General features: G+C 44.1%; 1 protein-coding gene across 1 annotated transcript; it reads left to right on the top strand.

The window, feature by feature from the left end:
• Window positions 1–25501: 25501 nt before the first annotated feature.
• On the top strand, window positions 25502–68617 carry SERINC5 (serine incorporator 5). The gene is made up of 12 exons (XM_054178707.1): window positions 25502–25593; window positions 42663–42830; window positions 50907–51085; window positions 51386–51468; window positions 54232–54325; window positions 55315–55526; window positions 56291–56386; window positions 59287–59413; window positions 62791–62857; window positions 65903–65942; window positions 66544–66691; window positions 67008–68617. The coding sequence occupies exons 1-12, from the start codon at window positions 25567–25569 to the stop codon at window positions 67153–67155; spliced, it is 1389 nt and encodes a 462-aa protein (XP_054034682.1). The 5' UTR covers window positions 25502–25566; the 3' UTR covers window positions 67156–68617.
• The last annotated feature ends 3001 nt before the right edge of the window (window positions 68618–71618 follow it).

The raw sequence follows: 71618 nt of genomic DNA, 5'->3' as shown, positions 1-71618 counted from the left end.
TAAATTACTAATCATGCTTTGTTTACCGAGTCCCACATACTCGTTCTAGACTTCTGACGTAAGTCACAGAAGTTCAATTCAACTAGCTAAAAGCCTGAAATGAAGAAAAAATAATACTGTGCTGATCCTTTTTTTAATCTTACCTTACTCTGTGATCTGTGAACACTTGATTATGAGCACCACCACCATTAAGAGTAAGGCAATTTTAGCCTGACAGGTGGCTTCATTGATGAACTCAGCTGAAAATAAGACTTACTACATGTCCTCAGAGTACAGAATAGGCCCCAGCCATATACAGTGCAGAATATGCCAAATGAACTGCACTGTGGGAGCTGGAGGGAAACAGCTCCTAAACTTAGAGAGAACCATTGCTATTTCTGAGATCTGTTGTGGCAAACACATGACTTGAAGCATACAAGATAATAGCTCCAGTCACAAATACCGTCTCTCTTTCACTCCAGTAACCATGCTCTGCACACTCAGAATACTCACTGCCTGTGACCTTGTGGAGTGGAATCCATGCTGGAGCAGAAGAATGTGAGAAGGAAGGAGTGTCAGAGAGAAGCAGAAGAGAGGATGTAGGCAAATTAGGAATGAAGATGAGCCCAGGAAATTTTTTTTTGGGGGGGAGGGGTTGGAATGTGTGTGTGTGTATGTTAGACTTCTTTTTATTTCTTGTTATCTTAAGCTGATTTTTACTGACAATACATTAAGTTAATTTGTCCAGGTCAAGTCTGTTTTGCCAGTGACAGTAACTGCTGAGTAATCTCTGTCCTTGTATGTGGCAATGGTGGCAGTAAGCAGAGTGAGCAATCTGGCAGTATAGGCTGAGAGCCTGACATGGTGGTAGGCCATGCTCAGCATAAGTGGAGAAGTAACTAGCAGCTTAGCAAAACAGTGCTGTGCCTGCAGCATGTAACTAAAGCAGGGCACCGGTAGCTACAAACACAGCAAGTTACCTGGGAATAACAGGACACACACCTGCATCAGCAACCTCACGTGTCATTAGTAGTTGGACCAATAATCTATCCCAGTGCGATGTGTGGTCACTCGTGGGGAGCCAGTGAAGCTATGCCAGCAATGCTCTCTGAGTCTATACAAGTTGTAGAAGTTCCTTTAATACGCACTATACTCTCTGCTCACTATACTCGCACTATACTCGCACAATACTTGTACAACAAAGGAATATACTGGAACGATACCAGATCATATTGGTCGTCTGCATTGACTCCATTCTCCGTCACTGACACTTACATCAATCCACAAGATTTTTGTTGTGTTTTTGCCCCTTGCCTCTTTGAGGAGCATGAGTGATAGAGCATCTTGGTGGGTGCCCAGCCTCTGGACAAGGTCAGCTCACAGTTTCCTTCCATCAGGTTTCTTCTTCCTACGTTACTGCTTATGTTTGCTGTATCCCATTCCTTTTGAATGTTATTTCTAACTCCCCATTCCTATTTTTCAAATTACTGCATATGTTTCTTGTACCCCATTGCTTTTCAGATGTCCTTCCTATGTCTTCCTCTAGCAAGCTCTGTGTATCTGTTTTTTAAATCTTGGCTCATATCCCCATATTCTGATGATTCAAAAATAATTCTAAGTCACCCTTCATCCATGCCCTTGTCACTCATTATTAATTCTTTCACCTCATTACTGTATCCTGCCCTTTTTCACATTTTCTTTCTGCATCTCTCTGTTTCCCAGTCTCTATTTAATATATTTTGCCTGTATGTCTTTTAACCAACCAAGTAAGGGTTTTTTCCACATCTGTTGCCTTGTTTAAATTTCCTATCCTCCTGGTGCCCACCAAGTCACAGAATCATAGAATCAATAAGGTTGGAAGAGACCTCAGGGCCCATCAAGTCCAACCTGTCACCCAAGACCTCATGACTACTAAAACATGGCACCAAGTGCCATGTCCAATCCCCTCTTGAACACCTCCAGGGATGGTGACTCCACCACCTCCCTGGGCAGCTCATTCCAACGGCTAACAACTCTCTCTGTGAAGAACTTTCTCCTCACCTCAAGCCTAAACTTCCCCTGGCATAGCTTGAGACTCTGACCTCTTATTGAAGATCTCTTCCAACCTGGTCTGGTCTATTCTATTCTATTCTATTCTATTCTATTCTATTCTATTCTATTCTATTGTTCTGGTGCTGGTTGCCTGGGAGAAGAGCCCAACCCTCCTTTCATGCAGTTGTAGACAGCAATAAGGTCTCCCCTGAGCCTCCTCTTCTCCAGGTTAAACAACCCCAGCTCCCTCAGCCTCTCCTCGTAGGCCTTGTGCTCAAGACCTCTCCCCAGCATTGTTGCCCTTCTCTGGACATGATCAAGAGTCTCAATGTCCTTCTTAATTTGAGGGGCCCAGAACTGGACACAGTACTCAAGGTGTGGCCTAACCAGTGCTGAGTACAGGGGCACAATGACTTCCCTGCTCCTGCTGCCCACACTATTTCTGATACAGACCAGGATGCCATTGGCCTTCTTGGCCACCTGGCCACACAGCTGGCTCATGTTCAGTCTCGTGTCAACCAGTAGCCCCAGGTCCCTCTCTGCCTGGCCACTCTCCAGCCACTCTCACCCCAGCCTGTAGCTCTGCATGGGCTTGTTGTGACCAAAGTGCAGCACCTGGCACTTGGACTTGTTGAATGCCATTATGTTGCACTCCACCCATCTGTCCAGCCTGTCAAGGTCCCTCTGCAGAGCTCTCTTACCCTCTTAACAGATCAACACCTGCCCCCGACTTGGTGTCATATGCAAATTTACTGATGACTGACTCAATGCCCTCATCCAGATCATCAATAGAGATATTAAGGAGGATGGGGCCCAGCACTGATCCCTGGGGCACACCACTAGTGACTGGCTGCCAGCTGGATGTGGCACCATTCACCACCGCTCTCTGGGCTCAGCCCTCCAGCCAGTTCCTAGCCCAGCACACAGTGCTGCTGTCCAAGCCACAGGCTGACAGCTTGGCCAGGAGTTTGCTGTGGAGGACGGTGTCAGAGGCCTTGCTGAGGTCCAGGTAGACTACATCCACAGCCTTCCCCACATCCACCAGGCAGGTCATCTGATCATAGAAGGAGATCAGGTTGGTGAGGCAGGACCTGCCCTTCCTAAATCCATGTTGGCTGGACCTGATCCCTTGGCCATCCTGCAGGTGTGCAGTGATTGCCCCCAAGATGATCTACTCCCTAATTTTCCCTGTCACTGAGGTCAGGCTGACAGGTCTGTAATTCCCTGGTTCCTCCTTCCTTCCCTTCTTGTGGATGGGCATCACACTATCCAGCTTCAGAAAGTACCCTGGGTAGCAAGCTGGGACAAGATTCAATCTCCGGGCATAATGTGCCTTCACCACAGCCCCATCCTGTTCAATATCTTTACTGATGATCTGGATGAGGGGATTGTGTCCATCAGTAAATTTGCAGATGACACCGAGCTGGGGGCAGGAGTTGATCTGATAGAGAGTAGGAGAGCTCTGCAGAGGGACCTTGACAGGCTGGGCAGATGGGCAGAGTCCAACGGCATGAGACTGAACACATCCAAGTGCCGGGTTCTGCACATTGGCCACAACAACCCCATGCAGTGCTACAGGCTGGGGAAAGGGTAGCTGGAGAGCAGCCACGTAGAGAGGGACCTGGGGGTACTGGTTGATAGGAGGCTGAACATGAGCCTGCAGTGTGGCCAAGAAGGCCAATGGCATACTGGCCTGCATCAGGAACAGTGTGGCCAGCAGGAGCAGGGAAGTCATTGTGTCCCTGTACACTGCACTGGTTAGGCCACACCTTGAGTCCTGTGTCCAGTTCTGGGCCCTTCAGTTTAGGAAGGATGTTGACTTGCTGGAACATGTCCAGCAACAAAGCTGGTGTGGGGTTTGGAGCACAAGTCCTGTGAGGAGAGGCTGAAGGACCTGGGATTGCTTAGCCTGCAGGAGGCTCAGGGGAGACCTCATTGCTTTCTACAACTACCTGAAGGGAGGTTGTAGCCAGGTGGGGGTTGGTCTCTTCTCCCAGGCAATCAGCACCAGAACAAGAGGACACAGTCTCAAGCTGCACCAGGGGAGGTTTAGGCTGGATGTTAGGAAGAAGTTCTTCACAGAAAGAGTGATTGGCCATTGGAATGGGCTGCCCAGGGAGATGGTGGAGTCACCATTACTCACTGGAGGTGTTTAAGGGGAGACTGGATGAGCCACTTGGTGCCATGGTTTAGCTGATAATATGGTATTGGGTGATAGGTTGGACTTGATGATCTTGAAGGCCTTTTCCAACCTGGTTAATTCTATTCTATTCTATTCTACCCTATTCTACCCTATTCTACCCTATTCTATTCTATTCTGTTCTGTTCTGTTCTGTTCTATTCAGTTTGCTTGCAAATGTGACACCCATCTTTAAGAAGGGCCAGAAGGATGATCCTGGGAATTATAGACCCATCAGTCTGATCTCAGTTCCAGGAAAAGGTATGGAGCAGGTCATTCTGAGTGCCATCACACAGCACTTACAAGACACCAGGTGATCAGGCCCAGTCATGGGTTTATGAAAGCCAGATCCTGCCTGACTAATCTGATCTTCTACAATAAGGTGACCTGCTTAGTGGGTGAGAAAGGGCCATGGACATTGTCTACTTGGATTTCAGTAAAGCCTTCAACACTGCCTCCAACAGCATTCTCCTCCACAAACTCATGGCACAAAGCTTGGATAAATGCACTCTGGACTGGATGTCCAGGCCCAAAGATTGGTGGTGAATGGAGTTCTGGCTGGCTGGTGCCCAGTCACTAGCAGGGTCCCCCAGGGTTCAGTACTGGGGCCTGTCCTCTTTAATATCTTTATCAATGATCTGGATGGGGGGATTGAGTGCACCCTCAGTAAGTTTGCAGATGATACCAAGCTGGGTGGCTGTGTTGGTTTGATAGAGGCTAGGGAAGGTTTACAGGGGGATCTGGACAGGTCAGGCCAATGGGCCAAGGCTACTTGTATGAAGTTCAACAAGGCCAAGAGCCAGATCTTTGCTGGGTCACAACAACCCCATTATGAGCTACAAACTTAGAGCTGTGTGGTTGGAAAGGTGCAACTTGGAGAGGGACCTGGCAGTATTGGTTTCTGGTTGGTTGAACATGAGTCATCAGTGTGCCCAGGTATCCAAGAAAGCCAATGGCATCCTGGCTTGTACTAGAAACACTGTGGCCAGCAGGAACAGGGAGGCAATCGTCCCCCTGTACTAGGCACTTGTGATGTCACAGCAGTTCAGTTTTGGGATTCTCACTATAAGAAGGACAGAGAAGTGCTGGAGCATATGCAGAGAAAGGCAGTGAGGCTCTCGAAGGGCCTAAAGCACATTTTCTACAAGGAGTGGCTGAAAGAGCTGGGGTTGTTCAGTCTGGAGAGAAGGAGGCTGAAAGAGATCTTCCTGCTCTGTAGAACTACCTCATGGGAGATTGGAGTTGGGGGGGGCAGCCACCTCTCCCTTTTGGCAAGTGACAAGACTAGAGGAAACAGTTTCAAAGCACCAGGGGAGGTTCAGGCTGAATGTTAGGAAATATTTCTTCACAGAGAGGGTTATCAAACACTGGAATAGTTTGCCCAGGGCAGTGGTGGGGTCTCCATCCCTGGAAGGTCTTTAAATGGTATGTGGTTTGGGTATTTAGGGACATGGTTTAGTGTTGACCTTGCAGTGCTGAGTCGAAGGCTGGACTCGATCTTGAAGGTCTCTTCCAACCAAATATATTCTGTGATTCTGTGATACAAAGTTGTTGCAGTGCATTTGTGGCATGCTCTTAAGCATACCACATGCTGTCAGCATTCCAGACAGCACTGCCAGTTCTCTGCTTTTACCTGTGTTTGGTTTTGGCTTTTGTGACTATTCCTGTTCTCTTGATTTGCTGCATGTACAGTGTTTGCTAAACTCCCACTCAGCCACTTATTCAAGGGCACAAATATATGTGCTTCAGTCTAAAGATTCCTTTGCAGAGCACGTTTCACATGTGACCTTTTGGCATACCCCTTCCTGATATCCAGTAGTGTGAGATGCTAGGGAAAAGATACGCATGGCTGCAGGCTCTTTTTTGGTTCACCAAGTTGAACTGGAACAAAACTGCAGTTCTGGTGCTATTGAACTAGCTTCATATCATCTCAGTGGGTTTTTTCCTTCTGTTTTGTGAGCAACTTATTCAGAAATTTCAGTTTATTTCTTCTTAGAAACTCTTTCAAATAAAAGAACAGGTGGTTGATCACGGAGAGTTCTATCTCTTCCTTTCAAAGAATCAAATCCACGGGGAGGTCCTGCATGAGGATTTGCTGAGAAGCTTGCTCTGTGGTTGGTGCAGAGCAGCCATCAGTGTTGTGGCGATTTCCTCTAGTCAGCTTAAATTGTGTGCAGAAACTTTCACAGCAACAGCATTCATTACTGAGATCAGAAGAGTGGTATGCAGAGAAAGTGTGTGTGTGTGTGTGTGCCTTTCATTCAAGCAGAAAGCATTGGTGGAATGTCATTTCTTGTCTACTACAAGAGATTTGGTCACTTCCATAGGTACACTGGACAGTTACGCTGGTCTTTTGATAAAAGGTTGTGAGCTATGTGCTTTGGTTTTGGGAAGCTTCCAGTTTGGGTCAGGCTGGTAGGCAGGTACCCTCAAAGAATATTTATGCTATTGATTTATTAATTAAACAGGCAAAAAAAAAGAGAAAGACAAAGAAGATTATCAGATGGTGCATGGGCACCCCTGCTGCTGTCTGGTTACCTGAGAGTCAGAAATGTGTAAATGTCCTGGGAAACACTACTGTCTCCTTTTCTTCTGGCACAATGCTTCCTTAGTTTCACCTGTGTTAAATGCCTATGCCTCTGTCAGTTATTTGTAAGGTAAAGGTATTGCAATCAAGAAACCTGAGACATAATACAATAAAATTCTGATTTAGAAGTGAAAAACTGTGCTACATACAATTGCTGAGAGGTCAGAAAGAATTACATTTGTAATTGGCATTGCATGGTATTGTGCTAAAAAGGGTCATCAAAGAGGATGCAAATGCAGCACCCAGAGAGTTCAATGCAAAGTTTTGTAATCTTACTCTTCTGTACTTCGGTTACAAAAAATAACTTGGTCAGAAAGGTTTAGTCAATGCATCTCTATAGTAGACAATGCAAATTTTAATCCACTTGGAGTTAATCTGGAGTGAAAAACAAACAAACAAAAACCACAACAAAGCAACCAGTTTATGAAGCTATTGTTCTTAGAATTAAAACAAAACAAAACAAAAAAAAAAGGGGTGGGGGGTGGGGGGAATGACAGGGGGAGGGAGCAGGGCAAAGACTGGTGGTGTTTCAGTAAATTTGCCTGAAGGTACCAGCCTTGTAGGGTTTTTAATACTAAAACCTTCACATGCTGTGAAATACCTTCTTCAGAGTCCAGCAAACTATTTGAAACATTTGACAACCTAAGTGCATGGATTTGTTTTAATTTTTAAAAAATAACTACTGTCCTGAAGGGTCAAACCCCAAAACATAGCCCAGATGATAGCACCTCTGAGCGTGCTAACCTGGACAGTTTCTGGGGTCCAGATGGTCAAGGCAGATGTATAGCATGTGTTGAATCATAGCATTGTTAGGGTTGTAAGAAACCTCAAGGATCATCTAGTGCCAACTCCCCTGCCATGGGCAGGGACACCTCACCCTAGATGATATTGCTCCAAGACACATCCAGGCTGGCCTTAAAATCCTCCAGGGATGGAGCTTCCACTACCTCCCTGGGCAACCTGTTCCAGTGTCTCACCATCCTCGTGGTGAAGAATTTCTTCCTAACACCCACACTCTGAATCTATCCATTTCTAGTTTTGTTCCATTCCTCCTCGTCCTATCATTACCTGACATCCTAAGAAGTCCCTGACCAGTAGGCCCCCTTAAGATACTGGATGGCCAAAGTAAGGTCTCCAGACCGAACAGCCCCAACTCTTTCAGTCTGTCCTCACAGGAGAGGTGCTCCAGCCCTCCAATCATTCTTGTGGCCGTTCTCTGGACACACTCCAGCACATCCAGATCCTTCCTGTAATAAGGGCTCCAGAACTGGGTGCAGTACTCCAGGTGGGGTCTCACCAGAGCAGAGGAAGAGAATCACCTCCCTTGACCTGCTGGCTACACTTCTCTTGATGCAGCTCAGGATGTGATTGGCTTTCTGGGCTGCAAGTGCACACCGGTGTAATCAACCTTGTAAGCACCTGTGAATGTACAAACCCAGACACTTCCTGGGATCCAGATAAACACATAGCATGTGCAGTTAGCTTTGTGACACAGATGTGAACTGTGTGTGCCCCTAGCCATGTTTGGATATGCCCCATCCCATCTGTCCAGTTATCCAGTTTCTGTGTTACCAAAGGGCATTAATTGTCTTGGAACAGTACTTAAACCAGAGGAGAAAGTAGGCTACTTGGCTTGTTCTCACCTAGCCAGCAACAAGAGCCAAATGCTGCCTGAGTAGCAGCTGAAGGACCTGTTCTAACAGGCAACAACTACACCCAGGCCTTGCACCTAGACCAAGGCAGAAAGGGGAAAAGCCCCAAGAGAACTGAATCCCAGAAGAGCCGTGGGAAGACTACAGCCTGGCAACGGAGCACACGAGAGAGAAGCCCCCTAGCCCTCTCTGAGCCAAGGGCCACTCGAATTATAGTCACAGCATCTGGGAAGATACCAGACAGAGAGGCGAATTGTGAGTCCCCGGCTGATCTGCCGTGGAATCCCATCTGTGGGAAGCCACAGATCACAGAACCTTTATTTCCAATTTGAATTGCTGCACTGGAAACTCTTAGATCTGTGCTTAAGTCATGCAACTGTCTTTATATGTGGAATGTGATACCCACAACTGAATAATAGAATCTGTAAATATACTTTGTAAATAAGTTATGGTGGTATTTAAAGATACCACTGCCCAAGATATTAAACAGTGAAATATATAAAAATATACATTTTATTACAATTGCTATCAACTGGAAAATACTATTTTGAATTACAGAACACTACTAAAGATGTCATGGAAAATACCACCATTTAGCTTTGTGACTAACCTGATATTCTGGAAGGGATGCCTATACCTGTGTTTCTGGCCCCACATGAATCTCTGTCATCAGCCCCATCCGTGAGATATAGTTGCAGGTTGCTCGGGCCTTGCACTGGCAGATCACTGGCAGTGCTTTCATTGTTATTATTGTTTCTCTGTGTGTTTCCCTGCACTTTACACACCATCTTGAAGGTGAACATCCAATTAGAGTAACAAGTACTTTAGTATATCTGGTACTAAATCTCAAGACACCTGCTCTTCTGAAAGCTGCTGTACTCCCATGCTCCCACAGAGGCTGACAACAGCTTAAAATCTTAGATCCTAAAAACTCAAACATCAAAAGATGGCATAAAAGTTAACACTTTTTTCCCCCTGTTATTGGAATATTTGCAGCCCTTAATGCAATGCATATATTTATTTTTAAGCAGAGCAGCAACTGGAGAGTCAAATAAGTAATGTGTAGCAGCCAAGAATTCTGAGCTAAAAAGTGTACCTGGGGACCAGGTGCTCTTGGCAGGTACAAGTGTGTGCTATACCCTGCCTGTGGGCTTCCTGCACTGAGCCAAGCATTAAAACATCTCTGCAATGCTTCAACTGCTCGTGGTGCACTTTTATGTCTAAGTGGACTACTCTCACTTACTTTTTGTCAGTTGCTGTGCTGTGGCAGCTGGTCCTGGCATGATTCCTAAATAAACTGGGTTTGGGAAGATATCCAAAGATTCTGGAAGCCCCTGGCTCTCTAAGAGGATCTGAGAGGAAGTGGTCCATAATCCAGATGCTGAAACATGAGGAGGAAGTCGTGAGTTTAGTGCAGCCTGCAGCACCCTACCTGTGATTTGGGAATGGTCTTACAGCCACACACAAGTAAAACTGCTAGGTGGTACTTCTTTCCTGTCTCATCACTCCTTTGTATGGTGCTCCCCTTTACTGAAATACCTTTTCCAGAGAAAACTATTCTAGCAGACATCACAGCAATGGGGTCATTAGCTTAATAAGAGGTTTGGTTTAGATCTGAGTGGTGGTTTCCTAGCTAACTGTGAAGGTTCCAGCTGAATAGAGATTGGCAAATGTGGCATACATCTACAGGAAGGGTTGGGAACAATCTGACCTCAGTGCCAGGCAGGGTTGTGGAGCAGATCATCTTGAGTGTCATTTATGCAGCACATGCAGGACAACTTGGTGATTAGGCCCAGACATCATAGGTTTGTGAAAGGCATATCCTGATTGATAAATCTGATCTCCTTCTAAGGCCAGGTGGCCTGCTTAGTGAATGAGGGAAAGGCTCTGGACATTGTTTACCTGGACTAAAGCTTTTGACACCATCTCCCACAGCATCCTCTTAGAGAAACTGGCTACTCATGTCTTGGATGGGTAGATGCTTTGCTGGGTTAAAACCTGGCTAAACAGCCAGGCCCAAGGAATGATGGCAAATCCCCAGCTGTGGTGTTCCCCAGGGCTCAGGTTTGGGGCCAGTTTTGTTGAATATCTTTATCAAGATATCAAGCAAGCAATTTTATTAAATGGCAAGCCTGATGACACAACTGGGAGGAGTGAATGACACACCTGAAGGCTGTGCTGCCATTCAGAGAGACCTGGACAGACTGGAGAGTTGGGCAAGAGGAAATGGCAGGAAATACAACAAGGACAAGTGTAGAGTCTTGCATCTGGGAAAGAAGAACCCCATGTATCATACTGATACATGCTGGGGACTGACCTGTTGGAGAGCAGTGAAGGGGAAAGGGACCTAGGAGTCCTGGTGGACAATAGCATGACCATGAGCCAGCAACATGCCCTTGTGTCCAAGAAGGCCAATGGCATCCAGGGGCGTATTAGAAGGGCTGTGGGTAGGAGGTCTAAAGAAGTTCTTTCCCTTCTAATCTGCCCTGGTGAGGCCACATCTAGAATATTGTGTCCAGTTCTGGCCCTCTTAGTTCAAAAAGGGCCTCAGAGAACTGCTTGAAAGAGTCCAGTGCAGAGCCAGAAAGATGATGGAGTGGAACATCTCTCTTACTTAGCTTGGAGGAGACTGAGGAGTGACCTCATTCATGTTTGTAAATATGTGAAGGGTGAGTGTCAGAAGGACAGAGCCAGGCTCTTCTCTGTCCAGTGACAGGACAAGGGGCAATGGGTGCAAGCTGGAGCATTGGAGGTTCCATGTGAACATAAGGAAAAGCTTTTGCACTTGAAGGTGACAGAGCACTGAAACAGGCTGCCCAGAAAGGTTGTGGAGTCTTCTCTGGAGACATTCAAAATCTGCCTGAATGCATTCCTGTGTGACCTACTGTAGGTGTTCCTGCTCTGGCAGGGGGATTGGACTCAATCTTTCAAGGCCCTTTCCAACCCCTAACATTCTGTGATTCTGTCATCACTGATGAGGAAGTTGAACGCACCCTCAGTAAGTCTGCAGATGACACTAAAATCAGAGGGAGTGTTGGTCTGCTTGAGGGTAGGAAGGCTCTACAGAGGGACAGACTGGACCAGTGTTCCAGTGTCAGCTGTATGAGATCCAACAAGCCAACACTCTGGCTTGTGCACTTGGGTCACAACTACCCCGTACAATGCTACAGGCTTGGGCAGAGCAGCTGGAAATCTCCCAGCAGAAAAACATCTGGGCGGTGTTGACTGACAGCCATCTGAACATGAACCAGTGGTGTGCCCAGGTAGCAAAGAAAGCCAAGAGCATCCTTGCTTGTATTGGGAGTAGTGTGATCAGCAGGAGCAGGGAAGTGATTGTCCCATTGTACTCAGCACTGGGAGGCCACACCTTGAGTACTGTGTTCAGTTTTGGGGCTCTCACTTCAAGAAAGTGAGTTGCTGGATTGCGTCCAGAGAAGGGCAACAAAGCAGGTGAAGGGTCTGGAGAACAGGTCTTATGAGGAGCAGCTGAAGGAACTGGGGTTGTTTAGTCTGGAGAAAGACCTTCTCACTCTCTGCAACCACCTGAAAGGACGTTTGTGAAGGGCAGGTTGTAGTGAGGTGCTTGTGGTCTCTTCTTCTTAGTAACAAGTGATAGGATGAAAGGAAATGTCTGTGAGTTGCACCAAGGGAGGTTTAGATTGGGTGTTAGAAGAAACTTCTTCATTGAAAGGGTTATCAAAGACTGGAATAGGCTCCCTGGGAGGTAGTTGAATCCACATCCACATCCCTGGAAATGTTTAAAGGACTCATAGATGTGGTGCTAGGGGACATGGTTTAGCACCAGACTTTCACAAGTTAGATAATGGCTGGACTTGATCTTAAAGATCTTTTTCAACCAAAATGGTTCTTTTATTTTGTGATCCCAAAACATGAGCATGGACATGCATGGGCATTTCCACTTCTTCCTATAACCACATTTTTAACTGATGTCAGATTGCTGGGCTCAAGCAAAACATACAATTACCTAAAAAGCATTTTCACATCTTTTGTATTTTAACACTTGTATAAAATCAAAATTTACACTATGAACATGGATAATTTTATGCAAGCAGCCACCATGATGTGTAACAGTCTGATTTTATTTTCTTTCTGATTCCAATTTAATTTTGAAAGAAATTTTTTATATATATTTTGCTTTACCTGAGAAACACTCCTTCTCACTGCACGCAGACTTTTTGTGCTCTTCTCTTTGCCAGCTGGCACAAACCAAAGTCCTTTAATCTTGACATCAGAAAATACTGAAAGCATTATTCCAAATTGCAGGTTCCTTTCAGAAGGTGTGAATTAAAACACCACAATTACTAATATTCTTACTCTAAAATACACTAAGATGATTTATACTATGCAAGTACTGAGGAAGCACAGAGTCACTGAGCATTCCTGCTAAGTTATTATTTCCCTGTACTGTGCTAATTCATTATTGTAGTAGTAATACTGTATTTGCAGTGAAGTGGGACAGTGAAGTGGGAAGTGGGACCTCTGCTTCAATTGCAATAATCCATGCAGAAATTATCTGGGAATGAGTAATGCAGATGCATGTAAGGGTGTGACATCTGCAAGTGAAACTGTGGTCAGGATCCAAGTGAAACACCTTGCTTGGTGACCTGAGCAAAGCTGATGTGCTGCAGAAAGTCAGTGGCACATGTCTGGATATCTTGCAGGCAGAGTGTTGTAGGCTGCCTGAAGGTAAGTGGACCACAGTGACATGCTCCTGGGGCTTCAGGTATGCAAACAAAAGTGAGTAGCAGAACATGCTGAGCAAGGAAAAGTGGCTTGCTGTCAGGGCACATGGTTCCAGCTTTGAGAGCTTTGTTTTGTTCCTCACTCTCCAGCACCTGAACTGAGACTAAGAGACTCCTTGGCTGTGTTTCTTCCTCTGGGTACACTTCTTGTCTCCATTCTCATTATTTGGTAAGTTCATAAAATGTGTTATATGAAGCAAGGCCAAAGCAGCTTGCCTTTCTTTACTATGCTATGGCTTTCCTGTCATTTGAAAGCATCCCTTCAAAGAGGCACTCAACCCTGCCAAAGAGCACAGTTTGAGGCAGGAATTACCAGCTGAAGAGTTCTAGCCAGTAAATCAGATTAAAGGAACACAACAGCCTTTGCTCATTTCAGAATATGTATTTGATGGGTAAGCCTTATTCTATATGAATGGATAAATTCAGAGTGACAGTGGGAGAACTGGTTGAGGGGTTGGGGTACAGATAATTTTTTCAATACCCTTAGTTGCAGGAAGGAATACTGAAAGGAACAGGTCAACAGCTGTAATTAACAAGAGGCTCAGAGGCTGGTGCTACCAAAAGAGTTTTGGGGTTTGCAATCTTGGGGAACTTTCTTTGGCACCAGGTCAGCTAGCAACAGATGGAGTACATCTGTCCCAGAGGGGGAGAAAGATCCTAGCATATGAGAATGGCCTATCCCCCAAATGGAAAAGGGTTCTAGGAAGGGAGTTGGCAGGTCTCATTGACAGGGCATTAAACTAGATTCAAAGGGGGAAGAGGCTGAAACCAGTCCCCCCAGACAGGAGTCAGGGGTGGTAAGCTGGAATCAGGGGTGAAACCAGCTGCCCAACTAATGCACACAGTATGGGTAACAAACAAGAGGAGCTGGAAGCCCTGTTACAGCAGGAAAGTTATGATGTAGTTGCCAGCACAGAAATGTGGTGGGATGACTCACATGACTGGAGCACTGTAATTGATGGCTACAGGCTCTTCAGGAGAGACAGGCAAGGGGGAAGGGATTGAGGGGTAGCCCTGTACATCAGGGAGGCTCCAGATGCCATGGAACTAGAGATTAAGGATGGTCAGGTTGAGTGCCTGTGGGTGAAAATTAGAGGGAAGGCCAAGAGGGCTGACATCCTGGTTGGAGTCTGTTACAGACCACCCAACCAGGAGGAAGATGTTGATGAATTATTCTATAGGCAGCTACAGGCTGTCTCAAGATCAGCTGACCTTGTTCTTATGGAGGATTTTAACCTGCCTGATATCTGCTGGGAACTCAACACAGCAGAGTGGAGGCAGTCTAGAGGATTCTTAGAGTGTATGGAGGATAGCTTCTTATCCCAGCTGCTGTGTGAGCCTACCAGGGGCAAGGCTTTGCTTGACCTTCTTTATACAAACAGAGAAGGGCTGGTGGGAGATGTGGTGGTTGGAGGCTGTCTGGGGTCCAGCAGTCATGAAATAATTGAGTTTTCAATATGCAGCCAAGCTAAGAGGGGCAGCAACAAAACCTCCACTCTGGACTTCTGGAGGATGGACTTCAGGTTACATGTGCCAGAAGATGAGCTGCCGGGGCAGACAGCCAGCCTGGATGGACAATGAACTTCTAAAAGAACTAAGGGATAAAAAAGAGGGTGTATCATCTTTGGAAGAAAGGTGAGGCAACCCATGGAATGTGTAAGGATGTTGCTAGGTCTTGTAGGAAGAAAATTAGGGAGGCAAAAGCATATTTGGAGCTTAGACTGGCCTCTGCTGTGAAGGACAACAAAAAATCCTTCTATAAATACATTAATAGCAAGAGGAAGGGCAAGGACAACCTCCACTCCTTGGTGGACATGGAGGGGAACGTTGTAACAAAAGATGAGGAAAAGGCAGAGGTACTTAACACCTTCTTTGCCTCAATTTTTACTAGCAGGACAGGATGTCTTCCAGACAGCTGGCCTGCAGAGCTTGTAGATGTAGTCAGGGAGTAGTATAGTTCCCCTGTGATCCAGAAGGAAGAAGTTAGAGACCTCCTTAGCCGCTTGGATCCCCACAAGTCCATGGGACCAGATGGGATCCACCCTAGGATGCTGAGAGAGCTGGCAGATGAGCTAGCCAAGCCACTTTCCATCATTTTTCAACATTCCTGGCTCAGTGGAGAGGTCCCAGATGACTGGAAGCTGGCCAAGGTGATGCCCATCCACAAGAAGGGCCGGTTGGATGAGCCAGGGAATTCCAGGCCTGTCAGCCTGACCTCAGTGTCAGGCAAGATTTTGGAACAGGTCATCTTGAGTGCAATCACACAGCACTTAGAGGATGGCCAAGGCACCAGGCCCAGCCAGCATGGATTTAGGAAGGGCAGGTCCTGCCTGACCAACCTGATCTCCTTCTATGATCAGATGACCTGCCTGGTGGATGTGGGGAAGGCTGTGGATGTAGTCTACCTGGACCTCAGCAAGGCCTTTGACACCGTCCCCCACAGCCAACTCCTGGCCAAGCTGTCATCATGGCTTGGACAGCAGCACTCTGTGCTGTGTTACGAACTGTCTGGAGGGCTGAGCCCAGAGAGTGATGGTGAATGGTGTCACATCCAGCTGGCAGCCAGTCACTAGTGGTGTGCCCCAGGGATCAGTGCTGGGCCTCATGCTCTTTAATATCTTTACTGATGATCTGGACGAGGGCATTGAGTCACCAGTAAATCTGCAGATTACACCAAGGTGTGGGAAGGAGTTGATCTGTTGGAGGGTAGAAGAGCTCTGCAGAGGGACTTGGACAGGCTGGACAGATGGGCAGAGTCCAAGGGCATGAAATTTAACACATCTAAGTGCCAGGTTCTGCACATTGTCCACAACAACCCCATGCAGAGCTACAGGCTGGGGTCAGAGTGGCTGGAGAGCGGCCAGGCAGAAAGGGAGCTGGGTGTACTGGTTGATAGTAGGCTGAACATGAGCCTGCAGTGTGCCCAGGTGGCCAAGAAGGCCAAGGGCATCCTGACATGCATCAGGAACAGTGTGGCCAGCAGGAGCAGGGAGGTCATTCTGCCCCTGTACTCAGCACTGGTTAGGCCACACCTTGAGTCCTGTGTCCAGTTCTGGGCCCCTCAGTTTAGGAAAGATGTTGAGTTGCTTGAGTGTGTCCAGAGAAGGGCAACAAAGTTGGTGAGGGATTTGGAACACAAGCCCTATGAGGAGAGGCTGAGGGAGCTGGGGTTGCTTAGCCTGGAGAAGAGGAGGCCCAGAGGAGACCTCATTGCTTTCTACAACTACCTGAAGGGAGGTTGTAGCCAGGTGGGGGTTGGTCTCTTCTCCAAGGCAACCAACACCAGAACAAGAGGACACAGTCTCAAGCTGCATCAGGGGAAGTTTAGGCGGGATGTTAGGAAGAAGTTCTTCACAGACTGATTGGCCATTGGAATGGGCTGCCCAAGGAGGTGATGGAGTCAATATCACCGGAGGTGTTTAGGAAGAGTCTGGATGGGGCACTTGGTGCCATGATTTAGTTGATTAGGTAGTGTTGGATAATAGGTTGGACTCGATGATCTCAAAGGTCTCTTCCAACCTGGTTTTATTCTATTCTAGTCTAGTCTAGTCTAGTCTAGTTTAGTCTAGTCTATTCTGTTCTGTTCTTTTAATGTAGTAACATCTGCTCATTTCTTTGCTATTAGTCTGCTTAATGCTTGCCAATAGCACAGCAGGGAAGTTCATGCCTTTCTGGTAACAACCTTTTCACTCAAAGCTGAGGTGCACTGTCCAGAGCTCAGGGCTCCTGTGGCTGATGGGAAGGTCAATTACAGAGCTCTGCTGGGTATTTTTCTTTCAGAGGAAAGGCTGGGTTTATTTGTGTCACTGATAACAGTGCTGGCTGGCACTAACAGACTGTTGGGTTGAAGTTTCACCCCCAGTATTAACTTTGCCAGACCAACTCCATTAGAAGTAAATGAAGCTGTATTTACAAGCAAAATCTAAACTCTGCAATGGAAGGCAATGAATATGTACAAACTACACAGTATTTACAATATTATACAGATAGTTACATTTAGCAAACAACATGAAAACCCCCCTGGTCAAGAGACCAGGGAAGCCATTCTACTGCCCACTCCACACCTTCCTGTCCCAAGAGAGAAAGGAGTGGAGAGAGAAGCAGTGGGTTACACATAGCCAAGGCCTGTCAAAGCACATTATCTCTCCCAAGTGAAGCAAAACAGCCAGAGATCAAAGAGGGAAAAGAATTGCTATGGTACATCTCATCTTATTCTAGCTATTCACCCAATTAATTTGTTTACAATATTTTGTTTTCTTTTTTACCCCTAATAGTGACTTATTTATATTTTTCTACTTTTCTGCTCAAAATCTGTAACTGAATTTTAAAGTATTCAGTATTACTAAGGTTGGAAGAGACCTCAAAGATCATCGAGTCCAACCTGTCACCAAGGCATAGCCAAAACCCACCACACAGACCTGCATGGCGCAGTGAATTAATGGTGCTGCCTATCCAGCGAATGCTTGTTGCTATCGCAGACATACTAATATGTGGTACAGTCACTTGTAGGCTTCCATCACACCTGTATAGCACCTTCACCAGTCTCTCTCTGCAAGACAGTCTATTTTTTTAAATGAAACCTCAGGCTCTCCTTCATATTTCGAGTTCATTTAGCAGATATGGAAATTAAGCAAAGCCTGACTAGTCAGCTTCTTGTGACTGCACAGGAAGTCTGGAACAGAAATAGAAAACGAATGAAGTTTTACCGAGTTCTTACTATGCTGTAACACTTGTGTTCCTGTGTCCCAACCACAAGCTTCAGGAAGCTGATTATGTTTTAATGTTAAAAACACCAGTGGTTTTCCATTGCCTGTTCACTGGCCACACTGCTTTCCTGTCTGTTGTTCCATTTTGCAGTCTTTCTCTTAAGCCCTGCCTCTAGTTTGAGGAACTGGAAATAAGAGAAAGTGTGCTGAGACTCCTGCCTGCAGTCCTCACCTGAGGTTGGGGCTTTCACTGCTCCTACTGAGCAGGCAGGACTGTCAGTGACAGAACGGAGATTAAGTGCCCTGGGATGTTCGCAAGCGATGTCCTTTGCAGCTAAATAACCATGTGGCTGAGTGAATCTTACAGGAGTGGTAAATACCCAGTCTCTAACTGAGTGTATGCAGATGTTAGAGCAGCTCTGCTTTTTATAAACTGTAACCAGATGTAAGTCTGGTCTCTTCAGTCCCCAGTATAACACCAAATTATGTAATGCTTTCTCATCATATGATCTGCTTCCTAAGGTATTGACTTTGCTCATGCACACAAGTGATGAACAGAATATTCTCATTAACAGAATAACCAAGTAGATAAGAATTTTCCTCGTTAGCTGAATGCTGGAATGAAGGGAGGGGGAGAGGAGTTGGCAGACAGCCTCTGCATAGATAAGGAATAGAAGGATTTTTCAGTGATTTACTTCTGTTAGTCCTAGACAAGATGGTTTTTGTATTAGATAAAGGACACCTGGATGATATGTATACTTCTGCTGTTTTTAGATAGATAACCTTTGTATAGATAGGAAGCATCTGGACTTTTCTGCAAAATATTGACATACCTGTCATGACAAATAGACAACTTTTTGTATAAAGGTTTGCCCAAAACTGTCTGAAGACACACAGGCCTTTTGAAATGATTCTACCTGTGTCCGGCGCTGAAACAGAAGCATAATACAAGAAACTTACTGAGTCTCTTGTGTGCCTTTCTCTAAGTCAATTTGGCGACTGTGGCAGGACGACTCTGTTTGGCTGCAGGACCTGCTGAGGAGCCGGACTGCTCAGGGCCCGCTGAGAAATTCTCGAGGAGAGCTCCGCTGCTCATCAGATCGCTGCAGGAACAGACAAGACTCCCAGGAAAGAGAAGGTTTGCTTCTATAAAAGGGGTAACTCCATAAGGCGCGAGGGGATGCCCTGCACGGGAGAGAGGGATTTACTGCACCCCTAGGTAAAAGAGTTCTTGGGTTGGGGCCAGGGGGGTCCCAAAGGTAACTATAAGAATCGTTTAAGTGTGCGAGGGGCCAAGAGGGTCCCTAAAGAACATAAAGTATTAGAAGTATTGTTTAGGTTTTGAATGTGTGGCTGAGTGTGTGTGGCCAATACCTGTGTGTTAAGGACCGGTCATTATTGTTGTAATTGTATTTGTATTTGTTTTGTGTTCTGTGTGCTGCAAAAAGACAGTACTGTGTTGTATTGTGTAAAATGGGAGGGAGGCAAAGTAGTGAGATCCCAAGACATAGCCCTCTTGGTTGTATAATTGCCCACTGGGGGGAAATTGGAGGCCCCTCAGGAGGGTCAACAAATCAAAAGACTCTAATTAAATATTGTACCCGGTGGTGGCCATTATATAAATTAGACGGTGGAGAGAAATGGCCTGGAAATGGGAGTCTGGAGTATGATACTTTACTGCAATTGATGTTGTTTTTAAGAAGAGAAAAGAAATGGGATGAGACAATATATGCTGATATGTTTTTCTATCTCCCAGAGCATCTGGAGTTTCAAAGGGACTGTGGTATTAGAGCTCCCGCTGATCCAATGGTTTTGGCCCTTGAAAAAGAAAACAAGGCCAAGAATAAGAGGCAGACATGGTTGAAAAGGTGTTGCTCTGCGTGTAGCATAGGACAGAGGTGTCTTAAACTTGAGGAATTAAAGGACCTGCCTGAATTTTACCAATCTCCAGGAAAACTGCAAGAGGTAGTGACAGAGAGTTCGGAAAATAATGCAGGAAGTTCTGGGAGTGGCAGCAATGCAGAGAGTGACACCGGAGTCAGTTCCCAGAGCTATGCTCAGGGAAGCCCAGTGGCAAGAAGGACCTGAGGACAGCAAGCAAATGCCCCGGCTTCCCAGGCACTCATTCAAGCCCCCCTGCCACAAGCAGTAGGTCCTGAGGGGGACCCAGTCTGGATTAAGGTGCCTTTTACAAGTCATGATTTGGATAGTTGGAGAGAAAAGGCTAAAAATTATCGTCGTGATCCCACAGGCATGGCTACACACTTTCGATTCATGATCAGGCAGCACAATCCAGACTGGGATGATATCCAGTTACTATTAGAACAAATGACTGAAACAGAGAAACCATTAGTTGAAAAACATGGATTGGAGCTAGCAACAGAAAGAATTCAAACCCGGGGCGGGGGGGGGGGGGGGGGGGGGGGGGGGGGGGGAGCAAACATTGGAGATGTATTTCCACTAAAGCTGAGGGAAGTTATGAGGAAAAACACCTCTCTTGACCCCGGATCAGAAGTAGGTATACAACAACTGGCATCACTATTTATTGGGCAATCTGCTAGTGATATCAGAAAGAAGTTGCAAAGGTTGTCACCCCCGCAGGGAAGGGATTTAGAGGCACTTTTGGATGTAGCATGGAGAGTATTCTCTAACAGGGAAGAAGAAAACAGGAGAAAAGAAAAGAGAATGTTGGTAGCAGCATTACAGGAAAGTAGGGAGACTAAAGAGACTAACAGAGTACGGTTGGAAAAAGATCAGTGTGCGATCTGCAAAAAGAAGGGTCACTGGAAAAGAGAATGTCCAGAGAGGAAAAGGAAAAATAGAATTCAGGCACAACTAGAAGAGGATGACTAGGGAGGACCGGAGGGGACTATAAATACCCTAGCAGATCCTCTGGTTATAATGAAGCTAGGGGAACAAGAAAATAAACTGGAATTCTTAGTGGACACAGGAGCAACCTTTTCAGTCTTAAATCAAGCACTGCTGCCTTTGGATGAGAGCTGTGTTTCTGTGGTAGGGGCTACATGTCAAACTGAGAAGGCATTTTTTTTAAACCTCTTAAATATAAATATGGTAAAACTTGGGGCTTACATAAATTTTTATATATGCCAAATACCCCAAAGTCATTGCTGGGGAGGGATTTGTTAGAAACATTGGGAGCTGAAATTAAATTTACTAAGGGGAAGGTAGAATTCAGAGTAAGGGAGGAACAGTTGATTGTGGTTTTAAGTCTTGCATTAATGAGCCCTCGACAAGAGAAAAACAGAATAAGAGAAAGCATAAAAGTATCAAGATATAAATTACAATTTGTGGAAAAGGAGGTAAAATATTTGGGGCATTAACATAGTCAGGGAAAGAAGAAATTAGTAAGAAAGCACTGCTGCAGCAGAAAACAGTTTCCCCCCTCCCTCCTGCTTTGTTGTTGCAGATACCTTGCCAGCCCACACTTTCTCCCTGCTATCTTTCTCTTGCTAGCAGCTGTTTGCTTTTTTTTTGTAGCTTTGCAGACAGAGTTGTTGGCTAAACTTTGTAGAAATTTTATTATAACCTGTGTCAACAATTAACAATAATAGTTAACAGGAACTGTGGGAACAACTTATTTACAACAATTGTTGCGATAACAAAGGATGGCAGTAACAAAAACAAGGATAACAGCACAGATTGAAACACCCAACAGTGAATAAACTAATACTCTCAGCTGCCTTCGATTAACCACCTGAACATCTGGGCGCAGCGTGGTGCGATGGGTGGTGTGAGCTCTCCTCCTAAGGAAAGAAGAAATAACAAAAAGGGAATATCTTAGATTTCTTTTCAATCAACCATGTAGGGTGAGAGAAATTTAGAGCCTTAACAGAACGAACCTCTGTGGTTGTTGCGGAGGGCGAAGAGCTGCTCGTCTAGGCCTCTCCTCCCTGGTGGGTGACAGTGGCCTACCAGCCTAATGGTGAGAAAACACTGCAGCGTCACAGCCAAGGTAGGAAATACTGTCTGGTTTTTACTAAAATACTGTAGAAAAACATTACCATTGGTGAACTGGCTGGCATCTCAGATGGATCCAGGGTGATATCTTCCTCTCTGGCGGTGGCCATCTCTCCCAGTGCGAGTGGTAACACCTCCTGATTCGTGTGTGAGGCTGCGCAACTCCAACCCTGCACATGCGCTATAACCCTCTATGGCTCACCCATAATGCTGTGACGCATGTTGAAATCAAGGCCATAACCAGCAAAAGAGTTTATGTTCTATATGATTGTTTTAATTGTGTTGTATGAATCTGTTAGATCATTCAGTCTCAATGCATAAGCATATTCAAGAACTGGAATAGAGTGGAACACATTTGCAGATTGATAATGAAGGTTGATTTAAAGGATTGTGTAAAGGATGGGAACTCTCTGGTTGGTTTCTTTTGGTTGTTAAAACTGGGTTATTAATATTGTTAATTGTGATTGTAATGTTACTGATGTTACCTTGCCTGATTAGTCTGTTGCTGGGAAATTGTGATGAAGTTGTGGACCCTCTGATGGGCCAAGAAGAGATTGACCTTGAAAGTATTGCTGTGTATCGGTGAGAAAATATTGCCATGTACCCCAGAATATCTGGCAAATCCCTGAAATGAATGTGTAGTTTGTTTAAGGTTGAGAAACTGCAATGAGAAGAAATATACGGGTGGTTAAAAGAATCTGGAATTTAGCAGTTGGAATCTCTTACACTGGCGGGTTTAGTATAATAAATCATTTAGCAGGGGTAAAGTGCAGATATTGGTATTGTAGGGGTGTTGTTATAGTGTAGAAAATGTCAGTTAGTATACACTAATTTGTAAGATACAAGAGGTAAGGAAAACTGGGCAAAAAGAGTCAGTTTGGACCAGCTCCTAAGAAGCGGAAGAGGGCAAGGCCGAGGAAGGAACCAGCACCGCGGCTCAAGAAGGTCTGCTGAGGGCTGCAACCCCTTAGCGCTGAGGCCGCCGGGTACCACGGACCTGACCGGACCTCTTCTGATGTTATATGGAGCCTTGTTGGTCCTGGGACATGCACAAAAGTGCAGGTGTATCATACCATCTATGACTGCAAGGGAAAAAAAATACATTAAATCCTTGCTCTAAAAATCAGCCGGAGTATGCCCAGTGTAATGGAAGTGGAAAAAGAACCTGTCATGATCCTAAAGAAGTACCCTGTCAGTGGTGGGTAGAAGCAAGAACTAATAATGAGAAAGGAAGGTTGATAGGGCAAAGTGGTATTAGCACAGATCTCAGTAAACCACTCTCTGTTAAATTTGACCTGTCACAAAAAGATTATTGTTCAGTTTTTTTATCATGGAATCGAAACAAGGACTAAGTATGAGATTCCAACTGTTACTAAGAATTTATTTGTAAACCTTGCTGAAAATATTGCCAAAGCCTTAAGAGTAACTAACTGTTTTGTTTGTAGAGGTACTAATCAAGGTGTTCCTGGGGTTACCACACTCCTATCTATATGCTTAACAGAATTATAAGACCCTGAGCATTGTTAACAAGCAGGTGATTGGAACCAATGTGAGAGGGTTACACAGACAGACAATGATGTGGAACCTGGAGATTATGTCTGTGTCAGATCTCTTTCAGAGAACCCTCTGGAGCCCAAGTGGACCGGACCATATCAGGTGTTACTGACATCCTTCACAGCCATCAAAATCAAGGAACAAGCTGCTTGGATTTACCACACCAGAGTCAAGAAGACCTCAGAGAGAGAATGGAAATTTGAATCCCAGGGACCCCTGAAGCTCAAGTTCTATCAATAATTGTGATTTGTTTGTTGGTTGATACTACTGAGGGATGGAAAGGAACTATGTTCTTAAATGTTAGTCAAAAATTGGCTTTGCAAACTAATCTCTCTAACTGTTGGATAATACTACTGTTAGTTTTGATTAAGATAATTATGTGTACTGGAAAGAGTGGTGTAGAATCCTACCAGCAGTATAAAAATTATAAACTCAGACATGAGCTGGAAACAGGACATTATTTTAAGAAAATATAGTATAGGAATATACTCTTGGCTGTAAGAAAGGGGGGAATTGATGAACAGAATATTCTCATTAACAGAATAACCAAGTAGATAAGAATGTTCCTCGTTAGCTGAATGCTGGAATGAAGGGAGGGGGAGAGGAGTTGGCAGACAGCCTCTGCATAGATAAGGAATAGCAGGATTTTTCAGTGATTTACTTCTGTTAGTCCTAGACAAGATGGTTTTTGTATTAGATAAAGGACACCTGGACGATATGTATACTTCTGCTGTTTTTAGATAGATAACCTTTGTATAGATAGGAAGCATCTGGACTTTTCTGCAAAATATTGACATACCTCTGTCATGACAAATAGACAACATTTTGTATAAAGGTTTGCCCAAAACTGTCTGAAGACACACAGGCCTTTTGGAATGATTCTGCCTGTGTCCGGCACTGAAATAGAAGCATAATACAAGAAACTTGCTGAGTCTCTTGTGTGCCTTTCTCTAAGTCACAAGGAAAGAGGAAGGGGCTTTACTCAATCCGTATCCATTTCCTTTTTGGTATGTGTAGCTGTGTTACCTACATGTATGTACCTGCATACAGTTTAATAGCTTTTAGTCAAACTGAGTTCTTTATGCTAGGGCAGTTTAGGACTGAAGTTCCACATAATTAAATACCATAGCAGATACCTAGAGGCAACAAAACAGACAAAGTAAGGGAGTCTTTCCAAAGAGATCGTCATTGCTACTAGGGGTAGCTTTGTCTCCAGTAGCAAAGATAACCTATTATTATATAGGAAACTGAAAAATACTTAGCTGATGCTTCGTGCTAGTTTGTTTAGAGCATCTTGAAACCACAAAGATCTCAGCTTAGGAAAGCACAGCCCTCAAGCCATCCTTCGAGCAAACGTGATTTTTCCACAAAGGAGCTGGCAGTCTTAACAGCAGAGGGATGAAACTAAGCAGTTTGAACCTGAGGCTGGTGCACTGCAGTGTTAAATTTGACGCCTGGTCATTACGATCCACATTCACATGCCTTCTTCAGTCAGTTAATTAAACTCTAGATACTACACTGCAGGTGTGTCAGAGGATTTATGGACAGGCACGAGACCTTCACACTGTCCTGGAGAGCAAGAGGGCCTGCAGAGGCTGGTCCTGTGTGGATTCACTCTGTCGTAGATGCAGGTGCAAATGCCATTTCTATTGGCTTGGGCAAGCACGGCCTGCCGTGCAAGACAACCGCCCTGGCGCCTTTAAGCCGAGGCACGGATCCCTCGGGGCCAGCTTGGGGTGTAGGGCTCCTGGGTCGGAGGCTGTTCCCTCGCTGGGGAGAAGGCAGGCCTCCGCCAACACAAACTGGATGGTGAGGCTCTCCGGAGAGGCGTGCAGCAACGGCTGCGGTAGGAAGGGCAGCTGCCACAGCGGCGGCCGTGACTGGGCGGTCCGAGGCGCAGCAACCGCGGAGAGTCGCCAGGCCCAGTTCGACTCCCGTCGCCGCCGCGCAGGCTGACGACAGCGGAAGCCAGGCGGCGAGGCCGGGCTGAGGGCGTCGCGGCTGGCGGCCGGGCAGAGGCGGTGTCGCTCCGCCAGTGCCGGCGGTGCCCGGGCGCTGCTCGCCCAGCCCAGCCCAGCCCAGCCCGCTCCCGCATGAGGGAGGCAGCGAGGGAGCCAGGCCACTCCGCGTCGCCGGCATGTCCGCGCCCTGCTGCGCCGGCCAGGTAGAGGGTACTGGGGGAGTGCGGGGAGGCTGGCAGGTGTGCGCAGCAGGAGGTGAGGGCCTCCGCAAGCCTCCTGATAACGTCTGGGGGGGGGGGGGGGAGGTGTGTCCCGGAGACGGCACTGAGGGTCCGCCGCGGGGCTCTGACGGTCTTCGGTGTTCATGGAGAGCTGGGAGCGAGGTCCTGAGGGAGCTTCCCACAGTGTCGGGGTGGCGACGGCCCACTGCGCAGAGCTGAGAGACTGGGGCGGCACAGGGCTGGGGTGCTGCATCCGTGTGCTGCCTCGGTCACAGCTTCGTGCTTTCCATGGTCAGCCTCCGGTGAACTGGGCTCCTCAAGACAATTAACGCGTTAGAAAAACAGTATTTGCAGAGGGAGAGCTGACTGCAGCTTAGCGCTTCAGGTGCTTACGGTGGTGGAGTTTCCTGGATGAATTCCCCTCCTGTTTCTGGGGGATAGGCAGCAGAATGTTGTTTGCTCGCCCAACGCAGCGGAGAGCCGTTCTGCTCGCAGGTGTCCGCCCGCACCAGGAGCGGTGGTGGGGCAGAAGGATGCTGGTGAAGACCCGGACATTGAGAGGAGCTTTCCTAAAGAACTGCACTGCAAGGAGCAGTTCCTAAAGGAGTGACAGATCACTTGGAGCTGCGAGATATGGATAGATAATTGCTGCTGGTGCCTGGTGGTGGGTTAAAAAACGAAATGGCCTTCATTTCTTTCTTAGCTGCTCATTGCCTCTCAAACCCTCTCACATACTACTTTAAAATTTGGCTTGCGGAAAGATTAAGCAAATGCAGGTGCTGGCTGAAGAAGTGAGAGATAACAAGTGGTGGTAGAGGGTGATGCAGGACCTGTGCCCTGTATCTCTTGCTGTAGTGCACCTGTTTTCTTGATTGAGTCTGTTCTGATGGATGAAGGACAATGGACTTAGAGAAGAAGAGCAGTCATGACACCCTGTCCAGATCTGCTCTTTGGTTACTTGTGCTCATGGAAAGCACTTCTGTTCTGTCCAGTTGTCTCTCTAGCCTGGTGTATGACCACATCTCCCACCTAGGTGCTTTGTTTTGTGCTTCATTTTCCCATATCTCTACTTCTGCAATAGAAAGCCATTACTGCTTGTCCTATCTGCCACAGACTAGCCAGTGAGCTAGTCATGTTGGTGTACATATTTAAACACCTTACACTCCTAATTCCATTGGTATTGCTTCAGTGGGCCCTCTACCCACTCTCAGTATCTGATTATTCCCTTGCTTTTATGTGAAACACCTGAAAAAAAACCAACTATCTCAGATTGTTTCAAATCATGGGCTAGATTTGGTCTTCAGCTTGCATTTTTTTTCAGTCTGTGGTGAGCAGGAGGATGACTAAGCGTGCCCCAACATGCCCATCCACCGTGAGTTTCCCTGAAGCTCATCAAAGACTGCGATCAGAAGGCTGTGTGTCACCATTTGTTGTAATATAGATGTTTTATTCTTCTCATGCACAGCTTCCACTTGTTGTTATATAAATGGTAGATTCACCCTGAGCACAGCTTCCAGGACAAGATGTAAAGCAGGCAAAGATGTTTATTACATTGTACGGCAAGATTATATAGTCTATCAGAAGGCACATGTGTCACATCTTAATTGGTTATTTTCTACTGGCATGCATGCAATTAAGGCATACGATAGGTCAAAATAACAAAACTATATTTTAACACATCCAACCAAATTCTGCCCAATTTCTCTCTTTCAGTTACAAGATGTTTATATTCTTCTCAAAGACTAAACCTAGTCTTCTCTATTTTGAGAAAAGGCAAATCTTCATAGCCTTCCATAGCTATCCGAAAACAACCTTCTACAGCTGTGGCATATAGCGGTAAATGCATTTGATAATACTCCTCTTAGAGGAGGTCTCCATGACTGAAAGCATTTTCATTGCTTTTGTTGGTAGAAAGTGTTGTGAGACTTGTGTGGTGAATGGCATAGCTTTAACATGACTGAAATGCAAGACATTCTTAAAAGTCTCTGTTCCTGTTCTGTGTAGTATCTGACAGTAAAGTGTTTTAGTTACTCTCAGAGTCTGTAAATAAACTGACCTCCTTAGTGATATTTGAGCTGAAGCAAAAGCACCAACATTATGCAGTGCCCTAGGGAGATGTATTCTGCTGGCTCAAACACTGTTTTTTGGAGTAAGACTTGTTTGTGCTGAGTAAGACACATTGCTGGAGTTAGTGTGAGTAGCCTTTTTATAGGCTAACGTGATAAATGGCGTAAATGATGTTTCAACAGCATACAATATGACTTTTTGAAAAAGTAAAATGGTGCTTGCCTTCATGACTTGATTTATCCCAACCTTGATGAGGAAATGCTTATTTAATGTGATTGGTACATGAGAAAAACAATAGCTATGAAAGTTCTAATTGCTCTCTCAACCCAGCTTCCTCAGGCATTTTATCAGTACTGTTAATAAAGCTACAAAAGGGAGAAGGAATTTGGCCTCTCCATACATATTCCCCAAAAGATGAAACTAACCCAGAGTCCAGAAACAGGAAAGATGGAAATTTTGTGAGTTCTGAAAAATAATACAACTCCCTTATTTTTCCCTGAAGTATACTGGTTTAACGCATTTGATATCCCGTAGGGTTGGGTGGGTTTGTTTTGGGTTTTTTTGCATTAACTGGTTTTGTCCTGTGTATGTCTGTCTTTCTCTCTTTCTCTGTCTCTGTGTATATATATATATATATAGGTATATATGACTCTCTGTGGATCTCCTTTCCTAGAACCAGCTGAGAATTTTGGTACTGTTCTTCTGAACTGTGAAAGTTCAGTTATCAGGCATGGATGTCTGTAGCTGACATCAAAGCTTTGTCCAGATTTAACATCACTTGACTATCCATTTTTTCTCTATTCATAATGGCAGTAAATTTTTCTGGTGTTAATTAGATGATGAGTGATTGGTACATTTGGTTTTCATCAGACTGTGCTAAAACCATCTAGTTTATGCTGTCTGTTGGAATAAATGCATTAAATTTTTGCAACCCAGATTCCTGTTGTTAAAGGTAGCAAGCTGCCAGAGTTCAGCGTACTTCGGTTGTGCCGATTTTGCACTCAAAAAATGGTTTAAAATAATCTTCATTAAAATTACCATGTGACTTGCATCCTTGTCAAATAGACCCTGGGAACTTGCTTTCAAGGAACTTGGCCATTTATAAATTTTAATGTCTGCGATTGTTTTTCATCAGGCAATATACAAACATTTTTTTGAAGATAATTGCAATTTTTGGAGCTGTTGTAAGTTTGCTGAATGTTTCTTCTTTCACTAGTGTTTCTTTGGTAGACCTATTTTGAGAATGCAATGAGAATACAGTTTGGCTTGGACCTCTACAGTGCTTTTGATTACATAAAAACATCTGCTTAAATTGACAGGAAACAGGATTTTACATTTGGCTTTTCTTCAGTAGTTATTCTCAGGAGAATGAGGTTGAGGTTGAGATCATGGTTAAGAAAAGCAGCTGTTGCGGAAAATCTTTATTGCAATGAATATGTTTTTTCCAGAGGTAAATAAATGTAATTTAGATAGTTAACATTAACTTGAGCAGTGCAGTGTGTTGTAGCTAGGTTGTCAAAGAAGGTGGATTCTCCCGTTAGCACTGATGTTTATTAAAGCTTATGAAGTTATTTTTAAGTGTGTTATTTCTGTAATAAGATTATTTCTTTGATACCATTCTGCACTTAGAAATGATATCATGTAGTAAATGCAGTAAGATGTGTCACAAGTTAGAGTATAGGGCTTTTCTTTTATACCCAGGCCTCTAATTCTGAGGGATTTAAACAAAAAAAAAAAAAAGTTTTTCATTTTTAAGATTGGTCTCAGACAATCTTATGACTTCTAAAGCTCATGGGTTTTGTGACTTGGGAAGAAAATCCCCTGTGCACTCTGGGGCTGTCCGCTTCTCTGGCACTGCCTGTTTGCATCTGCAGGTTGAGGAGGGAGTTTGCAGTTCTGTCCTTGTGGTCTCAACTTTTCATTACATGGTGAAAAGAGTGATTGTGTCATCCTTGTCCAGGTTTGTGTCCTCTGAGGATGCTCGAGTACTACTGGAGCATGTGTATGGTGTGATGTGCTGCAGCACTATGGGGTGGTGCTGGCAGTGTTGCTGACACTACACCACATGCTGCTCTCCAAAAAACATACCTTCTGCAAATGGGCTTCCTGCATGAGCAGAGTTTAGGTTATTGTGTTTAGCCTGAGCTGATCAGTTAAAAAAATAACTTAGCTGTGAGTCTTACCCCGTCTCACAATATGCCTTCCTTCCCTCTCCACTTCCATTAGTCATGACTGAACATTAAACTAACTCTCTGAGGTCTGACATGGCGTGTTGGAGTGTACTCCAACATAGCTAGTAAAACCAAATTGGGGTAGTACTTTTCCCCCTGTTTGCAGAAACGTGGAGTTTCTACTTTAAACCAATGGTTGCCTAAACAATTGAATTTGCAATGCCCAGTATTTCATCAGCTTTGGGCATTAAGGCTGGTATGTTGATTCCCCTTATGTAAATGCTGAGCTTGTGTTGTAGCCTCTTCCTTGCTCAGGGTAGAGAGATATTTTATTCACTGCTAAACCTTATGCCTGTTCTCAAGGAAATTGTGAGAATGTAGTATCTCTGAGGCCCCCACCTGCCTGCCATAGTTGAATAAAATTTGTTGCTGGATTGAAGACTAGTTAGAAAGGGAGATAAAATCGACCAAAAGATTATGAGATCTTGTAAGTGTTTTATTATTTTATACTTGCATCACTAGGTTGAAATTCTTTCCCTGGTACTGCACAGAAGCAGAATATACTCTTCCCATTCCAGGCAATGATAGTCTCTGTTATTCCTGTTTAGTTTTCTATTGCTGGCTATTTTTTTTTTCCCTTCTCTTGAATCCCACAAGTTGGTTGCATTGTGAATTTAAAGAAACAGCTTAACTACCCATGCTCTACAGCTGTGGAGTGAAGGCAGTGTAAGGGCAGGGCCTTCATTTTTAAGGGCAAGGTGTTTCTTTTCTGCAGAAAGATATTGATTCTGAAAATTTGGCAAACTGTTGGAGACTCATTTTGGGGTATCAGGACACAGGCATTCTTCATTGCAGTGCTGGGTGCACACGTGAATAGTTTTGCAGAGGTGAGCATACCTTGTCCTAAAGTCAGGCAGTTTATATACAGAGTAACTATACATACTTAGTAAATTTTAAAAAAAATCATTAGCATATTCATTAGTGTGATACACAGGCTCTGTTCTATAGTCCAAAAAGGAGTTGGTGGTCCACTGGTTGTCTCTAGTCATAAATTACAGTGTTCCTTGTGGGTTCCTGTAGTAAACCTTGGCCCTGCACATGTTCTTTTCAGCTGTCATCACACTGCCAAAGCATAAAGCATAAACTGGTTCTAACTTGCTCTAGGCCACAATCCTTTTGCTTTGGATACTAGATATGTACCCTCCATCCCAAAACCAATGCTCCAGCTATCCTGTTATCTCTTGCTGAGTGTTACTGAGCTGCATGATTCTGGCAACTCTATTCCTGAGAGGATATGTGCAGGCACAACTACCTAAAAGCTAAGCTTTGAACAAAGGCTCTATTTAGTATCAATAGCTTTATTTAGTATCAGTATAAATCCTACTGCTGAATTTTTAAATTTTTTTTCAAGTGTAAGTATTTTTTTCCTTGACTGAGGCTTTCATTACAATGGATGCACTTGCAGTTGGTGGTGTAAGAGGTGCTTGTTTCAAGGTAGTAATTCAGTGACAGCCTGAGCTATGACTGCAGTGTAAGCTGAAGGTCTTGTCTGGACTGCTGTCATCACGAACACATGCTAAGCCTGGATGGTGCTCTCCATGTAGCCATGTGAAGACATTTGGACTTTAGGTGGCTTCCAAGATGCTTCTCATGCCCTGGTTAATGGCGCTTCTATTTCTTTCTCAACTGTGTGGGACCTAATATGTTTTTACTGTTAAATGCCTTGTCTCCTAGATTTTTAGGCTGTAATCAATCATTCTGCCAACTGAGTTTGACCTACTGCATTGTTCAGGTTGCTCAAGGGACTTCAATATCAGCATGTGCTGTAGCATGAGGCAGTGATGGACTGAACCAGCCAGAGCTGTGGGAGAGTGTAGGATTTACCCGTGACAGCATGAGGTGGGGGAAGGTGGCTCCATGCATGTTTTGAAGGCAGTGCTGACACACATAGCAATCTCATTGTCATTTGAATCAGTGATATCTAGACTGGGACTGATGTTTGCAATTTAGTGGTCAGACTATTACAATTAGACATGGTATGTGTCCCCAGGGATCAGTGCTGGGCCTGATCCTGTTCAATATCTTTATTGATGATCTGGATGAGGGGATTGAGTTCATCATCAGTAAGTTTGCAGATGACACCAAGTTGAGAGCAGGTGTTGATCTGTTGGAGGGTAGGAGGGCTCTGCAGAGGGACAGGGCAGAGGCCAATGGGATGAGATTTAATAAGGCTGAGTACGGGGCTCTACACTTTGGCCACAACAACCCCAAGCAGTGCTATCAGTTGGGGACAGAGTGGCTGGAGAGCAGCCAGGCAAAAAGGGACCTGGGGGGTGCTGGTAGATGGTAAGCTGAACATTAACCAGCAGTGTCCCCAGGTGGCCAAGAAGACCAATGGCATCCTGACCTCTATCAGTGTGGCCAGCAGGAGCAGGGAAGTCATTGTGCCCCTGTACTCAGCACTGGTTAGGCCACACCTTGAGTACTGTGTTGAGTTCTGGGCCCCTCAATTCAGGGGTGATGTTGAGGTACTGGAACATATCCAGAGAAGGACAATGAAACTAGTGAGGGGCCTTGAGCACAAGGTCTATGAGGAGAGGCTGAGTGAGCTGGGGTTGTTTAGCCTGGATAAGAGGAGGCTCAGGGGAGACCTCATTGCTGTCTACATCTACCTGAAAGGAGGTTGTAGCCAGGTGGGGATCGGTTTGTTCTCCCAGGCAATCAGCAACAAAGTGAGAGGAGACAGTCTCAAGATGTGCGAGGGGAAGTTCAGGCTGGATATTAGGAAGAAGTTCTTCACATAGAGAGTGATTTGCCATTGGAATGGGCTGCCCAGGGAGGTGTTGAAGTCACCATCCCTGGAGATCTTCAAGAAAAGACTGGATGAGGCACTTAGTGCCATGGTCTAGTTGACTGCATAGAACTGGGTGATAGGTTGGACTGATGATCTTGGAGGTCTCTTCCAACCTGGTTGATTCTATGGTTCTATGATATGCTTAAGTATTTAAACATATAGGTGTTCACAGTCTGAAAATGGAAAGTTTTGCACTCTGCAGCAGGACTAATCCAGAATGTGTCAGCCTGTCATCTCTTGTTATGAGTTCTAACAGGAACTGTTCTTACTGTTTTCTCAGGAGATCAGTCTCATGTGGGATTTTGTCCTGGCTTCTTATGTTACAGTCACTGGCAAAACAGTGGCTCAGGAATACTACTCAAGATGCTTAAGTGTTGCCTGTAGAAGAGGAGACTCAGGGGTGACCTTATTACTCTCTACAACTACCTGAAGGGAGGTTGTAGACAGACGGATGTTGTTCTCTTCTCCCAGGCAGCCAGTACCAGAACAAGAGGACACAGTCTCAGGCTGCACCAGGGGAGGTTTAGGTTGGATGTTAGGAAGAAGTTCTATACAGAGAGAGTGATTGCCCATTGGAGTGGGCTGCCTGGGGAGGTGGTGGAGTCACCATCATTGAAGGTGTTCAGGAGAAGACTTGATGGGGTGCTTGGTGCCATGGGTTAGTTGTTTAGGTGGTGTTGGATTGGTTGATGGTTGGACGCGATGATCTTGAAGGTCTCTTCCAACCTGGTTTATTCTATGTATTCTATAGTCTCTTTAAAAACACTCATCAAGAAGTAAGCAGTGGGACAGCATGGGCAGGCTCCATGTTGAACCTGGCATACCAGAAACATGAAGTTGGCTGCTGTGACACTGATCTAAACTGGGGTGTCTTTAGCAATGCTGTGGGTAGGTAGATTATTTGGGGGTTTTCTTGTTGGTTGTTTGGGGTTTTTTACTACGATGTGGTGAGAGATAGTTAATGTTTTGTAGCAATTTATTGCCACTTTGTATAAAGTACTAGTGTCTTATTTTGCCTGCCTTAAGGTCCTCTTGGACTCAACACTGAAACTGCCTTTAAAGATACAACATCATTGTGGATCAGCTCAGAGCTGTCAGTTCATTGAAAAGTAAAGCAGCTGTTCCCTCTAAATGCTTTTAAAATAATGCATACAGAGATTTAATTTTAACTGCTTCTTCACTCCAGTAGTGCATGGACTTAAGCAGTTACTGCCCTGCACTTGGTTCTCTGTCCCTAGTGATACACTGTGTTGAATCTGTGTGTGCCATTCTAGCTCTAGAATTCTGGAATCAAGCATATAACTAACATGGAAAAAATCTGCTCCCCATATGAACTCACAGCCTCCAACTGTCAGACTTTGCCATTGCTGGCATGTCTTTTGTCTTCCAGCTCCTCTGCTGTGAAAGAGAGAGAAATGCCTGCAGCATGAGCTGGAATAACCTGCAGATGAGAAAACTGCAACATGTGAAATGGTAGGAAAGGACAATTGAACCAATCAGCTAGCAAAGGCTGCTGTTAGTGAAGATGGTCAAAGGATCAGTACAAAGAAGCTTCAGGAAAACAGTAGCCTGTTTTCATCAGTTATCTGAGACAACACTCAGCGTTGCTCCCCAAAGCACGCAGGCATGATGGAAAGACCGGTCGAGCAGAGTACTACTGAGCGTGATGTAACCGAGATGGCATGACCATGGTGTAAATAAAAGAGACCTTTTTAAGTACAGCCAGCTAGCTGGTTGCCTTCACAAGGTGTGTATGGGGGGCAGGTTGTGGATCAGGCGTGGGGGTGTGCTGTGGATCAGAGTCTCTCCTGCCTGCAGGGGAAAGAAGCCAGGTGACTTGCTGTGCTGTTTGTAGTTGGGCTGGTGATGCTGCCAGGATTTTGTAGGAGGGACTGGGGAAAGGTGGGGAAATGCAGGGAAAAAAACCCAAACAGCTTAGGTGCTGTGAGGAAAAGGCTTATAGCCTTCAAGTTAGACTAAAGGTAAATAGTTTGGGTTGTTTCTTTGAGAAGTGGGGGGGAAAGACCAGGTAATTAAAGGGTTCTGTAAGCTAGTGAAGAAAGCCTTACCAGTGTGGGAAACTGAAGCAGACAAATTAGAAGGTGGAGTGTTTGTTGCCTTTTTTTTTTTTTTTCCTGTTTCTAATGATAGATTTAGGTAACCAGAGGAAGAGACAGATACCTCATACTGCCCTCAAAGGATGATCTATGCTAATGGAAAGTGGCTCTACTAGTGGGGAGCTGGGTGGTGTGACACACTGCAAGACTCTGGTCAGATTAAGCAGTTGTCTTGATTTTTGCAAAATCATCTGGAGAACAGCATTTGGGCAATCTTTAGACATTTTGCATCTTTAGACATTATTTTCTAACACTGAGCTGGAGACAGAAGCTAATCATCCTCAGTTCAGCTTAATTTAGCTCTGTTGGTGCCTGGCATTGTCTTGCCAGCTTTTTAGCTCTTGGAATAGCTGTCCTAGATGCTTCTTTCTTGCTTAGGGTTTGACATGTTTGCTGCTGTATAGCAGTTCTGCCCTGTGGTGCAGGGCATAAGCCCTTCACTTTAGAAACTCAGGTCAGGGCAGGAAAACCTTGTCAGAAAGCAGTGTTCAGGCAGCATCTAGGCTGGCATGACTCTGGGGTGATCTAAGTACCTGAAGGGGGCCTACATGAAGGATGGAGAGAGACTGTTTACAAAGGCCTGCAGTGACAGGACAAGGGGTAATGGTTTCAAACTAGAGAAGAGCAGGACATTAGGAGCGTTAGGTTGGATGTTAGGAACAAGCTCTTCACTATGAGGATGGTGGAACACTGGTAGAGGTTGCCCCGGGAGGTGGTTGAGGCCCCTTCTCTGGAGATACTCAAGGTGAGGCTTGATGAGGCCCTGGGCAGCCTGGTCTAGTTGAGGATGTCCCTGTTGACTTCAGGGAGGTTAGACTAGATGATCTTTGGTGGTCCCTTCTGGCCTGGACCATTCTATGACATTCCTCTGAAGTCAGTTTTTACTCAGTTTGCAGTGAGGGGTGTACTAACAGAATAGGTATCAGTTGATTAAATGGTATGATGGTCACAAAACCTCTTGGGTTAAGCCACATAGTGAGTCTGAATATGAAGGGAGCATTGAAAAGCCAGTTAAACTGGACAAAGCATGAAATAAAGCCTCTGGTGAATTTAGGTACATCACAGGGACACATTATGCCACTGGTTGAAGAAGTCTTTGTAAAATGTGTATGCTGAAGAATGGGGGGATTTCAATAATAGCCTGAGCCTAGCTACTAACAGTTGAGACACCTGGCATTAGGTATCTCTTGTTTACATAAGCCAGAGCACTAACAAAATAGTTGGCTTGCTAGATGTTCTTTCCTGGAAGGTGTGTAGCCTCTTCAGGACGTTACTTGTGCAGTGCTTGCTGCTTTGCTCTTCAGCCTGATTGAAGGCTGCATGTAGCTGTGAGAGTAGACGTTTAGGTGTTTCTGATAGACATTGCTGAGAAAAGCTCAGTGACCACATTCTCTGCAAATCTTACTCCCCAAATAATGCTAGTAGTCAACTAACTAAGCAGTGCATGAAAATCTAGGCTGTTATAGGCCCCTGTGAAAAGAAGCTTCAGCAGGATATCTATTTTTGTGCTCCATGGGCAGGCCAGAAGGCATGTAGTCTCTGCAGCTGCTTTGGCCAGGCAGTCAGTCTCTTAGGAGGGAGGAGATGAAACGGTGCTAAATCTTCCTTTCTTTTAAGTATGATTTTTTTTTTTTTTCTCCCCAGTGTGCTCTTATTGTCTTTGATTTGCACCATTTCTACTGAAGTGTCCCAAAAGGAAGAGTGTTTTATTGTGATAAGCTTGATAGTTCCCTATGGTTTGTATAGTTTAAAAATACTGTTTTGGGCAGTGATCCTGAGACTCTGCACATTGCTTTAATGGCTACGCAAAAGGTTTCCGAAGACCTTTGAGACTTTTTTGGAAGCATCTGTGGAAAATACCTTCTAAAAATGTCTGTGTCTCTACAAAAGCAGCAGACAGGACATGTTTGTCTCTCAGTCTTGTATGTAAACAGTTACATATATGCTTAATATTACTGTCATACCTCATTCTCCTGATGTATCAGGTTGGATCACAGCTTGCAAAAATCAGGACTTGGGTGTATAGCAAATGTTAAGTGTATGTTAGTGGAGTTACTCATTGTAGGGTGCCAACAGTTTGTGCACGTCAGTAAACCTGCTTTTACCCTGTTTTGTTAATGTATCTAACCCTTGCTAACCACAGGTATTCCCCAGGCTGGCTTAAGGTATAGAGTATGCATGTATATCTAGGCCTGCCTGTACTTGGAAAAAGTGGTTTGCATGGATCTGGGATGTTACATAATCTTCTTCTACTCCCTACTGTAGAGATGTAAAAAATACCGGTCCTTTGCATTGGCAGAAACCTAGTGCACTCAAATCAGATGAGGTGATAGGAAAATGCTAGTGAAATATGTGTTCAGAGGAGGGTGGAAACACACAGAACTGCTCTTCCTGGCTGCTTGCACAGTGTGCCCTCACTAGAAATGGTTAAACTGGTTTTGCTGCTGCATAGTAAATCAACAGTTGAGAAGGACTGATACATGAATTCTGTTTCTTACTTTTACTTTTCCTCACCAATAGGATGTTTTGTTGGGTCACTCCAAGCAGAGGAAACAACTGGCAGGTGTGCTAAGGTGCTGGTGTTGGGATAAGAGTGAGTGAGTGGCCAGCAGAGGAGAAAGGCTGAGGGGACCCAGTGGCTATTAAACCAGCTTGGCTCCTGACAGCAGTGTCTGTGAAACTGTGCTTTGAGTATTTTTTAGCATAAGTTTCCCATGCAGCTTTCCATAGCTGCTGTTGTGAAAACAGCGAAGTCAGCCATCAGCCAGGCAGTTCAAATCATGATGTAGGCTATTTTCAAGTGCAATATGTTTTCAAGTTTTGTGATCCCAGGCAAGCTGGCTCTGCACCCTCCTTGGGGTCCCAAAGAGTAGCACTGAGCAAAGCCAGGTGGCCAGTGTGCATTGTGGAGGCCTGCTGTTGCAGTGCATTCGTGTGAGGGGGATGGCTGATTTTAGGTATTGGTGGAAAGCAGAAATACTTGCAGAGTTCTTGTAATTATTTTCAGACAGTGTTGTCCTCCTGGTGAGGAGATGTAAAACTAGAGAGGGAGCCAGGGTAGTTGTACTTGCTGCCTGACTTGTGTGAGCCTTTGGATAAGAAAGACTTTGAGCCAGAACCTGCTGTGGTGAGACAAACTCTGCTGGAACAGCTTGGCTTTCAGATCCCATTGCACTGGGTTCTTGGGGATCCTGGGCTTGGAGTGATCACAGGACTTTGAAGGAGCTGTCTACACAGCTACAGCTGCTGTCTACACAGTTCAGGATTTTCAAGGCCCACCTGATGGCTGCAGTTGCATCTTGGGTTATCTGGGTTGTGTTTGTCCTGAGAATCAGATGGCATCTTCTTTCTGTGGAACCTGTCCTTTGGAGGATCTTTTGTTTAGTGATAAATGAAATCTGTAAAAGAGTTATGATATTACTTGATTTTATTTTTTTTTGTCACAGCCTATGTTTTTACTATGAGAAGAATTTGTTACTGGCTTGCACTTCTGCACTGTGGGCCTGTGCCCCTGGGTAGACCCTTGCTGCAGTTGAAAGGCAAAGGAGAGGCAAGGCTTCATGGGCCGTGGCGATGGTGAAGCATGCAACATTAGAAGGATTGAGTAGTGTAGCTGCACATTGTCCTCAGTGTTTTAACAGAGAACTTGTTGTACGTGGCAGCTTTGAAATCTGTCCCTAAGATAACATCTTCAAAACCTCTGGGGTCTGTAGGTTGTGAACAGCATCTTACTCTTTAGGACAGAGACTGCTTTCATTTATATTTGGGTAGCACCTATTTCATTGTGGCCCACTGGAATGCAGTTAGTCATAACCAGAGTTTAAAAGAGAAGAGGGGGGAAAAAAAAGTGACAGCACTCAAACCACCAAATTTGTGACTGTGGATGAATAACCAGTTTACTGTGCTTTCTGTGCCTATTCATAATGCTTATTTAAGGTGTGCATCTGCAAAAGATGGAATACACTGTGTGTTTTTTTCCCCATAAATATTTCCAATTTATGGAATAGATACTCAGTATTAAAAACTATCATTAAAGACTCTGAGTAATGTGGAACACTGCATAAATGAGGTATTTTTTCTGTTTAAGTATTTGTTGCTTTAAATAGCAGCTACAGGGACCCAGTACTGGAATAGCAGACAAGTTATTGAATGTGGATAAGGTTTCACTGGCAGAGCTCCCTGGGACCTGGCTAAGGAAAATGTTCCCTTTACAGATGCCAAAGATGCATAATTTTTTTACTTTCCTACTATAATTTTTAATATTATGATGACTATGGTCAGGAGTAGAATACTTTGGATCTGACTGATAGATTGAAAGCACCTTTAGTCTTAAGCTTTTAATGTATTTTTTCATCTCAAATAATTCTGAAGTGGGTGGATTATACGCTTCTGGTTCACCTTTGTTTTGAAATGCTGTTGTTCCTTTTGCTGAATTGGTAATTTGCCACAGCTTCCTTATTTCTGGGGCTTGTATTAATGCTGTAAAAGTCAGTTTCACTACATATATAAAAAAATTGCCATTCAGCTGCCACTGCCTTGTATTTTGAAAGCATACTTGCACAATATGCTTATGCATGTAGTATTTTGAATTTCCAGCTCTGCTGCCAAGATGAGCCCATTCTGCTTACTCCCCACAGTTGGAGCTTTGTGTATTTTGTGGATGGTTTCCGTTTTGCAGCAGCAGCAGTTTTAGCAGTTTGTGCTTTGAGGCTCCTATCTCCTCTGGTGTGAGACCCAGCAGTGAACTGAGAGGAGGGCAGTGTGGGACCCCGGTCGGATTGTCTCAGTTTTAAGTCTTCTGCAAACCTAAGAGCCATTGTAGAGCAAGGCAAGGGCCATCTGCTATCCCCTGTCTGTAGAGCTGAAGGCAGGAAGCCTGAGCTTGGGTGTTGCAGCAGATAGTCATGGCAAATAAATCATAAGCTGGGACTCTTTTCAAGACATTTATTCAAAATTACCTGGGGCTCCTTGATCTGATTGTGAGACTCTGGAGTTGTATCAGATATGCATGTGAAACTCCCATCTCTGGGTTGGACAGTCATTGATGCTGAAAGAGGAAGTGTCCAGGGAGGAAAGTAATGCATGGTGATTTAGTGCCAGAAGGTATGTGCAGGCCAGTGAAGTTTGGCCAACTCAGATGTGGTACCTGCGCATTTTGAATCCTGTGGTATGGGCTGAGAAAAGCCATCCATCTTGTACAGCTGCTTGCTAGAAAGCAAGGGGTTCCTCTGAACATCCCCACAGCCCCTCTTGACAGCTAAGGAAAAGTGGCCTTAATGTGCTAGAGGATTTGATGCTGTCCATGTATGCTGCCTCAGTGCTACATACCAGCCACAGGGATCTCCTTGGAAATAGAATTGCTGAGGGATGAGGTTCCTCTGGGTCAACAGCAATGAGACCTGGAAGGGAGTTTCCCTCCTTCGGGCTGCCTGCTGATGTCCAAAAGCCCTCCTGTGGTTGTGGCTCATAGGGTAAACACAGGAGCTGTATGAAGCTGCTGCTTATTGCAAGGAAGGGCCTAGCCAAGGACAGTGCTGCCTTATATATAAAAATAAGCCTTTTATTTTTATATATGACTTTTATAAAAGTAGATGGCAGGGAATGGGAGTCCACCTTCTTTGAAAATTAATGGAACTCTTGACAGCAAGGAAATAATAAGTATCAAGTTAGGTCCCTTTCAGGATATATTCAGTACCTTTTACCTGTTGAATAAGGCAATTGCATGCTATTTCCATGGGTTTTATAATGATAGACCCTCAGTCACAGGTCAAAAAGCGCTAATATACACAAGGAATTCTATCTTTAATTCTGTTTCAATATTGAAACACCTACAGTGTGAATTGGCATTATTTTCCATGCAGCTGTGATTTTTTTTTTTCCTTTGTCTTGCCTGTGGAATTACCACTTGCACCTTTGCAAGATGTGGCTAGACAGCTGTGAGGCTGCATTTCTTCTCTGCCTTTCTTCAGTATGAAATGATGCCATTGTATTTTAGGTCTTTTGAGCTCAGCTGCTTTGTTTGCAGTAAGTCAAGTATTTAAACTCTACTGCCCAAAATACTTAAAACTGTTAATGTGTTCTTTTGTTTGTGGGCTTTTTTTATATCCCTTGTCTGTTTGTAAGGACTTTAGCACAACTATCCCAATCATAGAATCAATAAGGTCGGAAAAGACCTCAAAGATCATCAAGTCCAACCTGTCACCCAACACCTCATGACTACTAAACCACATGCCGCGTCCAATCCCTTTTTTAACACCTCCAGGGATGGTGACTCCACCACCTCCCTGGGCAGCACATTCCAATGGCTAACAACTCTCTCTGTGAAGAACTTTATCCTCATGACAAGCCCAGACTTCCCCTGGTGCAGCTTGAGACTGTGTCCTCTTGTTCTGGTACTGGTTGCCTGGGAGAAGAGACCAAGCCCCACCTGGCTACAACCACCCTTCAGGTAGATGTAGACAGCAATAAGGTCTCCCCTGAACCTCCTCTTCTCCAGGCTAAACAACCCCAGCTCCCTTAGCCCCTCCTCATAGGCCTTGCGCTCCAAACCCCTCATCAGCCTCATTGCCCTTCTCTGGACACGTTCAAGAGTCTCAATGTCCTTCTTAAGCTGAGGGGCCCAGAACTGGACACAGTACTCAAGGTGTGGCCTAACCAGTGCTGTGTACAGGGGCACAATGACTTCCCTGCTCCTGCTGGCCACACTATTCCTGATGCATGTCAGGATGCCATTGGCCTTCTTGGCCACCTGGGCATGCTGCTGGCTCATGTTCAGTCTACTATCAACATGTACCCCCAGGTCCCTTTCTGCCTGGCCGCTCTCCAGCCACTCTGACCCCAGCCTGTAGCACTGTATGGGCTTGTTGTGACCAAAGTGCAGCACCTGGCACTTGGACTTGTTGAATGCCATCCTGTTGGACTCCACGCCTCTGTCCAGCTAGTCAAGATCCCTCTGCAGAGCTCTTCTACTCTCTAACAGATCAACACCTGCCCCCGACTTGGTGTTGTCTGCAAATTTACTGATGATGGACTCAATCCCCTTGTTCAGATCATCAATAAAGTTATTAAAGAGGATGAGGCGCAGCACTGATCCCTGGGGCACACCACTGGTGCCTGGCTGCCAGCTGGATGTGGCACCATTTACCACCACTCTCTGGGCTCAGCCCTCCAGCCAGTTCCTAACCCAGCACAGAGTGCTGCTGTCCAAGCCATAGGCTGACAGCTTGGTCAGGAGTTTGCTGTGGGGGATGGTGTCATAGCCCAAACAATTTTCCCTCCTCCCTTTAATTTGCTCAGTCTTTAGTAGCATAGAAAGTTTCTGTGTACCAAAAACACCTTGAAAAGGATGGTATGATTCTGGTGAATTGAAATGGATCTGTATGGATTGTTTGAAACAGAACATTCTGCCTGCCTTAGAAACAAAATATCAAACAAGTCAGCAGTCTGTGCCCTTATTGTGCAGATATGTTGTGGTTTTTTTTCCTTATGGAGGTGGAAGAGTGTATTGCAGGAAACTGAGTGCAATGATGGCAATGCCTGTTCTGCTGGGTGAAGCAAGTCAGAAACACAGCAATAGCAAGGAACGAGATTAAGAAATTTGGAGCAGCTCCTCTTCGTCGTTTTCGCTGTCATCCTTTGTGTGTGGGAAAGCTAGAAAATGATGCATTTAAACATGACTTTGGATAAACAAGACAGTCTGCTTCCACTTAAATACTGCTCATCTGGGAGGAGAGGAATTAAGAAATTCTGGAGTTCTACAAGAAATCTCACAGCCTCCCTGTCTGATTTTGCAATAGGAACCTAACAGCAGTGGTGACTTGTGTTTTTTGTCTTACTTTTCAGCTGGCCTGCTGCTGTGGTACTGCTGCTTGTGCCTTGTGCTGCAAATGCTGCCCCAAGATAAAACAGTCAACCAGCACCCGCTTCATGTACGCGCTGTACTTCATCCTGGTGACTATCATCTGTTGTGTGATGATGTCAACGACAGTAGCTAATGAAATGAAAACACACGTAAGTAAGAGAGATGAGCCCACTGATGCTTCTGGAAGGAAATGGAGCTTTTTCTATAGCTCATCATGTATATAGGTCCCTGTTCCCTCAGAAGAGGTGATTGAGTCCCTCTACCTATCCACTTCAAAATCCAAACAAGATCATTTTCCATGCTTACCCTCTTCCTGTCAGTTGCTCACCCACAGAGTGTGTTTCACAACAGGAAGAGTCAAAGATCACAGGACCTGCAGCCTTCCTCCTCTTCCCTTGTGCGGAAATCCACTGCTATGAACCCATCACATATTTGCTGTGCAGGTAGCGTCACTAGCAGCTGCTCGGTTATTTGATCTATTGTAAGCAGAGCAAAGTGGTTCAGACTGATGCTGGGTTTGTCTCTGGCAACTTTTTCAGTAGCAGACGGAGCCGATTCAGGTGTTGCATTTACAAATTCTGTGTTCTTGGTGCTGTGTGTCAGACTACAGTGATGCACAATGCCACAGGGTCTTTGTAGGGGTTTTTCTTCAGCTGAGTCGTGTTCACGTGTCTTCTAACTGCATCAGATACTGTTCATTTCTAAATGCCTTTTCAAGGAAAAGGCTTCAAAAGCATGAGAGGAGCTGTGGCTGCAACTAGATTTTAAAACTCAAATGACTTTCAGAATCTTAATATAGCTTTCCTGAGATAAATGCTCACCGACCTGTTTGTAACCACACACTAGTCCTGTTGTAGCACAGCTTTTGTTTGGTTTCTTAAACCACCCAAGTTGCACTAAGAAACACAAATCCTCTCTTTACTGTAAAAACTGCAAGAAAAGAAGTCCATTTTTATGAAGAGGAAACAATGGCTGGATTGCTTAATTCTTAAAAATTAAGTTTATGCACCAAACTCATCATCAGGCCTGGTTTGAAGCTGTGACTGTGTTTGCCCTGGAGGTTCAGAAGGCTTCTGTCTCTTCAGGAATCTAGTTGTTTTGTGCTACCCACCCAGAAGTGCCATTTGGTGCACAGTTAAAGATGTTTCCTCATGTAAGCAGTTGCTGGTCAAGCTGTTGCCCTGCTTACCTTCTGCATTTACTTTCAGTTGTCCATGAAACACTTTCCTCCATAGCAGCACAGATCTGGCTGCAGCACAGGTGAACCAGTAGGCTTGTGATGGGGTTAGTGTGAGAGTTTCTGTGCTCTGCTGTCTGCCCTTTCTTCCCATTGTACCCTCTTTACATGTTCTGTCCTAACTTTCTTTCATTGAGTAGCACTTTGCTTGAGTTATCCTAATGCCACCTTCTTAGCCCTGGCCAGCAGAAGTTGCTGACAGCCCTGTAAAAGCAGCCAGTACAGATATGATGCTTGTCTGTGAACCGTAACTTAAAAACATGTGTGTGCTGAAATTGCTTGCCAGAAATTACTTTGACTTGGTAGATGCTGAGCTTGGCAATAAAGTGAATAACTCAAGGAACTCGAGTGTGTGGGAAACAAATTGTGTGCTCATATCCAGATTTCCTAAAGTCATTTTCCATCAGTAGTGTGGTTTTAATGCTGCTTGTATCCCTAACAAAAATATTCACTATTTATCCAACAGAGGAGTGATTCAAGAAGCCTTCAACAACATGCTTTTCAGTATTGCCAAATTTCTTTTCTGCTTTATAGTCCTGAAAACTCAGTGTGGGAAGACATGGCACAAAGAGTAGCTGTTAGTGTGAAGTGGAAAGACAATCACCCTCTTAAATGAGAGCATTTGATGTTTTTGAATGGGAAATGAACCATCTGAAAATAGACTTTCTTTATCTGCTCTATAATGTAATAATTATGTTTGGGGCTGTTAAAAGTTGAAGGACTCCTGACGCTTGTAACAGAGTGCACCTGGAAAGTATTTTTCAGGCTGACCAGCATCAGCTCCCCACTGTTTCAACAGTGCTGGGCACTTACTGATTCCTTTGCTTTTGGCTGGATTGTGGAGTGCTCCTAGCTCTTCGAGCCATGCTGTAAGCAAACACTTTGTGTGATTCTTTGAGGGTCTCGGTCTCTCTATCTGGAGGGGAGAAATAATGTTAATTAATTTTAATAAGAATGTTTTAATTTTTGCACCAAAAAGAAAATAATTGAAATTTTAGTGCTCCATAAAGTTTTTACGGAGCCATAATCTTGGCAGGGAAATGTGTCTCTGCTTTACCAGTTTAGAATTCAAATACTCATGCTGTTGTTATGTGGAATGAGTCTCTCCCATGCTATTGAGAGGCTTTTCGTTTTCTTTTTGTTTGGTGTTGCTTTTATTGATGTGCTGTATTCTCTCAAGTCTAAAGCAGTCGTAAAAGTATTTATTGTAGCACTTGATCTTTTGCCATGATTTTGAAGAGGAGAAAACAGCAAATTGTACACCTCTTAGTGCAGACCTTAAACAGAGAATTTTAAAAAAGTTTGTATTTGATTTGCAGTATTTATCTACCCCTATATTCTGTTGTCTACCCCTGTGTCTGTTAGAATATGTTTAGGACAGTTTTTCAGTTCCCCAGGTGCTAGACTCTGCAGGTGCTAGCCCAAAGCTGGGATCTGCTCTGTGCCCTGCAGCATGGCTAGAAAAATGAGGCATTGTCCCAGAGACCTCAACTTCTACATCCTCGTCAAGGGTGGCAGTTTACATGAAAGCATATGTCAGTGGGAGGGCATGGTACCTGTGGAGTATTTGGTTATGGTTTCAAAACCTTGATTCCTAATCTGACCAGCAGTATTTTGAGGATTGGCTGAAAGATAGAGCTCAAGTATTGTGGTTAGTGGCACAGTCTGTTTGGAAGTCTGTAAGAAGTGGTGTCCTGTTCAGTATATTCACTGATGACCTCGATGAAGGCATGAAGTGTACCCTCAGCAAGTTTGCCAATGACTGATGCACCAGAGGGCTGTGCTGCCATTCAGCAAGACCTGGACAGGCTGGAGATTTGGGCAAAGTATAACCTTATGAAGTTCAACAAGAGAAAATGTAGGGTACGGCATGGAGGGAGGAATAACCCCGTGGATTAGTACAAGTTGGGGGCTGACCTGCTGAAAAGGAGCTCTGTGGTAAAAAGCCTGGGAGTCCTGGTGGACAACAGGGTGGCAATGAGCCAACAGTGTGCCCTTGTGGCCAAGAAGGCTAGTGGTATCCTGGGTGCATTAAGAAGAGTGTGGCAAGCAGGTTGAGGGGGATGATCTTCCTCTACGCTGCCCTGGTGTGGCCTCATCTGGAGTCCTATGTCCAGCCTCCAGTTCAACAAGGGCAGAGCACTGCTTGAGAGGGTACAGCAGAGGGCTACAAGGATCATTAAGGGACCAGAACATCTTTCTTATGAAGAAAGGCTGAGGACCCCAGGGCTTTTTAGCCTGGAGAATAGTCTGAGGGAAGATCTTGTCAGTCTTTATAAATACTTAAAAGGTGGGCATTAGGAGGATGGGGCCAGTCTTTTTTCAGTGGTGCCCAGCAGCAGGACAAGAGGTAATGGGCACAGACTTGAACGTAGGAAATTCCATTTAAATATGAGGAGGAACTTCTTTACATTAAAGGTGGTGGTTCACTGGAACAGGCTGCCCAGAGAGGTGGTGGAATCTTCGTCACTGGAGTCATTCAAAGTCTGCTTGAATGCTGTCCTGTGCAGCCTGCTGTAGGTGAGCCTGCTGTGGTGGGGGTGTTGGGTTAGATGATCTCCAGAGATCCCTTCCAACCTGTATTGTTTTGTGATTCTGTGACGCAAAACAAAGACAGTGTTTTGTGAACACTGTCTTTCTCAGGGGTGAGTTTTTTCTCTGGTGTTTGCAGTTTTCTTCCCTGTCTTCTGAGCTGTTAGCTGTGCTCATAGGACACCCAGGAAGAGAGGCCCTAGAGGCTTAAATTTTGAAAAACATGCAAAGAAACAAAGGCATTTGTGCTTGGTCTGGGGAAGAAGCAAGGAGCAGTGGAGGCTGGGGAAGGAATGAATGGATTTGGCTAGGAAAGTACTTGAATGGTAGCATGTAGAATAGGTTTCAGAGAAGCAAGGTTGTATGCCAAGGCATGACATGGGCTAGAGCATCAGTCAAGATGTGAGAGCCTCAGTGGTGGTAGCAGAAAGACAGAAAAGAGCAATATGCAGTGACACAAAATAGTTCAGAGAATTCACTGTTCCAAAATGAAGCAAAGCAGGACCCAACTGGAAGAAGTGCTTCTGTGTCTTTTCCAGTTATTTTAGTTCTGTGAAATCCAGATACAGCTCTACTCACAAATGTTCTTTTGAAGCAAAACCTTGCTTTTTACAGGCTTTGAAAGGATAAGTGAGAGAAGAAAAGGGATATAATTGTTTTGGTCTATCAAACTAGCAATGTGTCATGCAGATTTTGTTGGTTCTTTTTTTTTGTGAGGGTTGGTCTTTCTTATTAGCATTTTAATGTTAAAGCTGTTTCAAAGCCAGCAGTTTCACCCCGAAAATATCCATGTCCAACTTAAATAATAAAAGGAAAACAGAAGAAAGCTAGTTTCAGGTAAACACCAGTGAAAACCAATTCAATCATGTCAAAGTATTTCAGTTCTAGATGGTTACATGTTCTGGCAAGAGCATGCTTTCAGGCTTGTTTCCCCAGCTAGTTTTATGTCAGACTCTTAACCACATTGTAGTCTGTTAAACCTGACATTTTGCTACCAAAAATGAGGGTTTTGAGTGCAGGTGTCCATTGCCAGTTTCTGATAAGAATTTAGCTGTAGATACAGGATGGTATGTGTTTCAGTCTGGTTGTTTTTGGGCTTTCTATTCCATTTCTCAGCTGCTCAAGACAGGTAGCTTTACCCATGGGGCTTGGTTGTCGGTTGTTTTTGTTTGTTTGTTTGTTAGGGTGTTTTGTTTTGTTGTGTTATAGTTTTGTTTTTGTGGGATTTCTTGTTGAGTTGTTTTGTTTTGGTTTTTTGAGGGGTTGTTTTGGCCTTGTCTCCCCACCTATACAGATTTTCTTTCCTGTTTCCGTAACAACTATGTCTGCCACATTCTTCCCTCTTAAGATGAGGAAATCCAGAGGAAAGCAGTCTCCTTGGGGCTATTTAGGCCTATTTTCATACACTTCTTACATCCTGTCTACCCCTCTGATGCTGTTTCTCATAACCTTGTATTCATGTTTGGACACAGACAGACCCAAACTCAGAGGTGGCCAAGCCCCAGCCCCAGCCCGGACGTGATGTGGCCATGTTGGCTGGATTCTTGCACTGTATTTATTTTGCATGTCTGCAGCCTGCAGTGAGGGGAGAGCAAGTTGAGGGCAGTCTGTCCCTGTTTCTGTAGTATTGCTGTCACCTCAAAAGGGGTTTGCTGCATTCAAAAAAAGTGCCTATTTTGCTGTGGTAACATAGTTGCTTGCTCAGTAACCCAGGCATTTGCTTTATCTGACTGGATACTGAGTTTTTGGGAAAGAATGCTTTGACTGCTGTTCTGAGGCCAAAGAATGTAGTTTATGTTGGTTTTAAGGATCCAAAAGTAGGTGTTTCATTGTATCACAGTTGGCAAATAGCTAATCCCTCACTAACGGCTGGCAAAACTACAGAGTAAATGGAAAGCGTAGTGAATCAAGTGGGCTGGCCAGGCTGCCCAACAACTGAATGTGTTTCAGAATTAAAAAACAATAATAAAAAAAAAAATATTTTTTAACTGGCAGTGAATAAGTCCTTGATGAATTGTTCCCAGCAGTAGACAATCATCTCACGAGAACATGTCTTTTTCATTGCATCAGCTCGTTTGTCTCCAGCCTTGTGCTTGTGTTTGTTATCTGGTGGGGTCCCAGAGAGTTTGGCTTTATTCTTGGTTTGTTCCTTCAGGATCACAGGTCTCCAAAAAGAGTGTTCGATACCCCTGGACTGTTCTTGTGGACATCACTTGCTGCTGCATAGCGTGTATACTGCAGGATGACTGAGCTCTTTGTTGCTTGTGTAGACACAAACTGAGCTGTTGTTCTTGTGAATCCATCCGTTTTCTCTCAGCCAGATCCCTAAAGAAATTACTACTAAATGAAGAAAAGAACATGTAAGGTCAAAAAATCTCATCAGGATCTCTATAGAAGCCTATGCAACTGAAGAAGATGCCCATTTACAGTTACCGAGATGTCTGTTTTTAATTTGTTAGTTGACTAATCAAATTTCATAGTATTGCTTTGTTTTGTTCTATAAGTTTTATAAGCAAAATGCTGCTTGATACCAAGAACAGATATTGCAGAAGTCTGTCTCCCTGGTCAGTACTGTCATCTACATTAAACAAATACTTTATTTCCTCACAAATATTGTTATATAAATATGCATACTATTAACTTATCTTCTGACTGGTGATTGTTGAAATCAAAGACTGGATAGCCCATTTGCTTTCCCTGGCATTGCTGTGGCCCCTTGGCTTGCCCTGACGTCACTGTGGCATTTATAGGTCTCTTCATTATTCCAGTCAATCTATTTGCTCATTTTTAAATGCTGGCATGTTTGCCCAATCTGATATTTCATTCCCTTCCAACACCTGGCAAAGACATTGCTGGTGCTCCAGAAAATTTCTTAGGAGCTCTCTAAAAAGCTCTTGAATGTAAATCAGGCACTGCTACTTGTTTACTGTCCAGCTTTTTACACAGTAGCTACTCATATCTGAGTTACTTCTGAGAGAGTATCTCAGATTTGGCCTGGTTTGAATCTAGTTCTAGCCCACCCAGAATCAGCTTGGTGCAGTAGTTAGGTTTGCTACCCTTAGCATAGCAACTCAATATTTCCATGAGCTCCTAAAATATTTGCTCTTTTTGTGAAGTTGCTGGGAGGGTTGTTGATGATTGTCTGACTGGGTTGCTGGCATGAGATGGACAATCTGCAAGGTAAAGCAGACTTCTAGAGCCTGGGGGCAGGAAGATGGCAGTTTGTTTTTATCCCTTGTATACTGCATCTCAAATGGCTTTCTATCCAGGTGGGAACACTTACCTGATCACTTGCTCTTGGGTCCTGTTTGTTCATTCCCTGTCCTGGTTTTGTGTGCTGGCCTACCTGCTAAAGAAGGGATAGACTCACTTCTTTGCTTATTTCTTGGGAATGTTCAAGAATGGTGCTGTGCACAATGTTTGTATGTTTTTTTCTAATCAAAATCTGGACAAATCCTTTGCCTGAGTTAGTTTTTTGTGCAGGTCATGTCCTGGCACATGTCTCCTGTCTCTTCCAGTTACCTGTGCAGGTAGCAGTGATCAGCTCTGAAGGGTTTGATGTGTTGCTCAACTGGTCTAAAAAGCCTCAGCTGAGGTCTGTGAGCTTACAGAGAGGCCTTTCTTTCTTTGAAGAGTGGTTTTCCAATTAAATGCCTGCATTTCTGTGCAGCTGAATAACTCCCTGGCTGCCAGTGACGCAGAGTGTCTGCACAGAAGCACCCCACAGGAATGGGTTCTGGACACACAGACCTGCTTTTTTGAGCTCTCAGCATTGTATCTGCCTGATGAAACTGAAGCCAAAATGTGCAGCTGTTTGTTTTCCCCTCACATCTAGAGCAAGGCCCTAAAGGCAAATATTTAACAAGTCAAGGGAAAGGTGGAATTTTCCTGTCCCTGTTAATGTAAAACAAAATCAGGGCAACTGGCACAACTCCCTTGCAGAGATTGTGATAGAAAGGTGAGAGCTTGCAGCCTCTGTGCTGCTTGGTTGTGCTTCAGTCTACATTTCCACCAAGGGGACCATAAGCCAGAGCTTCCTGCCCTGTAGCCTTTTATTCATGCCCCTTCTGCTGTTAAAACCACCGGTCTGGGTCTTGCAAGATGGATTACTGAAGCAATCCAACTATTTTGCTGTAAAGTGTGGAAAGAAGGGAGAGTGTCCTTGGGGGTGAATGGATAAGCAGAAAGGGGCAAGGGTGGCTGAAGCCGACATAGCTGAAGGAAAAACAAGTGGAATTGTACAAAACATCCAGAAGGAACTGAAAGTGGAGTCTCTGAAAACTCTAGTCCTTTGGAGTTTACATTTCTTTGTCCCTTGAACTTTTAAATCCAGGTTTATCAAGAGTGCTAGGTGTTACGTGAATCTAATGGAAAACCAGTGGTGCATAGATGGAGACGTGCTGGTTGCAAGGAGCCCTGTGTCCTATCTAAAGGCTTGTAACATTTTGCTTTTCAGATTCCCTTCTACAAGGAGATGTGCAAGGGTATTCAGGCAGGAGATATGTGTGAGAAGTTGGTGGGATACTCTGCAGTGTACAAAGTCTGTTTCGGAATGGCCTGTTTCTTCTTCTTCTTCTTCTTGTTCACCATCAAGATTGACAGCAGCAAAAGCTGCCGAGCATACATTCATAATGGGTGAGTACTTGACTACTTAATTACCACTTCTTCTTACAGGATTGTACTGCCCATCTTCCACAAGTTCGTGCTGCTTGCCTTCCAGTTGGGTATAGTACCAGGCAAAAAACCCACAAAGAAACAAAGCAAAACTTCTGTCAGAAATAAAGTGAAAGGGAACTGAAGTGGCAATCAGTCATCAAAGGCTGGTTTTATTCTGTTGTTAGGCTTTAATAGAGATTTCTCATGGTACTTCGTTGAAGACCTTTAATTTCCTATTACAATCAGATGACTTTTTGTTTTTCTCCTCCATTCACCCAGATTCTGGCTTATTAAACTTATACTTCTGGCAGCAATGTGCTCTGGAGCCTTCTTCATTCCTGACCAGGACACTTTCCTCAATGGTATGTCCTTCATGTTTTGTTATGCTGTTTAGTTCTGTACTGCTTTGTGAGTGGTTATAATTCCTAAAGGTCTGATCAACATGAATATTGCCATATTTCTTGAAGTAAAGCCAGTATAATCCATGTGCAGAAGGCATGTTTGAAGGGGACTCAGTGCACAGAGAACGAGCAGGCTGAATACGTAGGTTAAAATACTGCTGTCTTGCAAATTCTTTAAGAAGCAGGGGGATGTAGTAGAGCACAAAAAAAATGTTAATTCAAGATTGCAGAGACATGTTAGTTTGTGCAGGTAGCTATGCTGTAGTATGGCAGCCAAGGTCTGTGCTGTGTGGTAGAGAGGTGCCATGGCTCAAGAGGACTTGGTGACCTGTCAGGTGCTCTTGTGTGCTGCCTGGAAACCTGCAGTGATGCAGAAGAATGCAGAATGTTGTTAGCTTTCAGGCTGGTAGTGCAAATGCAGTAAGGCAAAATTAAACTTTTTCATGTGTGTTGCAAGTTCTCTGCTGACATACCAAACATTTCCAGATTTAGAAGAAGTGCTAGCACTGCACAAACACATGGGTACTGTCCCAGTGCTTAAATGACATCTCTAGGAGGGGCTTCTTGCAGGTCTGTATAGGCTAGGAGCAAAAATCCAAGTGATACCAAGATGAGTTTGTGCTCTTTGGTTTACCAAGTGCTTGTAAGACCTTAAAATGTTGAGTCTGGCAGGTGGAAAGAGGTGGGATCAGTAATGCAAAGGAGTGGTTGTGTGCTGCCTGCTTCTATTAAGGCTTGCTTGGTTACCTGTGTTTTCAACACCCATCTCCACTAGCCAGGCATTTAGAAGGGGAAGGAGTACATGAGGGAAGAGAATAGAGTGGGCAGACATACTGTGAGCACTGTGCTCAGGGAAACTAAAGTAAAAACCTCCTCAAGTAAACCACTGATATGTGTGATGCAGTTTCTTGCTTTCAGTAGCTGTTTGGTCCTGGGTCAGTTTGATGCTTCAGATGTGGAAGACTCCATATTACCAGTTCCTCTCCTTTGAGAAGTCATGGCAAGGCTGTTTGTGCTTGTCCTTAGTATCTAAAATCTGGATTACAAAAGTGTGATGGTGCAATGCATTGTGTTCTTGAGCGTGCAAGACTGCCTGTCATCTTTGCAGGTTACCCTTTTCATGGTGAAAAAATTGATAAGAATTTAATTGCATTAGGACAAGGTGAAACAGGATTTATTGGGCTGATTAGAGGGCCATTTCTGAATAGCAGCATAAGATAGTGTGGTGATACAGCATAACACTCATTCTTCCCCAGACTAGCTCTTGACTTTCTCTCTAAAGCGGTATTCTGCACTTCCTGCTCCAGTCAGCCCCTGAATTTGAGATTTACAGGAAATTTATGTATTGTGCAGGTTTGTTTTCCATTTTTACCTCCCTCTCATCAAGAAATTTAGAATGTTGTGGGGCTCAGGTTTTTTGGTTGTTTTGTTTTGAGCACTCTTAGTTTGCTTACTTTTTTCTTATAAAAAACCCCTCTTGTCATGCTCCCCATCATTAGCGGTTTGTTAATCATGGAGGAAGAATATAAGATGCAAGCACTAGGTTGGGGTGGCTGTAGTGTTAAATCCACAGTGGCCATGCTAACCTTACATTTAATGGATCCATGAAACATCCTGCAGTGTCTTGCCTGTTGCAGTGGGAGAACCTGAGGATCTGGTTATTTAATTACTCCACTGGTGGTCTGCTCCTTCCTACGCTGCCTCTCCCACATACATATGCACAACAATTTTTAGTGTACTTTTTAACATGCTAGCTTCCTCCAGTTTTGGTTTTGATTAAGAACAGGAGGCTTATCAAGTGCCTATGATATTTTTAACAACACCCCACAAGTGGGATCTTTTGCTTGCTTTCAAGTGATGTGCTCAGGGTGAAGCAAAAAACCAAAGTCAGTCACTACATCATCTGCTTTGAGTAATGCACCCTAATGATTCTGTTCTTCCACTTCACTTACACCAGCTTTTTAGGAAAAGAAAACACAATGGTAGGATATGGCTGGACTTTGCTAATCTACTCACACTCCCTTGGTTGTCTTCACTGAAACCAGCCACACACGTGGAGTAATTTATCAGCTATGCGCTGCACAGCAGCAGAAGTTACAGGTGAAACTAAAAATTTAAATGGGTATCTGTATTTCCTCAGAGACTTCTGGTGTTGCACGTAAGAGATCTGTTTTCTGAAATACACAGCTACCCAAACATAGTATATATAGGTCAATGATTAAGTAGTCGACTAGTCAGTGAATGTCAAGTGTTCCTGCCTCTTGGGGAGTGGCTCTTGACAGCATGTGTAAATAGATAAGCTCCACCTTTGTTTTCCTGTGGTACTGGAATCTGCAAGGGAAGAAACTGCCTTTTTTAGTGCTGGTTTCCAGTACCTTGCAATTTCAGGGTTTAGGTTCCTGTGAAATACCTTCACACCACCTCCCTTTTACCAGTCACAAATAAAGGCTTCAGTATTTTCTGTCTGAATATAGCAACTCACAGTCTCCACAAACATTTTCTGTGTTGGGGAAACTCAGTAAATGTTCTGACCAGCTTGTTTTGAAAGTGTAGCAGGTTGCAAGTTGAATTCATCAGGGAACTAACCTTGAGTTAGCTGAGATGGCCTTTCAGCTGAAATCTCTCATTTCCTGCTACATGTGTAGGCTTGAGATATTCAGACTGCCTAGCCAGTAATTAAAAAGACAAGTGCAATCTGATCTGTTTTCTGCCTCTGCCTTTCAGCCTGGCGCTACATAGGAGCAACAGGAGGGTTCCTTTTCATTGCCATTCAGCTCATCCTGCTTGTTGAGTTTGCACACAAATGGAATAAAAATTGGTATGTGTTGGACAAGTAGTTAGAGAAAGAAAACATTTTAATGACAGTATTTAGAGTTGTTCATCTTTGCTTTGTCCACTTTCTCCTTGTCTAGCAGATATGTTTCCTCCTTAATCACTAATACATTGCTGACCTATTCTTAACCTGAATTGGCGTGGAATGCAAAAACCTGTTACTTTGTTTCGTAGCAAGTCTGTTTTCATATAGCATCTAAACCAACTCTGAGTGGTGCAAGAGAATAAAACTGGATTTGCAGAATGTAGCAGTGAACCGGTGTGCAGAGATCTAAACTAGGTAAATCCTACTTCTTAGGTCAGCTTAGTGCACAATAATTTTTTCCTTCACATGGGAACTGCTACTTTCTCTTCACCTTCTTTGCTTTCATTTAAATATGCAAGATTGTCTTACCAACCTGCATATAACCCATTGGGACACTGACTTAATTTACAGTTTAAACACATTTGCTATTACCTTCCTAGCCCTTAGCCTTTCATCAATTTAAAATATTTAAATTGTCCTCCCACATATACACAGGAACTCCTGCCACCACCTCTGCTGTTTGTCTCTCCTTTCTCACTCTATAAACCTTTGCAGTCGTCTTGTTCTTGATAGCATACTGACTGATAACAGAAACTGTTAGTGTACCAAGCAATATACGTTTGCTGTCCATCTCTGAAGGGCCCCACTAGCTACCTGAGCCTGGGGCACACTGAGTTCCCACTGAAGAAGTCCTTGAAGTGTTGAGCTGAGATGGGCTTATGGGCTGGTTCCACAGGCTGGAATTTCTAAGAGTCACGTAGGATTACAGCAACAGCTGGGCATGATAGTACATAAACAGCAACCTTGCAAGGATTTGTGTTGGTGTAGGACATACATGGGCTTCAGTAAATTACACACTGTTTTTTGTATTTGAGGAGATGAACTCTTCAGCTATTTTGTTTTTTGGGGAAGGAAATACAAAGGTAAACTGCCTGTCTTTCTCTCACCAGGACTGCAGGTGCAAAACACAAGCAGATGTGGAATGGTTTGCTTGCCCTGGTCACTCTCATCTTGTACTCCATTGCTGTGGCAGCCCTGGTCCTCATGGCTCTTTTCTACACACGCTCAGAGGGCTGCATGTACAACAAGGTCTTAATTGGTGTTAACGGTGGCCTGTGCCTCTTTGTGTCGCTGGTGGCCATATCTCCCTGCGTCCAGAATCGTGAGTCTGATGACCTTTTCTTCTCTTGGGTTTCTGGTGCTCTGGGCAGAAGATCTCATGATAGCTCATAGCTGGTGCTTTGTCCCTGTCCCTTCATCTATTCTGTGAAGTGCTGTTGCTGGTCATTGGCTCATCTGCCAAAACTACAAAGATGGGGGATGTTTTGGTGTGCCATCAGGCAGTCATGCTGTACAGAAGAGTCACACGCTGACGGCTGGTAATGTGCTGTGGAGTTTATACTGCTCGTGCAGTGGTAGCAGGTGGAGTGATAGCTGTCAGACTCCTTGGTTCATCATTTACATTTGACTGCTTGTGATTCAGCATCTTTAAACTTTTGGGCCTGAAGCAGTTGACAGCAGTATTTTGTGGTTTGGTATATTGTGTGTGTGCTGTTAGTATCCTATATACATTGTACCTTGAAACAGTAATTTGAGTGACGTTAACACAGATCTTATGGGCAAATAAAACTATGATGGCAGCTTGTCAATAGCTTTTGGCAAGCTGGTGCTTTTGGCTAGAGCGGAGGGGTGGGAATTTGTAATGCCTTTCTAAAACCTCCATCAGAGCTAAAGGACAGACTCTTTACATGCCAGTGGAAATGCATCTAAGATGCCTCTAAGGACTGATGAATTGCTTTAAGTGAAAGATAAAAGATACTGTTCTGAGAGATACTAGTGTTACTATTATTTAAAGGATATGAATTTATTTTTCTCTTTGTTAAAATGTCTGCAAGAATCAGTTATTTTACCCTCTTTCTTGTAAAGGCCAGCCCCATTCTGGTTTGCTGCAATCCGGAATTATCAGCTGCTACGTTATGTATCTCACTTTCTCAGCACTATCCAGCAAGCCACCAGAAACTAGTAAGTGCTTTATGTAAATTGTTTTAGGTATGCCATGTATTAAAACGAAGAGTTTAACAAACCTGAATTAAGTAACTTAGGGATATTGAAGTGCAGGCTTTAGTCTGTTCTGGCCTATGCATAAGAAGCTGCAAGTATTAAAAATAAATCTCTGCAGCAGAGAGACCATGCAGTTGGCATGCTCCAAAATCACTAAAACTGAAAACTATTTCCTTTTCCCAGGTAAGCATCAGATTCAGCTTTTGGGACAGGGAGCATTCCTTTTAACTTAAAAAAAAGGCCTTTCTGGTTCAAATTAGTAATGTTAAAACTCCCTTCTTTATTATTGCTCAACTTTTAGTGTTGAATAGCTGAAACAATAATAACTAGAGGAAAATAAGTGCTTTGGCAGGAAGGAGGTTTTAATACAGATAGCACCCAAGAAGAAAGGGGAGAGACACTTGTGTAGGTACAAATGTAAACTCAAATGTATTCTAAACATAAGAAGGAAAACCAGAAAGTATTTAGGTGGAAGATTTACTTGTGGAGCTTAAGAATATAAAAGTTAATTTAGAAGTTTTCACATGAACATAGAAGTTACTGAATTAGTCATAAGATGACACAATGTAAAAGGAAGAAAAAAGAGGAAGAGGGTGATGTATGGTATTAAATCGTCTTGTGTCATTTCATACTTGTGACAGTCAAACCCATCAGCACTCAAGTGAATGTGCTATTTCTTCTTGTATATATTGCAAGTGTGGTTACTGTATTTGTCAGAGTGTGCATCAAACATACTCTCTCAGACCTCCTGTCTCAGATGTTCCTCCTTGACTTCCCAGGCCAGAAAAGTCTTGTGGTTGTCATCTGTTCTCAGAGATGCTCCTTTCTCCCCTGTGTTACAAAGACTCTCATAATGGCCTGTGCAGCTTTTGTATGCTGGATAATGTATAGGGTGCTGGCACTTACTAAGGTTTCCCATGTTCTGTCACTCAGATTTGACACACATTTGCATCATACTGACTCATTCTTCAAGGAGGAATTTTGAAACTGGATGTCTTGCAAATTTGCCACCTTGCAAACCATGCCTGAAGAAAATGCAAGCTACAGATAATTGTTTGCGGGGCAGGAGAGGGGAACCAAAAAACAACCAAATACCAGAAAGCAGAGTGTGTGAAGTTTGTTCATTATGCAATGCCCCTTTTCTCCACTATCTGGGCAAAATGTCCTACTTCTCTTCCTCGGTCATTTGTTGACCCATAGTGCCCGCAGATGTTAGTTCCCAGTTGCTCACTCTGTTTCCTGTGCTTCAGAGGTGTCTTTTAGTCTGTCTGGACATACAGCTCTTGATCCATCAGTTCTTCTGTGCTACACTGGTCTTGCCACCATCTGCTCTCTGCCGTGGTTACCTGACCCATCAGGGGTCTCTATAAGGACTGACACATTGGGGTGACCATTTGTGGTGACGTGGGCACGGCCTCTGCAGCACAGCTCCAAGCGGAGACATTGACTCCGCAATACAGTTTCAAGCGAAGGCGTTCATTGCATTACACTTAACTTATGTATGTTTCTACACAAACCCAGTGCAGTCTTGTCACACTCTAATTGGTTCTTTCTACTAACACACACGCAGGCAAGGCATACAATTGGTTAATGCTAACAAACAAGCTTTTCAAGCACTTCTTAAAGTCCTGTCTGGTCTCTCTCAGTTCCCAATAAGGAGCACATTCCTAACTCAAGGGCAGAACATAGTCTCCTCATAGCCTGCTCGAAACCAAACCTTCTCCATTAATTCTTGAACCTATGCCTTAGATTTTTGGTGGTCTGGCCTTGCTGCAGAGGCATTCCTGATGGACACAGTAGGGAATTCTGCACATCTCTGGCCAGAGTTTTCCATGAGACTTGTCATCCCTTCTTTTGCTCCTACTTCCATGCTGTCTCAGCTCTGTGCTGATGAAGCTGTTTGTGCAGCCCTGTAAGGCTATGCAAAGTCCTTCTCCACTGAATCAGGGCGCTGATGGAGTTTATTTTTAACCTGGTGCAGTCTTTGCTGCATTTTGCCCCCCACCTCTAAAAACAGTCCCAATGGGATGCAGTGTGGCTGCTGGAAGGAAAGAGGACATGGGGATACAGTTTGCCTTGAGCTTTTGGAGCAAGTACTTGTTTTGACTTGAGATAAAGTGCAGTTGTAATTTCTTGCTTCAGGGTGATGCTGCAGGCTACTGCTCTACCTTGCCTTGGTTCCAAGCAGACAGCAAAAAGCCAGAGGCATCTTGGAACATCAAGGACTGAATTGGTTTAATTTCAGGCATCTAGATATAGGGTTTCCTTAGATGTTAGGAAAATAATCTTGCCTGGGATCCAGAAATAGTATTTGCTTAGATGTTAAGCTGAAGTCTTGCCTGCAGCAGGTGTAACTGCCTTTCTTTGGTCTTCTGTCTTTAGTTCTCCTGTTCTCAGATTGACTGCACACCTCCTTTTTTTCACCTAGTATGAATGTAATAGTTGTCCCAAAGACACCCCTGCTGTCCAAAAATGTAAGGTCTGAGGTCTGGTACCATCTTGGTCTTACATGGTTCTGTAGTCTTGAATGAAGTGTTGGTAAAATTCCAACTTCTTGTTTCTTAGTACACCCAACAATCTTTTTCCTTGTTGGTGTTCTCCCATTAAGCAAGTAATTTTAGTACCCTCCTAAACTGCATTTTTGTTTTGCCTGAAACTCTGAATCTGCCAGGTCAGATGTGAAAAAGGTTTTTTTACTTTATGATCTTTTAAAAAGATAGAGGCGGCTGAAATGTACTTACCCAGTGTCTGAAGTAATAAAAATATTTCACTGAAAGCCTTCAGTCTGAAGACTATTTTGAAATGCAGTGAGTGAAATGAGCTTTGCCAACTGTTCTTTTTGTTTATTTTGTTTTGTGAAGTCCTGGATGAAAACAATCAGAACATCACAATCTGTGTACCTGAATTTAGTCAAGGCCTGCACAGAGATGAAAACCTGGTTACTGGCCTGGGTACTACCATTTTGTTTGGCTGCATTTTATATTCTTGGTAAGTCTGGGGGTTTGCACTTGCTTCACTGTAAAAGGAATGTTGTGGTCCAGCTAGTGAAGGCCTCACACAGACAAATTAATGGGGAGAAGTAGAATAGAGCTGAACTGTAAGGGTCATATTCTCTTCAGTTTCACAATGGTTCAATATTTGACCCAAATAATAGAGCATATGAAGCAAATCTATTCCATTAAAGCCAAACAGAGCAGTTTACAGCTAGAGGTGGAGGAGAAAAAATTTCACACAATATCACACCAGTTGTGAGCACCTGGAAGAGACCTTGAAGGATCATCTAGTCCAACCCCCTCTGACAGAGCAGGATCAACTACAGTAGGTCATACAGGAATACATCCAGGCAGGTTTTGAATGTCTCTGGAGACGGAGACTCCACAACCTCTCTGGGCAGACTGTCCCAGTGTTCTGTCACCCTCACAGTGAAAATTTTTTTCCTTATGTTCAGATGGAGCCTCCTGTCCTCCAGCTTTCACCCACTGCCCTTTGTCCTATCACTGGACATCACTGAGAAGAGCCTGGCTTTGTCCTCCCCATACTCGTCCATCACATATTTATAAACATTAATGAGGTCACCCCTCAGTCTCCTCTTCTCCAAACTAAAGAGACCCAGATCCCTTTATTTTCCATCATGAGGGAGATCTATGTGGCTCTGTGCTGGACTCTTTCAAGTGGTTCCTGGAGGTCCTTGTTGAACTGAGTGGCCCAGAACTGGACACAATATTCCAGATGAGGCTTCACCAGAGTGGGAGGAGAACCTCTCTTGACCTACTAACCACAGCCCTTCTAATACACCCCAGGATGCCATTGGCCTTCTTGGCCACAAGGGCACATTGCTGGCTCATGGTTGTCCTGTTGTCCACTAGGACTCTCAGGTCCTTTTTTTTACCCAAGCTACTCTCCAACAAGTCAGTCACCAACCTATAGTGGGACATGGGGTTGTTCTTTCCCAGAAGCAAGGCTGTACGCTTGTCCTTGTTTCCAGCTGTCCATGATCCCTGTCTCAAGATGCTTTGATTCTGTGTTTTTTTCTATTAGAAAACATCTGTGTAATTATGTCCATCTAAAACTCAAAATTTATGTAGTCTCCTGACAGAGGCTATAACTGTTCCTTTAGAGTCTTTAAAACAAATAAAACTGTCTGGGAGGGTTTAGGGCTTTTAAACAAGGGATGAGCACAGTACTGCCATCAGAATTTGCCAGTGATCTCCTGCTCTAAAAGTCTCTTTAGGCCCATGTAGTTCTGATGCTCACCTTGTATTATTGCAGCTCACATCAATAAATTAAGGTATGCCCCAGGATGTGGAGAGAGGGAGGGAGTTGCTGTGACTTGGAAGGTGATGTGTCTCTTGTCTTGGCTGTCCAGGTTTCCATGAGACAACACTGCCTGTCTGTTGCAGGTTTTTGAGCAGGTTCTGCTTCTGAATTCACATACTGAAACTTCTTCATAATTTTGAGCTGAAAATGGGAGACTTTCTGAAGAGGTAGCACAGCTACTCTTCTTCTATAAGATATGCATGTATTCTACTCAATTCTGGTATCAAATATATGTATGTCATGTATCATTGATCTAGTTCACTTTAGAACAGTATTCTAATGCCTCAGGAGGGTGTTTTTGGAAGGCAGACACCCTTCACTTAGCCTGCAGGGAAAGTGCATCATGGAGCTAGGGAGATAAGAAGGCCTTCAAGGGCAGTGCTTTGAAGTACTGCTCACAAACCCTTGGTGTGAACACCAGAGCATTAACATCCTATGAGTAATGGGAAGTTTGCATTACATGTCCTGAAAGGGGGAGACTGGTAAAGAAATGTTTCCAATCACAAGAAACCACAGAGGATTCCCCCCCAGACAACTACAGCTGTGCAAGGAAGTGATTTCCAGTAACTGGTACACCCACAACAGTGACTGGTCATTCACTTTTGGAAACTGACTGACCAGTGACCTGTTAACTCATGGCAAAGTGAATAGAATGGAATAGAATTAAACCAGGTTGGAAGAGACCTCTGAGATTGAGTCCAACCTATCATCCAACACCATCTAATCAACTAAACTCTGACACTGAGTGCCCCATCCAGTCTCTTCTTAAACACCCCCAGTGATGGTGACTCCACCACCTCCCTGGGCAGCCCATTCCAATGGCCAATCACTCTTTCTGTGAAGAACTTCTTCCTAACATCCAGCCTAAACCTCCCCTGGCACAGGTAGAGACTGTGTCCTCTTGTTCTGGTGCTGGTTGCCTGGGAGAAGAGACCAACCTCCACCTGGCTACAGCCTCCCTTCAGGTAGTTGTAGAGAGCAATAAGGCCTCCTCTTCTCCAGGCTAAGCAACCCCAACTCCCTCAGCCTCTCCTCATGGGGCTTGTGCTCCAAACCCCTCCCCAGCTTTGTTGCCCTTCTCTGGACACATTCCAGCAAGTCAACATCTTTCCTAAACTGAGGGGCCCAGAACTGGACACAGGACTCAAGGTGTGGCCTAACCAGTGCTGAGTACAGGGGCAGAATGACCTCCCTGCTCCTGCTGGCCACACTGTTTCTGATGCAGGGCCACCTTCTTGGGCACCTGGGCACACTGCTGGCTCATGTTCAGTCTACTATCAACCAGTACCCCCAGCTCCCTTTCTGCCTGGCCACTCTCCAGCCACTCTGACCCCAGCCTGTAGCTCTGCATGGGGTTGTTGTGGACAATGTGCAGAACCTGGCGCTTGGATGTGTTCAATCTCATGCCCTTGGACTCTGCCCATCTGCCCAGCCTGTTGAGGTCCCTGTGCAGAGTTCTTCTACCCTCCAACAGATCAACTCCTGCCCCCAGCTTGGTGTCATCTGCAAATTTACTGATGATGGACTCGATCCCCTCATCCAGATCATCGATAAAGATACTGAACAGGATGGGTCCTAGCACTGATCCCTGGGGCACACCACTAGTGACTGGCTGCCAGCTGGATGTGGCACCATTCACCACCACTCTCTGGGCTCAGCCCTCCAGCCAGTTCCTAACGCATTTACAGAAATGCTGATTCAAATTGGTGGCCGTGAGGTTAATATAAAAGCATTGGTTGTGCTCAGCAGGAGGCATCTCTTCTGTATTGCTGGTTGGAGGACTTAGCTGTTTGCTGCTGTCTGGTGCTGATGAATTCACCACCTTTTAGAAGTGGCCTATTTTTAGGCTTGTGATTCAGCCTGAGTTGGCCAGTGGCTGGCTGTCAGGCTGATGTATACTTGTGCTGAAAAATCTTTTCACACGCTTAGCGTTTGATGCTTTACCCAGGCAAATGCTTAGCTTAGACATGGGAATAGCCTAGTTAATGTTTCCTGTTGGGCTTATACATATGCTGAGGGTTTTGACACTTACCTTTTTTTGTTTCTAGTTTAACCTCAACAACACGTGCAAGCTCAGAGGCGCTGAGGGGAATATATGCAGCACCTGAAACTGAAGTGAGTTCTCTGCCTTCCTCCCACAAGATTTCTGCGCAGACTTCCTCATGTGCTTTTCTTGCAGTTGTTTTCATGGCTAAGTTATCTGTTATTAGGTGAAGACAAAAGTTTGTTCATAGCTATGAGCCTCTGGACAGGGACTGAGAACACTTGTCCATGTTGGCCCATCTATGGCTCTTGTGGGTCTCATGGAGGTTCCTTTATATACTGAAATAATTTGCAGCTCTTGCAGTTGATAACATCCTGCAGACTTCTTGTAGACTTGTTATATGCACCACACAAGCTCATGTCCTCTCACTTAAAGGAGGAGTCTGCTGGGAATTGAACATTTTCAGGTCTGGTTGCCTTTGTTCTCATAGCAATTGACAATGATCTCAAGCTCCTCTCTCTTTACTCCCACACAAAAGTATTTCCTTTTATCTTGCCTACAGTTTCATCTTGGATTCTATTTCTTGTCTCCATTTCAACAGTAATGTTTTCTTCATTCCGCCTGTCTATTTCTCTGTCTGCCTCATCCTGGGAACACCCAGAAACACTGGGAAATTACTAGATTTTTGCTACAGTTACCCCTTACTTAGGCTTGCTAGTGTGTTTGGAGGAAGAATCTCCATCCCTAGCTCTCCACATTGCTGCTACTTGCACCGGCAGTTTTAACTTCTGTTTTTCCAAGTCTTTAATCAGAGCATTTGGGAGAATCTGAAAATGCAGGAGTATCTGCGTATCAGGGTTTGCTGGGTGTGGAGAAGCAAAATGTGTTTCTGGAAGCATGTTACTACTGGAGGAGCTTCACTCTGGCAGGATGATAGAACTGGGTGGGGGTACTGGTGCCAGCGCTGAGTGGCTAAGTGCCTGGTGTCTCTACACTGTCCCCAGTCCCCACAGATAGCAGCTTGCCAGCAAGCTTATCCTTAAGCACTGGGACATGCCCAGCCCGTCTTGGCCAGACAGGGCACATTCCTGCCCTGTGCTGGTGAGGGGAGTGCTGGGGACAAAACTGGCACAGCATGGACAGTGGATGTAGCCCCCTTGCTGGGAAGGCCCTGCTTGTCCACTGCAGTGCTTGCTGACAGGATTATTTCCAGATGATTTGGTTTTAAAGAGCAAAAGAAGAGCCACAGAATGTAAGTACAAAGACATGACTAGTGAAGAGCAACTAATTGCACTCTGATTACCTTCCCTGTGGCAAACAGCCATTGTCTTCTGGCCAAGAGCATGAAATGTAGTTCCACAGTTACTTGTGGTGTACAAAGGGTTTGTTGGCATCTGCGCCACACACAGCTGAGCGTTAGGAGGGGCTAGCAGTATGTGTGCCAGGATCACTGATTTTGTCACACCCTGTGTGTAAAGACTTCACTGCAGTGGTTTGAGGGAAGCCAGCACTTCAGAATGTGAGTGCAACTAAGGGGAGCTCAGGCTGGCACTATAGCTGAGTCTTGGCTTGGCAGGAGGAAGGGATGCAGAATAAGGGGTTTGTTTAAATGCTTAGCCAGTGTCTTAATGAACTTTTGGGCTTTTAGTGAGTTTATGAACTCAGTGAGTAGATGTCATCATGGATACACAGGGTAAAAACTGCCATTTGATATTTCTGTTGGTCACTTTACCTTCAAGCCTTACTCTCTGATTTTTGGAGGGGTGAGGAAAACTTGCATCTGTCCTTTGCCAACTGAGGAGAGAGTCTAGAATGCAAAGTGTAAAATTAGAAGGGTAAGTATTCATACAGGTGAAGTGTCTCAGACAAATTGGAGCACCCAGACTGTGGTTTTACACAGGGTCCTTGTACCCTTCAAGTATTCAGGTTATTCAAGCATAAGTGGTTTGACCAATCACTTAACACCCACACCACTGATTAAATAGTCATAATAAAACTTTGCAAAGCAGCTGTATTTCTGCATCATCCTTGCTGCCTGTCTGTTGATCCAGACAGCCCTGGAGTCAGTCTTGTAATGAGTCCTTATGTATGATAGAAAGTTTCAAAGACATGTCAGAGGGCCTAGGATGCTGCCTTTGTCTTGGTTGGCCAGGACTATCCTTTATCGTTCATGGACAGCTCTAAGCTTCCAAGATGCTAATCCTTATTGCCAGGGCCAGGCTGACTTACAGTTTGTTTTATATAAGCGTGAATAATACCAAAGTCTCCAGTGAAAGTCTCTGCCTCATTACAGTGCAGTGGATACTGTGCACCAATATATGTTAACAAAGTTAATGTACTTTCATACTCAAAGGACTGAGTGATACAATAATTCATGAAGGGAATTTTCCCAAGAGAGTTAATTGTCTTCATCAAACCACAGTGAAATTTAATCCCAGAGTAGGATTTTGTCAGAACAAAGAATGTTGATGACATTACAGAAAGTGCTGAGTTGTACTCGGATCTGGTGCAGAAAGTGTACTTACATAGTTATTGAGTGAACAGCATGCTTTTTTAATTTATTTTACCACTCAACATAAGAAGAGTCAATTTCAGCTGTCCTTATTCCAACAGTTAAAAAAATGTTAAATAAAGCAGTAAAACCAGCTTTCTGCTTTTACTCATTCTGGCTCCATTTCAGCAAAATCTTGCAAAGATAAGCGTTTTTGACTTACACTTGTGCAATTGTACTTTCCAGCCTATGCATCAGGGGTTTAAGTTCTTTATCTATTCATTTCAGTAGAGAATTTTTTTACTTAAAAAGCACCTAGATGCCAATCTGAAGAGATAAATCCTTTCTGAACTAGTGTGTGAATACTTTACTGTGGCTTTTCCACTACTTTGTCATAATGACTTGCACCAGTGTTTGACACTGAGTTACGTAAATTTGGTACAGTACTTCTTAAAGAATGGTTAATTTGCCCCAAATCTTACTGAGCAGGTTTTTCTGAAGCTTAGAAGCTCTTGTGATGAGCTACCTGGCAAATCCTAATTCTAGTCTTTTGCCAGTTGGAAATACAAGCCAAGCTTTTCCAAGTCTGTGTTTTTAACGTACACATAACAGATCTTCCTTCACCAACTGTTCTGCTTCTCTGCTGTAGCACAAGCTCTTACCCTTCCTGGTTTCTCTTCCACAGGTAGCTCGTTGCTGCTTTTGCTGCGTGCCTGACGGAGATGGTAATTAACATTTTCACTGCACAATCTACCTCTCTTGTGGCTTTCAGACTGAAGCCAAGGGAGTAAGAATGTAGCTGCAGATGGAGAGCTGCTTGTATCCTCATTCTGTAACATATAAAACTGAAGCAACAGATGTGCTTGAAGTTAGATTATGGAAGGAAGTGAGAGATGTAGCAATGCTGGTTTAGAATTTGGCTAAGTTAATTTGGCTTCTTGGCTAAAAACAGGCTGGTTAATAATTCCTTAAAGGTCATTGCATTGCTGCAACACACAGAGAGTCATCTCTGCTCTTTGCCTGCTGTGGGTGCAACTGACTGCTGAGTTTTTGGCTCATCAGCTCTGCAGAGACTACAGTTCAGAAGTGAATAAGGGAGTGTCCTTACCAGAAAAATATTGTACATGTAAATCAATTTAAATGGCCCAAAAGCTTCAAAACTTGACAGCAGGCTGGGAAGCTGATACAGGGCAGGATTTCAGTGGCAGTCAAGCTTAGGCTCGTGCCCTGAGGGCCAGGAAATGTTGAAGGGTTTGCTTTCCTAAACCACACCTTGGATGTTTTGCTGTGTCCCTCATGAAGCTTTCTTGGTCCTATCTCTTACAGCTGATGCTGAAGAGCACACTGCAAGCAGGGGTGGCCAGACTGTGATTTATGATGAGAAGAAAGGCACAGTGTACAGTTATGCCTACTTCCACTTTGTTTTCTTCTTGGCTTCGCTCTACGTGATGATGACAGTAACTCATTGGTTTCAGTAAGTGTATTTCTTTAAAGCTGAGAAATTTACATCTCTCTGTGTCGAGAGGGGAAGAAATGGGTATGGAAACTCCTTCCATTGGTGTGTCTCCTCTCATTAAGTATGAAGCTGGAAGAGATGTTGGAATTCTTTTCCTGGGTGATTCTTGAGCAAAACCTTCGTCTAAAAGGGTTGCTCTACTGTGCCTTGTGCCTGAGTTAACCTAGTGGAAGTCTGTGAGGAACCTAGAAAAACAGAGGACACTGCAGTCCTGGATATGAATATTGAGTTCACTGCTTCTTGTTTTTTGTTTTGTTTTTTCTTCCCTTAACAGTTATGAAAGTGCTCAGATTGAAAAATTCTTCACCGGAACCTGGTCCATCTTCTGGATTAAGATGGTGTCCTGTTGGGTTTGTGTCTGTCTGTACTTATGGACTCTCACTGCTCCACTCTGTTGCCCAACCAGAGAGTTCTCAGTGTGAATACTCTCACATCCTTCTGTGTTCTTCTTTTCTTCTTTTTCACACCTCTCTGTTACAAAGAAAATACAAGTCATTTTGTAACAAGGAAACACTTATTGCCTAATTATTGTAATGTACCAGTTAGTAACTTTTTAGTCAGACTAAACAAATGACTTTTCTACCTTTTTTAATTGTCCCAAACAAGCATTGCCCAAAGGAACAAATTGGTTCTGAAGCTTTTGTAACACTGAGTGTGGGAAACAGTTGTTGCAAAAACTGAAATAAGTTAAATGCTTTTCAAATCACTGACAATCTTTCTCTGACTTCATTGGCAAGGAAAAGAAAAGCCATGATGCAGGTTTGCCTTCTTCCTTGCTATGAATGCTAGAGTGTCTTCTAGCAGATACATGTTCCTTTTTATACTCTTTTCTTAACTTTGTCTTCTACAGTTTGCAGTGATGATTTGGACTGCTGTTTTGTACAGCAGGTAATTCTTATCAGTAATAGCCAGATAATTTTTTTTTCCAAAACATAATTAAATGCTTCTATAGAGAAAGAGACTATGTAAGAATTTGACTGCCAAAGCACCTAGTAAAAGTTGTTTATCTAAATGCTAAATATATTAAGTTATTGTATACCAAGGTTGAGAAAGGAATATACCAATGATAATAGAGTATTTATTCTATTCTAACTTTGAGAAGCACCTGAATATTTTATGCAATTCAGATCTAGTCCAATTGTTAACAGAAGGGGATTTCTACACATAAAATTTTTAAACTGAATTTTGTCCAACTTTGCTTTGCTGGATCACTGCAAGTTGTGTGTACTGCACAGGGATTTAAGATACGGTGCATTCTTCGTTCATAATGTTTGCTGTTGAGAAAATGCTGAATACAGGACTGCTGCCAATCTCTGTTAAATTTGAAAGTGGAGTGCTCATTGACTTTTCCACCCTACTATTTCAACTTGTGTCTAAAGATCTTCCAGAGTCTCCAGTTCTGTTTCCATTACTAATTTTATAATATTTTAAATGCATTGATGGTCCAAAAGGACTGTAATGTGTCATCTTCCTTGTCTGCCTATGTGTTGATTGGAAAACATTCTTACTAGCTGCTCTATTTTTGTACTCCTGTTTGCTGTTGGGATGGAGTTGAGCCAACCAAACCATTAATGGTGAATAAACTTCTTTTGGTGTATGCCTGTTCCAAGCACTGGGGTAAGCAGTCAGAAAAACAAGGCCAGAAGACACAACTGTAACAGCAGCTGCCATAGTACAAATTACTGACTTGACAATACTAAACCCTACCATGTTGTTTTTATTTGCTTTAAGCAGATGATTTGGTGGTGGAACAACAGCTCAGATGAATAAGGTTGAACCCACTGTAGTTATCTACATTCCAGTGGGATGAATTTATGACTTGTGCTCGTCCCGGAGGCTCTGTCTTCTCTCTCTCTTTTTCTAAACTCAACCAATTTAGTAGTTCTTTTTGAAGTGAGATTGAGCCTTAAATCTTCACCCAGAGCTTTCTGCAAAACAAAGAAAAGCACAACAGAGAGGCCAATGAGATGGCCAGAAGATTTGCATGCCTTATTTTTTCTGCTGCAATAATTGCTGGCTAATGTACGCCTGGTGAGTAATCCTAGTATAACAGATCTCTGTTCTGCTTGCTTTCATTACCTACCATTTTTAACTGCCTTGTTGTGGTATCCTAGGACTTCTGTCCTTCTTGGAGCTTGCTAGCAGTATGCTCTTCACAAGGCTATGCACTCTTACCTCAAGTGAAATTTACAGGTCCGCAGTTCTGTGTACTTACACTACCTACCCCACTGATGAAGAGCCTCAGAATACATCTGTTACGAGATGTGAGGGAAGGAGCAGTCTGCCCAGAGGTGACTCTTGCTGTTCTTCTTGTTTCTGCTTAGGTGAAAAAAAAAAAAAGCAGTTGAAGCTTAGCTTTGACATTGAATTGGAAAAATAGAAAACAGTTCTGAAGAAAGAAGCAGGGTTTTTTCTTTCCTTTTGCTTCTACTGGAAGGTTCTGTTCTTGCCAACAGCTCTGCTAGTGTGGGGGCCTGTCAGTGTGTCTCTGCCTGCACTTGGAATCCAGCCACACAGATTCTTCTGCACCAGAAAAAGGCCTTTGTTAATACATTCACAATCTAGAAGCCTTTATCTGTCCCATCTCTAAGATAAGAGCTTACAGGCTGTGCAGTGATGACTAACAGTTGTCCCGCCTAACTCATAGCAGCTATTCTCACGAACAGTCTTGATCCAGTGCTGGAGCTCTGAGCTGCAGCTGAGATAGTCCAGGCTCCTGTGCCTCCCTTGATGACTGCTGTTCCCTAAAGTATAGAGGCTTGCAGGATTTGCCTTCTAGTGCCATGTGCATTGTACTTGTTTTAAATTATCAATGTCTTTTTTCAGAACAATCTGGGCAAGAAGCTCTACAGAAGAAGGCATGCACGATTCGAGGCTGTAGGGCAGAGAATAGTAACTGTTCTCAGGTTCTGACAGCAGGCATCCCACTCGTAAATGTAGATGATCTGAATACATATCTTGGCCAATGGATGTTCTTACTTGTTTACAAAAACATGTATTTTATGTAGGCATTATCTGCTTGTATAGGGGTTTTACATACCTCTTTGTTCTCTTTTGTGTGTGGTTTTTGGGTTTGGGGGATTTTTTTTGTAGTTTTTTTTTTTCCCAGTTTGCACTTCAGGTTTTGCACAGAAGAAACAGGGTTGTGAGAGGAAAATCCACAGCAAGGCATGAGTCCATTCTTCTAACACAGCACTCACCTCATTGAGTTCTTTTTATAGAATGCTTTGGGTTGGAAGGAACCATTAAAGGTCATCTAGTCCAGCTCCTCTGCAATGAGCAAGGACATCTTCAACTAGATCAGGTTGTTGAGAGCACCATCCAACTTGACCTGGAATGTTTCCAGGTGTTCACCACCTCCCTGGGCAACCTGTTCCAGTGTTTTACCATCCTCACGGTAAAATGTTTATTCGTTACATCTAGTCTGAATCTGCGTTCATCTGGTTTAAAGTTACTACCCTTTGTTCTGTCACAACAGGCCCTCTTAAAGAGATTGTGCCCATCTTTCTTATAGGCTCTTTTTAAGTACAGAAAGACTGCAGTAGGGTCTCCTTTTCTCCTGGCTGGACAACCCCAACTCTCAGAGCCTTTCTTCATAGGAGAGGTGTTCCAACCCTTCATCCTTCCCTTCCAAATGTTACAGCCACAGAATTTGCTGTAAAATCTGTACTGTGAACTTGCATGTGCAACTACTTCATAAAATCCTCATCTAGGGTCAAGGATTGAAATGCCCAGTTCATAAATTCCGTATGGTTCATGCAAATGGGCTTTTAAAACCTTTTGAAGAAGTGCCTTCTTCATACCTCCTGCTGTGATAACTAATAATTCAAGTGGCACTGGAGCTGAAAAACCTGAACTGAGCCTGTGACTAGGTGGTGCTTCCTTGTATGTTACACTGGTGTGTACAAGACATAGCTGCATCTGTGGTGCATGTGGAAGATCAAATAGTTTGTGTCTGTCAAACCTCTGGGGATGAGACTAATTAAAAAACTACTGTGTGATAGAAGAAGAGCTGGGAAAGCTCACAAGCAGCCTGGTCTTTTATAAACAAACAGTTGCTGCTTACATTTATAGTTAAACTAAACAGGTAACTGTTTCCCCATACCTGGAGTGCAGGTAACCACTTTCTTCGAGGCAGTTACCTGTGCAGTGTCTATCCTGCCTTGTGCCATGGCTGTTCATTGAATTTGTTCTTGAACGTAAGTGAGCAGTGCAGCATTTCTGGCTCCTTGTGTTTTGGGGCTGTGTTGAAGTGAGGAAGCTCATTACAAAGACAGGAGAAACTGCAGAACATGTCCTGTAATGAGTTTCCTCTAGTCAGACCTATCCTCTGAAGGACTCTGGGAGGATCAGACCATATTGTCAGAACTTACTTCTGCTGGGAAAGTGAAAGAATTTATTGCCATTTTCCTACGTTTCCAAAGTTGCTATTGTAAGAAAGGTTATTTGGAGCCTTGCTGCTGCACTGGCAGCTGAAACTGGAACAGTTTTCGTTTTTGTCATCAAGGCAACTGAGAGCTGCAGTCACGACTGGTTCTTGGAATAAATCAGTGGGACAGACTCAGAGAGCACGGCTCTGAATTCAAATAGGTGGACTAACAAACGAGACCATAAAACCTAATGAAGAATGTGTGGAGGGCAGATGACTGTGCTTGTTTGCTGTTTATCACCTAGTTCCTCAAGGCGTGCAGGCAAGCCCTTGCGGCTGGATGCCGATAAGGAACTCCACTGTGATCACACATGGCATTTTTCATGCGTTTCTGATACTCTCAGCTTTGTGCTTCAAGAACTTCCATGAGGTTCAAGAAGCTTGTGCTTCCCAGCTGCTCTGGTAAGTCTTGGCTGGGCTGGAACACTTCAATGTGAAACGGGTAATTCGGTGTTG

The sequence above is a fragment of the Dryobates pubescens genome, chromosome Z (assembly GCF_014839835.1).
Source record: "Dryobates pubescens isolate bDryPub1 chromosome Z, bDryPub1.pri, whole genome shotgun sequence".
Lineage (NCBI taxonomy): Eukaryota > Metazoa > Chordata > Aves > Piciformes > Picidae > Dryobates > Dryobates pubescens.
Note: the sequence above shows the minus strand (reverse complement) of the source record. Positions and strands in the feature narration are given on the sequence as shown.

Coding starts and splice junctions, on each gene's coding strand:
- SERINC5 (XM_054178707.1), top strand. CDS start 25,567: ATGTCCGCGCCCTGCTGCGCCGGCCAG. Junction 55,527..56,290: donor ATCTCCCTGCGTCCAGAATC/GTGAGTCTGATG, acceptor TTTCTTGTAAAG/GCCAGCCCCATTCTGGTTTG. Junction 66,692..67,007: donor ACAGTAACTCATTGGTTTCA/GTAAGTGTATTT, acceptor TTCCCTTAACAG/TTATGAAAGTGCTCAGATTG.